Source organism: Tachypleus tridentatus, chromosome 8, assembly GCF_004210375.1.
Source record: "Tachypleus tridentatus isolate NWPU-2018 chromosome 8, ASM421037v1, whole genome shotgun sequence".
Taxonomy (NCBI): Eukaryota; Metazoa; Arthropoda; class Merostomata; order Xiphosura; family Limulidae; genus Tachypleus; species Tachypleus tridentatus.
The window spans coordinates 82,090,369-82,162,457 of record NC_134832.1 but is presented as its reverse complement, the minus strand read 5'-3'; the positions used below and the strand labels follow the sequence as shown (position 1 = coordinate 82,162,457).

The window sequence follows — 72,089 nt, the reverse complement described above, 5'->3', positions numbered from 1 at the left end:
ACCATGGTATATTGGATAGTGTTGCGGGTTACTAGTCGATGGCCCGAGGTTCGAGCTACAATGTGCCGCTGCACACGTTCTATGCTTTTAACTGCAGGGTGTTTTAACTACCTTCATTCAGTGTCGTTATTCTGTTAAAAAGAGTTGCATAAGAATGGTAACTACTGCTGATAGTTGTCCTTATTTGTTTAATTTCAAATTAATTTACAGTTGTAAATAAAGGACAGCTCTATCTGAAGCTTAGGAAGGGTTTGTATTGGATTTTTATACCTTCTGTCGCATTATGTGCCGTTTCTTTAGCTTGTGTTTTGGAAACATTACTTCGGATGTTTTAACAGCTCTTCATTATGAATAGTTGTTTTTTTTAACTATTATTATTTTCACAACCATTGTGAGTATCTCGTGTTGTGAGGATACAAATTTGAACGCTTCCACGTCTGTTTTCTCTTCACTTATTATAGAAGTTAGGTCTGTCCATGTTATTATATAGTTTTTGTCATGGTGTCTTTTTGTTTTCAATTTTTCGTTGCATAAAGTTTCAGAATAAATTTACGTATTTTATGCCTAAACACAAACAAAACATTAAAAAGTGTATTATTGGAAATATCATCCGTCAAACAACCATTGTCAAAAATTGACATTTTGAAAATATTGTGAAAAAAAGAAGGTTACTGTATGAAAGTTATTTTATTAATGAGAAAGTTTTAAACATATTAAATGTTGCGTAGTTTAGTACAAACATTTAGAAACTGACGAATATCATTTAAGATAGAAATCCCAAAATTATTCTTTATATATATACAGGTTTTTATATAAGTGTCATAAGTTGAGAACAATAAACAGTTTTAAAATATATAAATATTTTTATATTTCTCATCCACACACACACAGAGCATAGTCAGGTGGTTAAGGCACTCGACTCGTGATGTGAGGGTCGCGGGTTTGAATCCCCGTCGCACCAAACATGCTCGCCCTTTCAGCCGTGGGGGCGGCATAATGTGGCTGTCAATCCCACTTTTCGTTGGTAAAAGAATAGCCCAAGAGTTGGTGTACGTGGTGATGAGTAGTTGCCTTCTCTCTAGTCTTACACTGCTAAATTAGGGACGGCTATCGCAGATAACCCTCGTGTAGCTTTGCGCGAAATTCAAAAGCAAAAACAAAAGCAAACCTTTAGTTTATTAATATACCTCGTGAGTACAAATCTAACCAAGGATAAAAGGATTATGTGTTAAATATATTATTTTCAGGTTAATTTGTTACAAGGGAAACAAAATTATCATGGCATAATCCGGCACAAAATAAGGTTATAGTTAATTTACAATTACAATAGCAACAATTCTGAACTGATGATGACGATGCTATATTAAAGGTCGATACGATGTAGTTATTAAAGTCAGAATTTACCGAGTGAAGAAGTTATTGTTATTGTATTTTGAATTTAATTATTTAGTCTCGTAAATTCCTCACTAGATATCAAGACAAAGCTAGTTTAGGTGTTATTTAATTTTGTAGAAATCAGCATTTTTTATTTTATTTTATGGGAACCAATACACCATCTGCGATCTACAAGAAAAGTTAGTTCCTCCGGAGGTATCATACCGAAAACGTATGTATTCTCAAGTGAGTTCTGACTCTTAGCTTAAGTGGTTGCCATGGCGCTCTACTCACAATCTGCGAAACGCTGATTTGAACTCCAGCTATACCAAAGACACCCACCCATTTAGGTGTGAGGGTGGATTAAAATATGACGACCAATCTTACTTTTCATTGATAAAAGAGTAACGCAATGGTTGACGTTGGCTGGTGTTGACTGGGTGCCTTTCGTCTTGTCTATAGATGCTAAAAGGAGAGTTAGCGCAGATAGTCCACGTGTAGTTTCGTGCAATATTAAAAAAAAGTCAATTATAGAAGGTAATACGTTATTATATTGACTAGTATCGAATAAACATTTTAAAACTATAAAAATATGTTCATATAGTTTCTTAATCAAATAGGACACAAGCGGTTTAAGATAAATACGTAACAATTCATGTATATTATATATTATTGTTCTTAATTGTTTTTATCTCACCATAATGAACTTATGTTTTGATAAGAATGTGTACTATTGATGATTATAATCTGTTATCAAGCAGAAAAACTGTTAACTTAAAATTCAATGAAAAGTATGTAATCTAATGATATAATTGGGTTTCGTGGTTACTTGTATAATATATGTATTTCTTCAAGTACTTTGCACTTTTACCGCCAAGCTAACACTAGCCTAAACGCTATCTGTAGCATCATCTTTGTTTTCAACATCTTGTAGAGTCGTTTTTACTTATAATTTCTTTTAGGCCCTTAATTCTTGTATTTTTTATTCAAGCAGACAAATTTGGTAACATATGTTTTATGTGACCCTGAAATAACCATAATTAATTATCTATTCCACCATATAAATATTCAAGCACGTTTAATAATCATTTGACGAACCTCAACTATTGTTTTTCTCTATACACAATTCCAACCATTTTTCATTCTAAGTAACTTTAGTGTGGGTATTATAGTAACTTGTGAATGAGAGTAGAGAAGAATATGTCAACTCCATTACATCTGCTATATCCACTGTTATCGAGAACCTCTGTATAATACCAGGACTAATAATTGTTTTAGTGTGGATCGTGATATTGATTAATATCATATAAGTTGTTAACCATTAACACTAAGGTACGGATTTATCAATATAACACTGTTTATTTAAATAATTTGATTTATCAATATAACACTATTCATTTAAATAAATATTGATTTTCTCTCGTAAAATTATCTTTTCTGTAAATATACTATGATAAATTCCAGTGACTTTGTCCTGTTCAAAAATCAAACAAGACTAAAAAGTCACTTAAGAAGCGGGTTCAAGGCTTTACAACATCAGTCAAGAGCGGTTTTCTAAATGTTGTTAGCAGATAACATGTTTATAGACCTTATGGGGAAGAGAGCGTAAGAAAAACCACACTGGTTCCTGGTGTCACAACTCGTAAGTATTAGGTTTTTATGGTTTAAATGGGATACCGTATTTTCATACTACCTATATTCAACGTAATGTATTGCATTACGAAAAGCAAGTTTTAATACATAAATTCTAGCTAGGTAAAAGTGGTCAAGCCATGGTCTGACTGGACTTAATCGCTTCTTACGGCCCTCTTAGAAACATATATAGTATGCAGTTTAGACGAAGGTTAAACACAAGAACTTTCGTGATAAGTGACTTTGTGGAGAACGGTGTGAGCCTTTTGTATATTTTTCTCATACTACTGTAAGTTATACTGACTGTTTAACTGTATTTTGCCTGGTAAAATGACAATAATTTGTTAGTGGCCAAGTTAGTACTTAAAGGGTTCTTAATATAATGTTCCCAGTATTATTTTCGGGGCACTAGTTATATAAAAGAACAACTAATGAGATTAGATGTCTGGAGGGTGAATAGCTTGAACACCCAATATATATTCAGTAGGGGTTTTTATGTATCAGAGTTTCGTACATTTAAACACGAATATTGTCTGGTTAAAAATTTAGAGTTCATAATTTTTCAAACTTTCCTGGAAAGTCTCCCAATAGCTTGATACTGATATTTTCAACTGATGGGCATTCCATGCTCACAAGGGCTAAATGGCAAGTTAGAATCACATTATAGTTCCTAATTCTAAGTAACTGACCAAACGCTCGGCTTCAATCACTGCAATAAGAAACTTTACACAGCTCTTAGAGCCGAATAACGGGACTGACTGATATTCCTATAACGCAGGCACAATTGAAATTGCTGACTGAATTTAGCTGCATTATGGCTCGAATTTTATACATTAATAAACGCAACCCTGCACACTGAATATAAGCCACTGCTGGCCCGTCCAAGTAAAATATAATAAGTATAAATTAATGTTAACTTTTATTCTCAGTAGGGATCTGTTTGAAAGAAGCGTATTCTTTATATGTGAAAAATGTTCTTAACATGACTTTTGGATAGTCGACAAGTTCTAATTTAAAATGCGTTTTATAGTAAACTTTAAATTGTTTAGAGTTTGTATGTAATATAGCTCTGAGGTACTTCTTTTGACAACCATGTCGTGATTTTTATTCTTTTTATTATGATCCGCGCGGCATGACAGTAATTGAATGTCTCACTTTTTAAATCCATATTAATATAAAAGAAAAGCAACAATCTGTGTTTTAACTACATTTTTTCCCACGTGACATGTCAAACCACATTCTAGTCACAATAATACTGAGGATACTGGCATAAATAACCCACCTATTCTCGATTATACGTGTGGTCGACTGATTCGGCTTCAACCGAATGGAACACGGATAGTGGATGTTATGAAACCTCTTAATAAACCATATTGATTTTTTTATTACTCAGAGGAGGATGAGAAACACCAAAGGTAAGCAGCTTCTTGTTTGTGTCGGAACAGCGTTTCTTTTATTATTATTATTACAGTAAAAGATGACTAAGACCGCCTGAAGAGATCACCTGTTTTAATCATTTTCACCATTATACAGTAGTGTGTTGTCTGTTTATCAGTTAGTAGACACTAAAATAAGGGAGGCTTAACATTGCAGTTAGTACTGTCGTGACGTTAGTAAAACATGCACATGCCATGAATCACGAGAATAATTATACAATCTGTAGGAAACAACCCAGCATGACATATGAACTTGAATTTTATCGGAAAGTAAAACATTACCTAAATAAATAATTGGTTCTGAAGTCATAGATAGACTAAATGTTTTGCATCATAAATGAAACGATTTTACCTTAACGTTTTTAAAGTTCACTTTATTACTTTTATATTTTGAACTGAAAAAGGTTTCAAAAGTAAATTTTGTACAACAATTAAGGTGGGTATAGTGCAGATAGACCTTTACTAAGATTGAACACGTACACACACGGATTTACACCAAGGTGTCGTAACCGATTAATTAATTTATGTTTTAGCATATTTTTTACTCAAAGCCACATACAGCATACATGCGCATAACAATTCCAAATTTTTAACTGATGAACTGGATGGAAGTTAGTTATTGAATAACACCTACCACCAACTCTGGGAACGTTATTTTCTGACAGAATAAATAGGATTTTACTGTCACCTAAAGCGTAACTACAGCCTCAAATACTGGAACGTGAACTTATGGCAATGGGACGTGTTCTAACATACACGAGAGTCCACTGTATTTTCTTGCTAATCCTTGAGACACACCCTACCTACATTACACTTTCAACAGGGAGAAACATGGAATTATTCAATATGACCTAGTATGCTGTCCTCCTCCAAGAGTTAACAGCCTAAAAACATAAAAACAAAGTCTATAATTTGAGGAATAAGTCAAGTAATAAAGATGCGAAATTGAACATAGTCATTAAGGACTAATTTGCTCCAGGACATGTTGTGTTACACATGTTGTGTTACCAATAGTTATAAAACAAACTTCTTCTCCCCCCCACTCATGTTGGCCCGGCAAGGCCAAGCGCGTTAAGGCGTGCGACTCGTAATCCGAGGGTCGCGGGTTCGCATCCCCGTCGCGCCAAACATGCTCGCCCTTTCAGCCGTGGGGGCGTTATAATGTGACGGTCAATCCCACTATTCGTTAGTAAAAGAGTAGCCCAAGAGTTGGCGGTGGGCGGTGATGATTAGCTGCCTTCCCTCTAGTCTTACACTGCTAAATTAGGGACGGCTAGCACAGATAGCCCTCGAGTAGCTTTGTGCGAAATTCAAAAACGAACAAACTATGGTGTCATGACCACCTGTAAGGACGTTCTTTACGAATCCGTTCATAATAGCCTGTAGAATACAAAAAAGGGAATTAACCCATTATATAATTGAATGACAGTATTCTATTGTAGGAAAGGCACGTGGACATCAATGCTGCATGCTCTATAGCTATCATAGCTCAAATTAATAACATTATTAACCCACGAACACAATATGAATAAATTAGACTACAACTGACAGACAATGATGCATTGTAGGTATTTGTGGTTAGCATAGTTGGTTTCAGCATGTCAAAAAACAAAAAATACACGCACTCATTTCGCTGAAGCTAGCGAGGTCATCTACATCACCAGAGTTATATATTGAAGGAGTGAACACTGACCGTTCTGAAAAATGGTAGCCATATTGTATTTTTTGATTGGTTGACGTCGTATCCAGTTAAATATTTATACGACGTTTTATGATTGTATCTTTATTCTAAAATGTCTTCTCTTATTCCAATACTAAAATAGTTAGGCAGAACAGATATCCTAGATTTCTACAAATGAATAGTTTTTCTCAAATCAACACTTCTATTATGTTATTCGAGAGTGGTAATGAGGTCATTTGCAGCCAGTATGATTTCTCTTCCAAACTCATCTAGGTTTAGCGGTTTTTTTTTTCGCTAGATTTACTAGATTAATGACACGAACACGTGGAAACGCTAAAAGCACTACTTACAGTTAGCACCGTGAGGCAATAAAGGAACAGGTTTTTTATTTTATTTAGGCTTTCTGGAAAACTTGTTAAAGAAATTTTGTCTTCAGAAATGGATTTGCTCTAGAAACCCAAAACATACATAAAAAAAGCAGTTGTTCACAAAAAGATTTTAGTGTATTCACAGACTGTTTTAAAATATGTAAAATATCACGATTTTTAAAATAATTTTATACAAAAAATACTTCAATAATATAGTAGATATACAAATGCATTAGAAAAGTTATGAATGAACTAATTTTAAATTATGAGAAACAGTTCTTTACGATTTTAAATAAGTTAGCTAGAGCTTGTTGAAGAAAGCAAAAAATGTCATGAATGTTTCGTAAATCGAGAATTCTGAACGTATTAAGAAGGATTTACAGAACACTGTGTGTGTATGTTTCTTATAGCAAAGCCACATCGGGATATCTGCTGTGTCCAGCGAGAGCAATCAAACCCCTGATTTTAGAGATGTGAATCTGAAGGTTTATGGCCATTCTACTGGGAGATTGGCCCGGTCGCACCAAACATGCTCGCCCTCTCAACCGTGGGGGCGTTACAATGTGACGGTTAATTCTACTATTCGTTGGTAAAAGAGTAGCCCAAGAGTTGGCGGCGGGTGATGATGACTAGCTGCCTTCCCTCTAGTCATACACTGCTAAATTAGGGACGGCTAACGCAGATAGCCCTCGTGTAGCTTTGTGCGAAATTCAAAAACAAACAAACAAGATCCACTGGGGGAACCACTAACAGATGATCCAGCTAAAGGATTACCTTACTGATGTGTGCTGTTAAAATAATGGCGTTTCTTTATTTTAACTTATTATCAGTGCTTGACCTAGGGGAAAAGAGAAAGTTGAATGGTTTGCGAATTTCTTGTTTCTGGTGTGTATTTTTTATTCATTATTGTAAAGGTAATTGCAATAAGACTTACAGAACACAAAAAGAAAGCCTCAATATTTTCAAACGAAACTACTATAAAGCTAACAAACTGATAATAAGATATTCTTCTATTTGCTTTTCTGTGGTTGTTTAATTTTGTGGAAAATATGTGCGTTTTAAAAAAAACAACAACAAAACAAAAATATTAAAGCGTCGTCATCACTGTGCTTCCAAAAACGGCAAATTTGAAAAACTTCTTTGTGAACGTAGTACGTTTTAAAATCATTTATCTAAATAATTTTAAGGTTTCTACTGCATGCTTCTGAACAAAATTTTCTTTATTACTATGCAGGATTTTCAATTACGTCTTGGCATGCATAATGTATAGGTAAAAAAAGTATTAAAGAGTATAAGATTTTCACTACAAATCAAGGCGTTTGAATTAATTTTATGTTAAGCTGCTTATTTCAATATTTACTGGTGAGCTTGTGATAATGAGAGGTGAGAACGAAAGAGACCACAGTTGCTTATTGACTTATTCTGTCAGAATTATTTCCTGATTTAATTTTGACTTTGATTATCGTCCTTAAGCATCAAGACCTTTTGTTATGCATGGAATTATTTATCAACAGAATTCAACCTCAAGGAATTCGCTATACGTTTTTCTAAAAAAATCAAGTCTCATTGCTAAAAAGTCACTCTAAGGATGAACATGTGTGGCTTGTTCATCACAACCGGTATAACATAGCGTGCTCTGCGAATGTGTATTTTGGTGAGGTGTAAAATAAACGTCTTATTCATGGACTTAGACTATACAAAACGATGATATAACGAGTGTTATATAGATATGTGTATATAGTGTATGTATGCAAATCATACTATTTTTCTGCATGAGTTGTTTGCAAAGTGTTTTGAAAAATCTTAACAAGACAATGTTATATACTTTAAACCGTGCACAATCTAATAAATAGCATGTCGATCTGTTAATTTACAGTCGCGTGGTTCTTGTCCCATTAATAAAGAAACAAAATAAAAAGCAATCTCGATCCTCACCGTTGGTGTGTTGAAAGAAGCACAGTTTATTTGGTTTGTCAAGAGTAGCCGGGAAACTAGGAAAGGGCTCTGTTAAGCTCTACAAGTTAAGACATAACTTGCTGAATTCCAAAGCTTCTCCTCCTATCACTTTTAAAACATACTTAGTTTTTCAGACGATCAAGCAGACCAATCGAAAAACATACAATTTGAGTAAAAAACAAAACAATTACCTTGTGTATGTTATGGCAATCCTTTTTCTTCCACACGATGAGATCAGTAACATTTTGAGAACAACATGAAAAAGTGCAGTGTTTAAGTTTTAAGTATTTTTTTCGCAACTCTGTAAAGCAAGTTCGAGATGTAGTGAAAATACATCACTATATCTAATTTGCTCTACTTACGTTCAGAACCTGAAGACAAAATGCTGAAGACTTTCGAAACGTCGTCCTCTCCATATGAGCTGCACGAGAAGATTTCGTAGTCACCAATATATTTGTGTAAGTACTTTTCTAATAGGCAGTTGTTACTCATTTCACAGTCAAATAAATATAAATACTCTACCTAAGCTATCTATTAAAAAATCACCATAAGATCTCAGTAAATCATGCATTCATATTTCAGACTGCAGCTTGAGGATATTCAAAATGAGCTGTAACTTGTCAGCTTTGACACAAATTTATAATAATTAAAACTTACAGAAAACTTCGGCGTAGTTAAATTATCACTATAGGATTGTATATAAATAAATGTGTTTTGTGATAAACCTACCCGTATACTTATCGTGATTAAGTGCTTAAGGTTTGTTCTGTTACGAATATTAACCTCAAGTGAGATCAGTTTTTTATTATAATGAAAAGTAAAATGGCTATGTATAAAGACTGAATACGTTCGTAACTCTTTACATACAGCTGAACATGATCAAGACAGAATTAAAAAACGTTTTCAATTTCAGCTTTTGAAAGGTCATACAGATATAAAGCAAATAATTTATACAATTTCATACAAGAGCTTAGGTCAAAGCATACTATGAACTCGTAGTGTACTTTTGGTGGGAGAAAAATATATGTAGTAGAATCGTAGTAATGACTGGAGCGTGTCCTCTCGGAAAAGTTCCTCGCTGCTACAACTCTAAAATCAGGGGTTCGATTCCCCTTGGTGAATTCAGCAGATAGCTCAATCTGGCTATGCTATAAGAAAACACACACATCTCGCGGAAAGTGTTTGTAATTTTCACTCAGAGTGGTCCATTCGTGGAGTCTGAGGCTGTTTTTTACGCGTTTCACATACATGTACAACATATATATGTCATACGTATATTGGTATAATTTATTTAAACTTTTAAATATTCATGCCGGTATCTGATTGGGCCCAGAGGAAGGTCATAAGAATAAATGCATTTTATTACTATTTCATTACCATACCGTATGAGCTCCTATGTTTGTTTTCACATTCTTCAAGCTTCAGAGCAATATCTTCTGTATAGTAATTATCATAGTACATCTAGTTTTGTACCAACACTTCATTTTAAAAGTATGTTTTAATCGTTTTTTGGCATACTTAGTATTGTATAAAGTATATTTTCTGTTACTTAGGCAAGTAACAAAAGAATGTACTTTAATTTTTTCTTTTTACAGTTACCTAAAACAAGTTGTTGTTTTTGAATTTCGCACAAAGCTACTCGAGGGCTATCTGTGCTAGCCGTCCCTAATTTAGCAGTGTAAGACTAGTGGGAAGGCAGCAAGTCATCACCACCCACCGCCAACTCTTGGGCTACTCTTTTACCAACGAATAGTGGGATTGACCATTACATTATAATGCCCCTCCAGCTGAAAGGGCGAGCATGTTTGGCGCGACGGGGATACGAACCCGCGACCCTCAGATTACGAGTCGCACACCTTAACACGCTTGGCCATGCCGGGCCTACATAAAACAACTGATCAGGCTTAGTTCGTTGTTCATGGATGTGTATGTATTTTCATGTATTTTATAGATGAGTATTGTTTTAAAAAACTGCATCATAACTGGAACTTAGTTTATTGTGCCTCTGATAAGTGTAATGTGATTAACGATTCTTTGTTTGGGAGAATTTCAGGCGACGTGCTGGTTTACAAGACAAAATATAGGAATATATATACTGCTGGCCAAAATCTTAAGGCCAATGAACGTAAAGAAAAAATATGCCTTTTGCATTGTTAGACACAACCACTTATTTGAGTAGAGCTTCGAAAGATGAAAATAAGAAAAGGGAAAATAGAAAAAATAGCATTTAATAGGAAAAAGGGGAAAAAAATAGAAATTAGCCTAAATACTAGCTGGTCAAAAGTTCAAGACCATATTGAAACGAAGCGTTAATCGGTAAACATGCAGCAAAATTTAGTCATATGTGTTCAAGCATTAGCATTGTCAACATCTCCCACTGACATCTCCTGTGTTACATTGGGTAAAAACTGTTGTTGCAAATTTCTTAATAGTCCCTGAGATATACGGAACGAGAATTTCCAGTGGTCAGCCCAAGAAAATGTCGGCGGCGTTGAGAAGGAGGATTCGACAGGTTATCCGGCAAGACACCAGCCGATCGTCAAACCAGATTAAGGCCCTTACTAACGCAAAATACAGTTCAAGAACAATAAGACAGCATCTACGAGAGAAAGGCTTTAAAAACCGTAAACGTCTTCAAAGGCCACGCCTCCTTCCACACCACGAAACAGCTTGGTTAAACATTGCTAAGAAGCAAAAAAATAGGGACGTATAAAAGTGGATGAAGGTTTTGTTCTCTGATGAGAAAAAATTTAACCTGGATGGTCCAGATGGCTTCCAACGTTACTGGCACGATATGGGTATCCCACCGGAGACATTTTCTACACGACACAGTGAAGGAGGTTCAACTTTCTCCTTTTATGGAACAATGAAGCTTCAGGTTATACAGGGGCTTCAAACAGCAGCTGGCTACACTGGCATGTTGGAGAGAGCATCCTTATTGACTGAAGGCCCTCGCTTGTGTGGAAATGACTGGAGTTTTCACTAGGAAAATGCTGCAATCCACAATGCTCACAGGACAAAGGCCTTTTTCGTGGCGAATAAAGTGATTCATTTAGACCATCCAGGGTGTTCGCCCGAACTGAACCCCATTGAAAATGTTTGGGGGTGGATGGCAAGTAAAGTTTATAGAAATGGACGTCAATTCCAAACAGTGCATGATCTTCGTGAAACTATCTTCACCACTTGGAATAACATTCCAGTCAGCCTTCTGCAAACGCTTATATCAACCATGCCAAAGCGAATATTTGAAATTATTTGCAATGACGGCCATGCAACTAACTACTGAGACATTTTGTTGGGCATTTCCTACCCCGTTTAGGACTTCTTTTTAGTATGGTCTTAAATTTTTGACCAGCTAGTATTTAGGCTAATTTCATAATGTTCACATTTTCTCTATCAAATGCTAAAATAGTTTTTATTTTTTTATTTTCTTATTTTCATCTTTCGAAGCTCCACTCAAATAAGTGGTTGAGTATAACAACGCAAAATGCATATTTTTTCTTTATGTTCATTGGCCTTAAGATTTTGGCCAGCAGTATATATATCCTGGTTTTATCGAACAGCATCCGACAATAGATCTTTGTTTATTATATAAATGAAATTAAAAATAGCATGAAATACTTTTTTCACTTAGATTTATACTTCTTGAGTACTGGTCTGTAACATTTATCATTGAAATCTCTACTAAAACAATTTTGCTCTAACAAAAGTAAGATAACAAAATAAGAATTAAATTTTACCATTTTGGTTTTATCATTGTTACTATAGTAACGTATTAAATATCAGTTTGTATGCGGGCTTCGCCTTCTTACATTGGCGTTATAACGTTGAGGTGTAATGCAGAAACTATGCAACTGTTTATCAAACTTAGATGTGAAGAAAAAAATAGTAACAACAACAACAAAAATACAAGTATGGCCCTGGAAAATTTTGATAAAATCTTTAATTAAACATCCCTTGAGGCGGATACTTTTATCCCGGTTACGTTTTAATTTATCAGTTGTCACTTGGCTATGGGGCTGGCAATTAAGGAAGCTGACCTAATATTCATGATGTAAACGAATTTGATAAAAAAAACAAAACAGTGAAAGTCTGGTGAAACCTTTAAATGTGATACCTTTGGTCAATTAACCAGACATATGACTAGTAGTTGCTTTGGAAACTGTTGTGAGTGGAATGACTACATTGCCTGAATTGGTAAGCTGTAATGTGAAGTGTGTAGTGTGTTTGGTTGTGCATACAGTGACTGAGCTTGGTAGTGAAAACCTGGTAGCGAAAACAGACTGAGTTAGCTATTACCACTAGTCTGCTTATTTAACATTTTTCAATTTACACCACTAGTAGGAAAAAATGTGGTAGCTGAGGAGTTTTTAGTTTCAAGCTAAAATTTTATGGACACACAGTTAATATGAAATTCTAATAACAAATACATGTTTTAGCGTGTTAGTTTTGTTTTGAATTATTACTTGTATCGTCACGTAATAAAGATAACTTGTACGTTTATTATTCAATTTTGAGAAAACTTTAAATTTTCTGCTAACTGAGTGTTCATGAAGAATTATATTTAGTTATACTGGTTTCTGAGGAAACTTCAACGAAGACTAATAAAACAATTTTTCTGTTTGTTAGGGTAACGGGAATTGTTCAAAACTGATTGTCTCTGCTAAAATATTTCAACTTAAAAAATTGTAAAACTTGGTTTTTATTCTACTACTCAACAAGTTGTTGAAGTCCTGTTTAATGGATGCCATGGAAAGTACAATGAAAATTTTCTCGGGTTTTGGATATATACGGCGTTACGTTTATTTGAATTATATGATCTTTGTACTAACTTTGACCGGCATTACATGTAACATTTACTTTTTGCTATGTTGAGGTTAACGTTAAGATCTGTTTGTTTGAGATATTGGGCAAAGTTCTCAGCATACAAATTATAATTGTATACGTCTAGCAAACTTGGTAGTTTTTGGTGTAAAAACAATTTGCTTTAAATACCAGTTAGAAAGTAGACAATCAAAGGCTGAGACACAAATACACACACACATATATATTCAAATATGTAACGTTATTATAATGTTAGGGACTTTAATAATGAAAGATTTATCCCAGAGCTTCTCATACACATATAACTATCGTTTGTAAGTATTTTTATTACGTTAAGAGCCGTACAATTAACGACAGCATTAGTAATATTCAAACCTTCTAGCTATATCTTTCAACCAAACAAACTACACAGGAATCACTAGTTAACGTTGCTTAGATACTTTATAAATAATTATAAGTAGCAAAACACAATTCGCAATCGTTTAAGCAATCGGCTGATGATACAGTTCAACATTATTGTGTTTATTTATCAAAAAAAAATGTTTACATCAGTACTAATAACACGACGTAATTGTTCTTGTGTTTAGAATTAAGCGCAAAGCCACACAATGGACTACCTGTGCTCTGCTCACCACAATTATTATTTTTATTATTATGAGACAAACTATCTCGTGCACAGTTAATCACGATTTTCATAAATTTCTAAAAAAAAAATCATTGTTTTTAAATAGTTAACTTTTTAAAATACAATATTTTTCGTTGGTCTATTTCATGTATTTACCACCACATCATAACGCTGTATTAGAAGACCTAGAGAACTGATTTACAATAGCTTGTTTAATCCCATATTATGTTACCTATTGAATATGACAGTATTCTTCCCTTTATGAAAATATTTTTTTTAGATGTTGATTCTTTACACATAACATAAACAATATAATTCTTATGAAAATATTTTGATTTTATATTTCATTTAAGTTTCCCAACTTCATTGCATATGATATTCCAAAGTAATGATAACTAAACGAAAAAAACAACAACAAATTATATGTCGTAATGAATCAAAGAAATTTTACTTAGGTACGTAACTGAAATAAGCAACTTTATTATTTGCGTAATCATTTTTGATGTTCAGCTCCTTATAAAGTGTTTCTTGATGTATATATTGCGCACAGTTGTCCTCCTTTAAAACATCCTCCATTATATTTAAATGCTCATGGTTTCCAGTATTTCATTTGGAATAGATGTATTTTACTGTACTGTGGGGATAGATGTATTTAATTATCCTAAATATGTTTTATTGGCTTTTGAGGATAGATGTATTTTATTGTTCTTTGGAAATATATGTTTTAATTGTTTTTTTTGGGCATAGATATACTTTATTATTCTTTGGAGATAGATGTATTTATTTTGTTTTAAATATACATATTATCAGTTCTTTAAATATACATATTTTCAGTTCTTTAAATATACATATTATCAGTTCTTTGAGGGCGAATACATTTCGTCAATTTTTGCAATATACATGGGACACATTAAAACTCCAATCACTACGATTATTTTATACATTGGGTTAATTAACTAAGCATGGTTATTCCGACATAAATGATAAATTAAAGTGGAAATGAACAATAAGAAAGTAGTATGCGCAATATATCTAATACACATATACACCTGTATATGAATACTGGAAACTGATCAATTGCATGATAATATAATTAATGTATACAAATCTTTTACGTTAGTAAAACGTCAAATAAGCATATAAATTGTATGAGACTTTCTTTCAACTTAGTTGTATAACGACCAAATTAAAAAAAATAATCGTAACTCAAGTTGTCCATTTAAGCAGGATGGCCTCTGACATAGTTATATATATATTATTTAAACTAAAACTCAACTATGTTCTGTCCTGTTTTGTAATTTTAAGTACTTCATTTAAAGTTAATTATTTAAAAAATATAATAGGGGGTACTCGGAGACTGAACAAATTTACTTCGACTCACTCGAAGATTGGGAAACGATATGGTGTTGATTATAGAATTACAACCTTAAATGAGTAGATGTATAATATACACGTAGCTGTGCAATAAACACTAATTAACAGCCAATCTCAAACATATGGTTCTTTAGGGTGGAGAGTTTGTATAAATTCTACGTCAAGATTTTTTTTTGGTGGGGAAGGAAGGGAGTAGTCTGAGAAAACCCACTTTCACCGGTAAGACGACCATTCACTATCAGCTTCTGGTTAACGTGAAGATATAAAATGGTCGGAGACACAGGGCCTGGCATGGCCTAACGCGTTAAGGCGTGCGCTTCGTAATCTGAGGGTCGCGGGTTCGCGCCCGAGTCGCGCCAAACATGCTCGCCCTCCCAGCCGTGGGGGCGTTATAATGTGACGGTCAATCCCACTTTTCGTTCGTAAAAGAGTAGCCCAAGAGTTGGCGGTGGGTGGTGATGACTAGCTGCCTTCCCACTAGTCTTACACTGCTAAATTAGGGACGGCTAGCACAGATAGCCCTCGAGTAACTTTGTGCGAAATTCCAAAACAAACAAACAATCGGAGACACAGATTGCGCTTAAAAATTGTTTCACAAAAATGATTAAAAGCGATCAAATGCTTTTAAGATATCATTTTTTTATATTTTAGGTTATGTTCTTTCATTGTGCTTCTTCTTTTAAATAAATAGGCTCAGTTGTGTTAATCAGCTTAAACTAATTGAAACAGTAAGCGACCTCATTTTAAGTATTTTCTACGAACGATGGACACAATACGATGGTAAGAACATTATGCTATTGCGTTTAGGGTTTTTATACGATAATTTCACACACACATAACATTAAACTGAAGTGCTAATTATCGTTCATTTCAGTTAGTAGCAATCTGACGACATAGAGTATTCTTTGAAGAGATTCCAATATTAATAAATTCTGTATGTACTTATCAATGTACCAGGAAAGAGTAGATATTCAAGCTGGATTCGTGTAGATTTCATCATTTGAAAAAACAACAACTAACCTTTAGCACATTTCCTTTCTAGAAATGAAAATATTTTTATATAAAACTTTAAAGGATTTTGAATTGGTGACTTTTGTTGTGTTATTGAACCAGAAATATTTCCAAAATCTTTAAGAATATTTTCTACTTAGATCTCGGTCTAATCCAAGTTAGCAGACCTCGTTATTATTCGAAATAGACATGCCTAACATGGCTGCCGAAAGACTGTCCGTAATCCAAGGGCATATTAAAGGAAGCAACCTATTCATGGAAAAATCCAGTAAAAAGGAACACAAGGAGAGTCATAAGGTTCCACAATGTAGGTATGTTTGTGATAACTTTATTTAATTTTCTGTTTATTTGTTGTTAGTCACAGGGTTCCACAATGTAGGTAAGTTTGTGATAAATTATTTTATCTTTTAGTAATGTTAATTAATAACATAATTTTATATACAATTATGCATAACATCAACATATCTCATCTAGTGTTCCTTAGCTTCAGGCTTTTTACATTAATTATTGACTAGACTTTGTCATTATATTCCAATAACTTATTCACTAATGTTTGGTGTTAAAAATTGACTAATTTATTCAATATAAACTTAAATTAAAAGTATCTGTCCGTTTTACCTTATATACAAATACATTGGTATATTCAACGAAGTGTTTTTTTTACAAAACTTTATTATGAAATCAAGAAAAAAATATTTGTCATCCATAATTGTTATACATCTGAGACAAATTTATCATAAAAATTGTGGTAATATGCTTTTTTACTATTATCAAAATGCCAGTATAGGCATGCCTTGGGAAACATTACCACTACTCTTTTGTGATATTTCAGATGTACTACAATTACTCATGTTTGTTTGATTGTTTTGTTGTTAAGCACATAGTCAATTGTCTTCTACTTACCACAGATCAATTTCACGATTTCAACGTTGTACGCTTCAAAGGTTACCGTTGAGCCATCGAGAGGCACATGTGTATCTTATGAACAATATATACGTATTCCTTTCGTAATTAAAAATTTCTTAACCAATATGATCAAGTTTTCGTTTTATTCCCTCAGGAACAATTGAGTAAGAATTTCATATTTAACTACACTTTATTGGTTTCTCTTCTTAGATTACGTAACAATAAACAAACAAGCTCTACCAATAATTGAAACTTTTGATGAAAACTGAACCTAAATTTTAGAAAATTAATAAATAAAGCTAAAGCTTGTTTATTTCCTAAAAATAATCAAATTTCTTGTTGGAAGTATGAATTTGATATTGAAAAATTCAAAATAAATGAGATGGATAAAAGTTTGTTCTTTTTCTTAGTATTTATTAGGAATAATATATTGCTCCTTCGCCTTATTAGTAATATGTATATATATTAACATTCACTTACTTTCAATAAATATGATTACATATCTGCAGAGAAGATGTTTTGAAATGGAATGGATGGGGGTACAATGATTCTAAGTTTCTTTATGACTCTCACAAGGATGTCATCTGTTTTACTGGGACGAGGTAACTACTACTGTTTTCGTATCAATATTTTATTTTTGAGAAATAGTGTTATTTTCTAATATGTATCAACCAGATTTATTCTTATTTGTGTATGCAAATGAATGCCTGATTACTGAAAATGTACTGTATTAGCAAGAACTGGCACAGCAGACCTTTACTATTGGTTGTCTTGTTTTGTCACGAAGACCTTATTCTCATAAAAAGTGAAACTTTGATGTTATTAACAGTCTGCACTTTGTTACTAACACTTTTCATTAGCCTATAGTGAACAGCTAGTGGAATAGACAATCACTAATCCAGCAAAGTTATCCAAGTGTAGCAAGATTTCAGGGTTTGCACTTTTTATCCCTCAGAGAGCATAGTTTTAAAACGCCTCAAATTAACTTTAAATTTGAAGATCTCGGCTTTTCAAGGCCAATTCTGGACATTATTTGTTTCAGGTTATCGCTGAAAAAGGTAAGGCTTTTTTATGTAGGATTCCATTAATGCAGATCCAATATGACAAAGTATTCACAGGTCATGTAACCACTCCAAGATTAAATCAACGAAAATGAGTCCACACATCATGATACCATCGCTTTTCCGTTAAACCCAAGTGTATCTATCCGAAGAAAATAAGGAAAATTAAAATTTATCACAGTCAGTGTTCTTGGCACTAATTTCGGTGTTTTTAGTAGAATGTGAGTTACAAATGTGATATGCAGGTATGGGTTGTAGTCCACAATTCTCATTCAAGTCCTGCTTGACGGTTTTACTGCCAGATATGCGTTCCATTTTATAAATTCCAAAGACTGTATGGACTAACTGTATGGACTAAGAAATGGCAAAATTGGACGACTTAGCAGATGCTTCATATTAGCATGTCCAGTGGTATTCTATTTTTTCATCACATTATTCACGGTTAATTTCAAACACTCGTATCATTTACGCTGATCTGTTTTCCTCGTCGTATTTTTGCTACAAATGGCTGAATACGACAAACTTGATTTTTTGAAAATCTTAAATAACGTAAATTGTAAAATTTATATGCACATTTAAAGGTCTATTACAAGGCAGAGTATTGTGTTCTAAAACCATTGTTAGCATATTATATCTCTGTGTATATACATGTGAAACTGTATATTTGAATCTATGTATAAGGTGTTTTTTTAAATTAATTTCTTTTGTTATATCAAACAACATAGATAATTACATATTTATTAATAAGTAGTTCAATTATTTTTTCTCAAGTCGCATGTATTTTAGGGGCACGAATTAATATGTTTGTCTTAGAGATAATCAGAATAAGATACAAAATAAATTTAAAAAAATGTATAAAATAGGGAAATAAAATAACATTGACGTAAAGAAGCTTATATATTTTATTTCTTTATGTACTGTACTGCATGGTACTGTATATAGAAATATATTATCATCCTGACAGAAACTTGATGAAAATTTGATAAATGTAAAAGTTAAGAAGTTCCAGGATGTTAAATAAGACGTTTCAGTGATGTTAACCATCGCTTAATAAGAAAGTACTTGAAGCAATGAAACAAAGTTTAATATTGTTACACATAGGTATGGTTTATATAATTAATACAATTACTGATTATTTTCTTATGACGGATTCAAGGTATCCTCTAGCAAATAAAAAGTTTCCCCTTTTCAAGACGTGGATTAAAAACGTTTTCGGGATTACAGACGATTATCACTGCAAACCGAAGGTAAGATATCAACTGTAACAATGAAGTTATGGACGGTTATAACTCAAGTCCAAGGTAAGACATTAATATTGAAGTTACCGAAATTATCGTGTCAAAGTTAATGTAAAGCTTAAGCTATAACAAACTGTATATCACTAGAAACATGTTTAAAGAATCTAACGGTAAAAAATAAGCATTGAGTTCAGTGGAGTTACTGGTTGCTTTCTTAAAATCTATTCAAGGTTTCCTCTAGCAAAGAAAAATTTCGATTTATAATTCACTCTACCATGCATACAGTAAATTGATCAAAAATTTTGAAAAAAGTAAAATGTGTAATTAATCTATGGAAATTAAATTCCAAGGAAAACATTTCTAATTTCAATCAATAATTCCAACACATTCTTGATGTTTTACCAGACACGGTAAAAAATTAAAAAATTCATATTTGTGGTACCATACAGAAGAAATGAGTAATACGAAACAAAAGCCATTTCCTCTAATTGTTAACATATCTCATCCTCAAAGTAATGATAAGACTAATCTTAACATTATAAAAAACACTGTCAACAGAGTATATTTTAAAAACTTGTGAAATACCGTTTTTGCTATTTTTTTACTTGAGTGACGAGCACTCGCAAAATACGTTATATTGCATTGTATTTTATATGCTTGTAGAACATAGTTTTAAAGATTTTTTTACTTCACATTTACTTTCCTTCACCTAAACGCTTGGTAAATTAAATTGTTTGAAAGATTAACAAGGAATACGTATATATGCAATATGAAGCAACTAAAACTAAACAACTTACGAGGTTAATACTAACGATTCAGTAAGTTGAGATTTAAACACGATTGTTTTAATAAACACGGTAGCACTAAACCATTGTGTTGAAGAGTTATCCTTCATTCAGTAACACACGGTATGATTAAACAATGTGTCTTACGAAGCAGGATTTTAACAGCAACAATTCTTAATGCTACAGCATTATTTACTTTACGTGAAGTTTCAAATGCTTGAGAGGGGACTTAAACTACAGAAGCGCTAGTTAATATTAAAGTAAATAAAATGGAACAAAACTGTTCGCTAACAATAACCATTCAAAGAAATAATGTTTAGAATCAACTTTATTTGTTTACAACAAAACTAGTGAAGGACGAGGTGCGAAAAGTAACTTCTACAGTTACGAGAAGCATGATATTATATAGAATACGATTATGTAATTAACTATAATACAAAGGGAAAGCCTGTTTAAAGTAAACTTTAATCGCTCACAGGTGGCATGTTTTTCACCTATATAGATTTCACGACGAATTTTTGACCATTGAACAGTAAAATGTTGCCATAGCTGATATAAAACTGAAAGATAATGCCATAGCCCTCTTTGACGAAGAATATTTAAATACAAAAATAAAAAAGAGGTGCTACGCTCAGACATAAAATTTTCAGAGACGAAGAAAGGCAAGGAAACACCATTATAGTCATCTAAACAATATTCTACCAGCTGCAGAACTACTGTGATTATTGCCAAAATTTCAGACTTATCGTCCAAGATCTCACCTGCTCAGAAAGTAATGGCTACAAGCAAGATAAACCACAACCGTAGATTATTTAGAGAAAGGAGGTGATTGTAGAACATTACACTTTCTACATTTCAAATAATGAAATTAAATTATTTTTCGTGGTTATATCAAAATTCCACATGATGAGAAATTTAAACCCAAAGGTACAAGTTGACCGTAGCTACTATCACGAGAGTGATTTATAGATGAAATTCCCAACTATATGGCTGCATCAGGTTAAAGAGTAAAATTACAGATTCAGCATCGTTTCTATGAATATTGATGAATTGTACTAATGGTTAAGCGAACTTCTTTACCGAGCAACCTATGGGGTCCACTGGCTCTACAATCATGAACTTCTGTGTTTTCGATTCGCTTAAACGTGGTATTGGAAGACTTTCATTTATGATGTAGGGCTTATGGAAAGTCTGTCAAGATGTGTGATCTAGAATAGTTTTTCGGTTGTGATTGTTTGGGCAAAGAAACAACAGAATTATATCAGGAAATGAATGTTTGTCATGAGTCGGTTCAATTTCCCATTAACTGTAACGGTTTGCATCAAGAAGACAGATTTTTCTATGATTGCTTCTACTTTGTGAGTTAGTGTGGAAGTTTTGATACATTTTTATATTCATGCTGATGGAAAGCTGATGGTGTATTTGGTTTTCCTTACGTTTTCTTTTGAGTGTTTCAGTTTTGTTGATGAAAACGTCAAATTATTGCGGTTGAGAAAGATATATTTCAGAATTCATAACGACAGTGCCCTTTGCAAGCTCAGTTATTTTGTTTGTCACAAATCGTGCGTGAGTTTCATAAATTTGAGTAGAGTGAGAATTTGCTTCCATTGATACAAAACTGTCTCAAACATTTCAATATGATTAAATTATCTCAGACATTTCTAATAAGTTTAACTTTGAAAGATTATTTGATATTAACTTTAAAAAGAACTGATGTAATGGTGGGGAGAAAAGAGTTTATTTGAGGTGTGTAAAAGTTTTTGTGAGACTGCTAGTAGGACAAAAGCTAGAGATTGTATCTATAAATTTGGAAAGGATGGGTAAGAATTAGAAGATCAGTAAGAGCAGAGTTAAAGAAAGGTATAAAGGTAAGAGACTCTGAATAGTTTATGCTAGATTGTACAGTGTTAGTCTGCAATCGAAGTAGTTTTTCAACTGTTATACAAGTTAATGGATAAAACTTAATTCAAACACACTAAAATAACAGAATATTTATAGGTTGAAATAAAAACTAAAGACCTGCCAGCTCCAGTAGTAAACAAAGCGTTCCTAAGAGACATCAAGAACCTTAAGATTTTTTGCACTGATAACCCACAGAAGAGGCTCTTTAGATCCCATGGTGAGTTAAAGAAAGAACGTTTAATAAACACATTTCAGATCTTTTGATTCCAAGGTTAGTAACTACAATAATAGATCTAATAATCCAATCATTATCTGTTGTAATATGAGAATTAATTTTAAATTAGACTTAGTAACAAACAAACAAGGTAGTTATAAAGAGAGAAAGGTAATTTCAAACAGACTAGAGGGTGAACCGTGTAATAAATGTGAGGCGAAATATTTATGTACGTCTTTTAAGTTACTCTTTTCTATACAGCCTGAAAATATTCAAATTCACTTTATCTTTAGTTGTTTGTGATATTTTCGTAAACATTAGTTTTACATACTCAGGACGAATTGTGTAAATTATTTTACTATTATTTTATAATTAACTTGATTATTATAATTGGAGTAATTTTTATATTATATTACACGATGCTGTATTTATTAATTTGTTTCATTGTTTTCATACATATAAGTGCTTTATTGTGTTCTATACGTTTTTCTGTCTTACTCACTTCCCAGTGGCACAGCGGTATGTCTGCGGATTCACATTGATAGAATTCGGGTTTTGACAACAGTGGTGAGCAGAGCACAGATGGGCATTGTGTACCTTTGTGCTTAATTCCAAACCTACTTAACTTTTTTATTAAACAGCAAAATATGTTTTAGTAATTAACCTCAGTTGTTATATCACTGAAAGGTTACTGTTGGAGCCGTTTACTGGGCTTTTATTGGTCACAAACGTTGCTAGGGAAAATTATAGAAAGTTTTTGTATATATTAATGTTAGGTTTTTCAAGGAAGAACGTATAAAAGAAATAACAAACTTTAGGTGTTATGTAAGTAAGTCATAGTCTACACTTTTGTTAATGTTAGTTTTATTAGCAGAAGTGATTAGAATGTTAAATATATATGTATACTTTAGCGAAAACAATCACATTTTAATGAAGCTAAATAGTGAAATAAGTAAAATCATACGGAAGGACTGCGTTAAAAAGAGCAAATCCAAACTTCAGACTAATTATATAATTTGTTATTGTAACTCAAAAACAAGCCAAACTAAAAACAAATTAAACAAAAAACGCTGCATCAACTGAAAAGATCCCAGATGTGATATAAATGTGGGATGCTGTGGGCTTGAGCACCCACATCTCGCTCTCCTAATTTCTATTTGATTCTATATCTATTGCTATTCTTTGTTTCTTATGTGAGACTGGTGAATGGAGGTTAAGACTGACAGACAATGTATCCCCACTGCTATGTGAGTCCTACTTCCTCAGTCACCTCCAAAACCGAGGGTACATTTTATAATCCCACATTGTAGCTTGTACGCTAGGGTCTTTTCAGTTGATGCAGCGTGTTTTTGTTTAATTTGTTTTGTTTCAGCTTGTTTATGAGTTAAAATAACAAAATATATATGCATACTATATTTTTCTATTTATTTCTTGCCGTTTTTATTTATATATGTTATTTACTTTGTATGATTATTTTCTAAAATTGTATGTTTATGCCATTGAAAAATGACAGTGGTAAGAATTTATATAAAATGAAAATATTGTGTAATTTACTGAAGATAGTTTCAGAATAATGCTGTGAAAATGAATTATATAAAAAGCCAGTTACATATAAGAATAAGTACATCCAAAATAAAGAGTGTAGAGAGAAAGGCTTTTTATGCCAGACATGAATAAATATTTCTAACATGTATTATTCCTTCATAAAATTTCAGTAGCTGAGTTTATTATTGCGTATACAGATGCAGCGCTGACATCTAGTTTTAGATTAAATGTAAAGTTCCCATTTTTTGTTATCATTTTAGGTCATACATTGCGGGAACTTTTTATGCTAAGAGAAGGAAATTTCAAAAGAATTCCAGACCTTGTGGTCTGGCCAAGTAAGTTAATCACATAAGTTAATTTCACAGGCGACATACTAATATATTTCAGTAATAATAAGATTGGCTGTGCGTGCTTGTAGAACAAAACTGTGTTTCTAACTCTGCAAACCAAGATAGGTATATTAATCATTCAGTTTCACTAGAAATTATGTATCACTGCGCATTCATTAAGCTATTTTAGTTAGGACCTAATAATTAATTACAAGTATTTATGTTAATCTAATATTTCTGTTCATAATATAAGAAGTCGATATTTCATGCGTATTTTATTATCAAATATAAAGTTAACTGTTTAAATGAGTTTCACGTGTATTTTTTGTTACCTTTTTTCAGTAAACCGATTTAACTTTCCTAAGTAAAATACGATAATTTTTTTTAAATTTTGTATATCATTAATTAGAACTAAACATAAATGTTTCAGAGCTTCGATTAATGAGCATACAGAAAGGAAGATACCCTTCACATACACACACATATATACTTATTAAATTTCCAAACTCTTGGTTTACACTACGATTCCATATAAGAATAAAACGGCAAATAACACTATGTAACACAAAGTTTGTTCCTGGATAGTATGTGTTATTTATTAATTGCTAATATTGTAAAAGTACAGAAAATGACCATTATTCCTTTCAAACTTTGCTTTTGTTACCTAGATAATGAAATTTAGAAATTAAACTATTTTCTACGTAAAAACGGGCAAATTTGCACATTTTCATTTACATAATAAAACAACATATGAATCAAGATTTACATGTATTTATACTAAAGTTATTCAAAAATGAACAAAAAATGTTTAGAAGTGAGTAGTTTTTCGAGATTTGCAACTGTAATGTAAACCGCTTTCACGTATCAGCCCTCAAATATAGTTTCCCATCATGTTTCGTTAAACACTTCTTGGTAGCGGCGTTCAAAGTCTAGTATATCTTGGTGGAAGCGCTCGCCTTGCTCCTCTGAGTATGCTTCCATGTTTTCTTTGAATTTATCAAGATGAACATCAAGGATATGGACTTTCAGGGACATCCTGCAGCCCATTTTGCCGTAGTTCTTCACCGGAGCCTCAACAGTTCCACACAATTTTCGGCCTTGTGATTGCCCAAGAAGTCCCGATCCATTTCGACAAAGCTGCCCCAAGCTTTTTTCTTCCTACTCAGCTCCTTGGGGAATTTTTTGCACTCCAGGATCTTCTTTATTTTTGGTCCAACAAAGACACCAGCTTTGACCTTTGCCTCAGATAACTTAGTGAAGACGTCTCGAATGTACTTGAAGGCTGCAGACTCCTTATCAAGAGCTGTGATAAATTGTTTCATAAGACCCAATTTTATGTGAAGTGGTTGGAACAACACCTTCTGGAGGTCCAATAGTCGCTCACACTTGACATTGTGTCTCCCCACAGAGAACTCAGCCCGTTGTGACCAGTGCTTCCTATTGTAGGGCGCTGCGGTGTCCCTGCTGTTACAAAGGTAAAGATAACAGGGAAATTTGGTAAAGCTTCATTGAAAACCTATCAGGAATGCCACCATTTTGAAGTCTTCAATAACCTCCCAGCCATACTCACCATACTTCAAGACTTCTAGCAAGGTCTTAATGCTGTTGTATTCCTATTTTAGGGACACCGAATGAGCCAGTTGAAGAGACGGATGCTTATTCCTGTTATGGAGCAGCACAGCTTTGAGGCTTCTGGATGAGATATCAATAAAGAGGCTCCACTCGTTTGGGTTACAGACAATTTCAATTGCCCTGCACAGACCGGATTCATTGTGGCAGAAGCAGTGCCCACCTTAAGAAGTGAAGAATCTTGAAAAATGTCGCTAATGCTTCCTCTGACTTGTGACTTGCACACTTTCATCTAACAAATACCACTCCTTGAGCTGAGATATCAAAATCTCGACATTCGACTTTGTTAGACCAAGATCTCTGGTCAAGTCATTGAGGTCTCTTTGGTTGGGGTAGTATGGGTTTCTCTCACCAGCTGCACCTCTGAAATTGTAATCTGGATCTTCAACGTCTACTTCCTCTTCTGATTTGCTGCTCTCTTCTGAGGATGGCTACTTTCTCTTTGGTGGAGTGGGTACATGGAGCTCAGAGCAGTGTGGCGCTGTGGCAATGGGAGATGGAAGGTCCAGATTCATGATATCAGATGCATTCTTGCCAGCCTGACGTTTGGAAGAGTCCATCATGCAGAAGTAGCAATTGCTTGAGTGGTCAGTGGGTTCGCGCCAAATTCGGAGAATGGTGAACTTCATGGATCTCGTTTCCCCTCTGTACCATCCTGCAAAAGAGCAAAATAAAATTGTTATTACGAAGAATAAATTTATTTCATCCACAACTAGTGTGTAAGAGGTTTTATGTGATATTTTTTCTATACTATTGGAAATTTAAAAAGATAAATTAAAAGATATTTAAATTTTAAAAGGTCTGAAATGTGTATAATATAAAATTTTACTATTCAAGCAAGTTTAAATTGTACGTCTTACCTTCTAGAGTTTTTTGCAGTGGTCGCAGATAAAATGAGGTGCCCAGGGTTTGTCTTGATTCCTAACAGGCATGCCGAAATATGTCTCGTAGGCTTCACACATTTTAGAAGATGCTGTCACAGAGTACTTTTTCGCTCTTGTCTTGATAAATTGACCACATACATAGCGAAATGCGTCTGGAGAATGCTTGCAGCTTCTTGATGCCATCTCTGATAAAATCAGATAGGTCTATGTGTTCACTTAGACAGCTAAAACTAAACTATTTGTTTGTTTTGGAATTTCGCACAAAGCAACTCGAGGGCTATCTGTGCTAGCCGTCCCTAATTTAGCAGTGTTAAGACAAGAGGAAGGTCATCATCATCCACTGCCAACTCTTGGGCTACTCTTTTACCAACGAATAGTGGGATTGACCGTCACATTATACACCCCCACGGCTGGGAGGGCGAGCATGTTTAACGCGACGTGGGCGCGAACCCGTGACCCTCGGATTACGAGTCGCACGCCTTAACGCGCTTGGCCATGCCAGCTCAAACTAAACTGAAAGATGAGCCCCTGTATATATATTACTGTAGAAAATTTTAGAAAATTCACGTAAGTTCTACAACATTTTAGACAGTTCTTCAAAATTCTGGTAAGTTCGAGAAAATTCTCTATCAGCTACTCAGCACTAAATCTACCTGGAATTTTCTGGAAAATGGGTAAATTTGAAAAGTTCATTACTCAGGTCACAAAAGCAAAGTGTGAAGAGAAAAATAGGTCTTTTTTATTTACTATAAGCATAAGTAATTGCGAAATAACACATTCTGCCAAGGAACAAGAAAAAATAAAAATTTTTTTACATAGTGTAACGAGTGAGAATGCTAGATTTATTAATGTAAGTTATTACAATATTTAATATATATGTATAAAACATGTTTTTGTACTTAGTTCTTTCCGATTTTATTTATATATGTTTAATACACGTTATTTATTTTACATAATCATAATGTAAACCATGATTTCTCACAAGGGTAATAGTGAGTGAGAATGCTGTGCTATATTTAAAGGTTCCGAAACAGCCTTGTAACCAACCGTTTGTTTCTAAATGCATATCGATATATTTTACATTTGGAAATAAGGCTAGTATTGTTTGAGCTACATAGTGTTAAATTATTTACTCCGAAACTTATTTATAATATACTTTTATATATGAATTATAAATACAAGAAAAGAAAATTATTAGTAAATTTGCAGATTTATGTAGCGAGTAATGTATTTAAATATTTAGGATTGCGGGCCTACTTTGATCTAAGATCTCGTAAATTGGGCATGTTTTTCTTTGTATCACTAATAAAAACAAATTGCATTTTGTGAGCTTTTATTACTGACGCTCTTGGTGTAAAACTATAATGATTTCTGAGCAGTTTTACATAAATTGTGCAATTATTAGTTTTTCTTTGCCCCGCATAATTAATATTTAAAAGCAAGAAAAATAAAAAAACCACTTTAAAACTAATGTTTCTTTAATTCAAACTGTCAACATTATATCACCACCAAGATAGTCTGTTTCACAGATACCCGTCCTAGAAATATACGAATGGATCACTTCTGGTAAAGTGGAATTCAATTTCCTGTTACAGATAACTTCAGTTTAATCACTCGTGCAAGAATATATACTTTATCGTAAAAACAGGGTAGATTTGTTACTTTATTTTATAATAAGTGTCCGAATTGTACGCATTTTTGTTTTATTTTTTCCCTGATTGACTGGATAGGAACTAGCCAGTGTGTGTATTTGTTGAAGATCAATCATCGAATTATCAATTTATCGAATTTAATCGAATCTGTTCAAGGTTTAGTTTTAGGAGCAGTTTAACACGTTTTACTGCCAAAGACGCTATTGCACAATCTATTTTTCAAGAGTCATGCTTTATGATTTTTATTGATAATCTATTTGTTCTTTAATAAATAACTGGCAATGAATCATCATTTTGTAAGTTTAACTGTGGGAAGAGCAAAGCTAAAAATCATAAAACGTATTTTATTTATTACATCACATTTTCATTTATTGTTTTCGTCAATTAGTGTTGCAACTTATTATATAGCAAACTTTTGTACTTTTATATTAGTATAGAAATTAATTTCCATCAACAGCTTCTCATGATGACGTGGTTGAAATTGTTAAAATAGCGAACAAACACAATGTTGTCATTATACCATTTGGAGGTAAGTGTAATTATATTTTTTCCCTTAAAGTAACACATCAGATCTTATTTTAAATGAACTGCTACAGATTTCTGTTAAGCGTAACTTTTTTCTTGTTTTCTGTTACTAAAATTAAAATAGTGTTCTAGAAATGAATTGCTTTGTACTATTGCCAAAACTTATAAACGTTACAGTATTGCAAAGAAGTAGGTTAAATATGAAAGTACCATTACGAAGTTCTGAAATATTTAATTTCCTGCGTTATCACATTGTATAAAACATTTCTCTCGCTAGGTGGTACTAGTGTGTCAGGAGCATTGGAATGCCCAATGGACGAAAAAAGAATGATTGTGACCTTGGATACTACTGAAATGGTAACACTAGAATAAACTTATTTGTATTTATATATGCATTTAAGCTCACTTTTTTTTTTGAAAAACTTACAGGTAGCAATAACGTAATTTAAAATTTTGTATTTAGGTTAATAGCTTTCATAAAATATAAATAACTATAAATTTTTATAAAAGCACTAAAGTGTCAACCCTAAAAAGGTAAGTCAAAGAAATTTGGGTCTTTAAGAGGGGATAAACCAATTTAGTTCAAAACTGATTTTATCATCTAAGAAGCTGTCCTACAAAATAACTTAAACTGATACTCTGAAGATTTTTAAACTCTCAGCATTTATATAAAGTGAAAGTAAAAGTGCATTCAAAATAAGTGGTTACGTCTAGATTTTATAACTTTTTATGTTGAAGTTCCCAAATAATGATTTTTGAAGGTAGGACTATAAGGACGTACTTGAAAACTGCTAAGAACATGTAAATGGAGGAACTTTTATTTTAAGAGTTGTTGTTTCTCATGAAATTTGACGGATAACCTTATAAATCTCGGATTCTCGTTGCTTGTCAATTTTCTATTGTCAAAGCGATTTTGAGTAAGTTTAAAACAAACCTCCAACCGACAATGACCAACATTATGTTTAAAACGATATTCACTTTGCTACTTGAAGTAGAGCATTTTCTTCGATACATAGTGTCTCTCATTAATTAAAAAGTGCTGTTGTGCATGTAAGATGATAAGATGAAATAGCTGCTGCACCCTACAGTTTTTTCTCGTTTGGTGAGTTTTACTGCACAAAAAAATCATTTTTAATAATAATGTGTAACGTAATAATGAAAATGAATTTTTTTTTTAAAACCAAGCTGCATCGTGACGTTTCGATGTTACATCATAAATGGCTTGTTATTAATATCGTTATATTTCTTTTAAGTAAATGCTTCTTTGCTAAAGGTATTGATATAATAAGATTTTTTTATACTTCGATTTAACTTATCATGAGTAAAGTAAATTATTCATTATATATTAGTCCTAACGAACTATGTCGCTGAGTTGAGTTGTAGCTACTAACTGAAAAAAGTATTTAAATAAATATAATCACTTGATAGTTTTATTACAAAAATAATTAGGAATATCATAGTAAGTAAAAACTACTTTAAATATAGTTACTGCAAGATTATGTTTATTTAACTTTTTAATTTTTTTTTGCTTTACGACTCAGAACAAAATATTATGGATAGATAAAAAGAACAACACAACCCAAGTTCAAGCCGGAATCGTGGGTAAAGACTTAGAATGTAAGGTGAGTAATGTGGAATTATGCATTATATGTTTGTATTTTCTCAAAAACCAAAACGAAATAACTTTCTTGACCTACCTTGTGTTCTACTGCGCAGTTTGCTTGTTTAACAATTTCGCGCAAAGTTACACGAGGGTGTTATGTGTTATACTTTATTTCTGGTGAATTTATGATTTATTATGTTACGTATTACTATTTCAAATAACCGGAATTTTAATTTGAGCTTACTAGTTAATTAAATATTAATATGTATTCAATTTGTTATTTGCCAATAAGATTGATAGACACAATTTCATTTTTTTGAATACAAATATATTTTAATATACAAACATAAAACTGTGTGTGTGTGTGTGTGTGTGTGTTTTTATAACAATGCTACATTGGGCTATCTGCTGAGCCTCTCGAGGGGAATCAAACCGCTGATTTTAGCGTTGTAAGTCCGTAGGATGTACTAATAGGAGGCCAAACATAAAACAATGCAATTTATAATAGCAGTTATTACTAATAGTTATTGCAAATACTTATTTATAAACAACAGTTTTACAAACTTACAGACAATACTGAGTCTTATATCCGGTATAGAACTGAATATTTTATCGACGATCCAGGTCCACGATGAACAAATTAATTCTGAGTTAATATCGTTGCACCTCGCTTAAACTAGTTTGGCTTGACTGGCCTTACACAATCTGACTTTTCCCGGCTATGATCGTTAATGTCCTAGTGAAAATTCTTAAGTCCAAAATAATTTACTGCAGTTAAACGCTTTTTAATGTTCGAAATCTATAAACGTTTCCAGCCAGTTATAGTACACTGTCTCTAGCTGACTAACAATATATTTTTGTCTCTCGTCGCGTCTGTTGTTATATATCAATCACACAAAACTCTAGAAAAGTTATCAAAGTTCGCTTCTAACAATATTATGAATCACTAGTATTACATACACACTTAGTAAATTGTTGATTCTTACGCACAAGAACGTTCTACAAATTTCGAGAACAGGCGGGACTTGCGCAATACACATTCAAAAATATGCGTCACATGCAAAAAGAAAACTATACATAAAAAAGCGTGGGCACTAAAATAAATGCCAAACGGTAAATTCGTAAGTCAATAATAATACCGTAGAAGATGATTGTTTGTTTTATCTTTGAATTTCGCACAAAGCTACACGAGGGCTATTTTGCTAGCCGTCATTAATTTAGCGATTTAAGATTAGAGGTAACACAATTAGTCATCACCACCCACCCTCAAGTTTTGGGCTACTATTTTACCGATGAATAGTGAGATTGACCGTCACATTATAACACCCACACAGCTGAAAGGGCTAACATGTTTGGTGTGACAGGGATTTGAATCCGCGACCCTCAGATTATGAGTCGAACGCTTTAACCACTTGGCCATGGTGAGCCCCTATAGTTCAGAACCAATGCATTAACTTTCTTTTGTACTAAAGTTTTTGTGTAAACAAAAGGCCATTTGAAACAAAATTGTTAAGTTAATAATTTTAGGTTTCACGCATTTAAAAGAGCTTGAAATACTTTAAATTACTTTTCACCGACAGAAAAGATTTATGTTATATTCATTTCATAAATATTCTAGTTTCAGGTGTTAGTAGCTAATAAATGAAAACATCATTTCATGTTTTTAGGAAGAGTTAACTCCCTAATTAGGTTTAACTAATACCAGCAGTTTTTTTTTATTAAGACGCATGTAATTAAATGTAAACACTAAATATAAATATACATTTATTTAAGATCCTGAGTGCCAAAGGATAACCCGTTTCATACCAAAGTAAACATTATTAACAACACGTTATTTTGTAATGATAATTACTTACAGATTCATTAATATGATGATTAATTACACTTTTAACCCCAACATAAAAGAGACGTAATTTTTATATCGCTTTACGTAATCGGAACAAAAACGTATAGTGGTAATAGCGGGAAGAAAAAAAATTCGGTTGGTGGCGTAAACGATTGTGTAATTTTGTGTATATTGCAAGTTTTGCACCCATAGATAGGGCAAATGCACGTACTTTCATTTCCTACTGCCGTGGTCACGTGCAGACATCAAACATTTATAGGCACGAGGTTTACATGATTCTAAAGATTTTAAGAAAATTAAGCGTGTACGTTAACAACGTAATAATAATGTTATACACGTTGAGCTTAGGTTGTGTACAGAACACTTGTACGGTTGTTTCCTGTTATTTCGCATAATAACATGTGAAACTGAGGTAAACAAGCTTTCATCTAAGCGTACAGAAAACAAAACGAATTTTGCATCACCTGAATGAATTATTCAAAGAATAAACTATCTAAATAATTAAACACAATAACCTAAACATCTGGTTCTTTTAAACTAAGATTTGAAAGCTTATTCAATAATGACTAAGTGACTCAGTGTTTGAAATATAGCAAGGCCACAATGTTTTTCTAATACAACGAAACGATGATACAAAGTATACCTTAATTAAACTTCAGTTCTTTAAAAATAAAAACAAGAAATTAGTAATTTCATGTACACATACCTGTAATCAATATTTCTTGCTTTTATTAAAATACTTGTTGAAAGTTTGGCATCATTTTGTTATTTGGATAATGTTTATTTGTTGAAATAACCTTTTAATTTAATGTAAGTAAGAAATTTGAGAAGTTTTAAAACTTTATCGTGTTGGAGTTCCTCTTCAGCTTGCTGAGTACGGGTTCTGTACGGGTCATGAACCAGATTCAGCAGAGTTCAGTTCTTTGGGAGGTTGGGTGGCCACTCGGGCATCCGGAATGAAGAGGAATATCTATGGAAATATAGAAGATATGTTGGTTCACGTGCGGATGGTAACATCCCAAGGTGTTGTGGAGAGAAACTGTCAGGTAGGCTTCCTTATTGTGACGTTTTTACATTGAAAGGACTTACAACATTCGTAGTAAGTCATAGAGTTGTGTCTGTTTTTAAGTGTGACCCACTAACCAAGTAAGAAAATATTTGATGCAATTATTAAATTATAAGATGTTTTAACACAGGGGTTCCCAACCGGTGGGTCGCGACCCCAGGGGTCACGAAGCCTTGGCAGGGGAGTCGCGTAGCCTTGTTAGAAGTAGCTTGGGATAACATTAATTTTATTTCATCAATTACATTTTCATGCTCTTACATTTTTTTTTTCTTTCGGTGCAAAGCAAAACGTGTGCTACGTTAGTTCAATGTCATTAGGTGATATTATGGGTGTATGTATGCGTGCCTGTGAGTGAATGTGCCTGTGTGAATGTGTATGTGTCTGCAACTGTATGTATGTGTGTACTAGTGAGTAGCGAGTACGTGAGTGCACGCGCATGTACGTATGCTTGTATGTCTGTTTAGCTGTGATTAAGTGTGTGTGTGCTCGCTGTCGACACGTGAGTTACATGTCCGTTGCTGATTGGTTGATGACGAATCGCGCGACTGGCCACGCTCCCTTCCCTCCCAATACTTACCCCATCATTGCTCTACCTGCACCCCTCACAAGTAGTCAGTGTAAGATCTACAGTTGCCAAAGCGTTCATTATTCAACATTTTTATTTTATTTTAACAAGGAGATATGTAAGCAGTAGAGGTGAGTTGTGTCCATGGCTAAACGGCGCAGATACTCAGAATGCTACCTCAACATTGGCTTCACCACTGTGCTCGCCAACAACGGCATCGAGAAACCACAGTGTGTTTTGTGCCATGCTGTCCTGAGTGCAGAGTCAATGAAACCATCAAAACTCAAGCGTCATCTTGAGACGAAACATCCAGAACACGCAAAGAAGGGTTTGGATGTCTTCAAACGGCATGAACGGTGTCTTAAAAGCCAAACAATCGATAGAAGTGGGTGGTTTCAGCAGCAGAGTCCAGCCGTAGTGGAAGCTTCATATGAGATTGCATTCGAAATTGCTAAACAAAAAAAGCCTCACACGATTGGAGGAACACTTCTTAAACCTTGCATGATGAAAGCAGTAAATCTTATTCTTGGAGAAGCCAGTGCGAATAAGATGCAGCAAGTATCCCTGTCAAATAATACTATACAGAGGCGCATTTCTAAAATGTCTATGGATGTGAAGGAACAGGTTTTGACTGAAAACAAGGGTTCCCCTTTGTTCTCCTTTCAGCTCGACGAGTCAACAGATGTAAGTTCATGTTCTCAGTTGCTTGTCTTCGTGAGATACATTAATTCAGGTGACATCAAAGACGAATTCTTATTCTGCAGTGCACTTGAAACCACAACAAAAGCTGATGATGTCATGGAAAAAGTTTCAACTTTTTTTCAAGACGAAGATCTTCAATGGGAAAACGTGTGTGGGGTTTGTACGGATGGGGCCCCGGCTATGCTGGGATCGAAATCAGGATTCCAGTCGAGAGTGAAGAAGCTAGCACCTCAAGCAAAGGGCGTCCACTGCATGATTCACCGATATGCTCTAGCCAGTAAGACTCTCCCTACCTCTCTGCAGGAAGTGCTTGAATCTGTAATCAAAATTGTAAATTATGTGAAGACTCAAGCACTCAACACTCGCCTATTCAAAGAACTATGCAAAGACATGAATGCTGACCACGAAGTCCTTCTCTTCTACACAGCAGTACGTTGGTTGTCGAAAGGAAACGTTATTAATCGTGTCTTTGAAATGAAAGATGAAATAAAGCTATTCCTGGAGACTCAAGAAAGGAAAGATCTTGTAGCTCACTTCGAAGATAAAGCATGGAATAAAAGGGTTGCGTACCTAGCCGACATTTTTGACCAGCTGAACAAGCTCAATTTGAAGCTTCAAGGAAGGGAAACACATGTTCTCCTTTTTTCAAGATTGTCTTCGGGCCTTTGTTTCCAAACTGCAGAACTGGTGTCGGAAAACCAATCTTGGAAACATCGCTATGTTTGAAAAACTTTGTGGAGTGACGGATGAGTCTCAGATCCAACTGGATCAGTTCCTCAAGGATGAGATTACCGAACATCTTCAGTCTCTAGAAAAGGAAGTCGAGCGTTACTTCCCTGAGCTATCACAGGAACAGGAGGCCCTAGTAAGGAACCCATTTTGTACTGAACTTGATGTATCCAGCATCCCAGATGATATCCAAGATGAATTTCTGGATCTAAGGAACGACTCTTCAGCTCGTGATCTCTTCAAGGTGAAATCCGTGACTCAGTTCTGGTGCGCTATGTATCAGTCATACTCCAAAGTCAGCATGATAGCTTTACGTGCCCTTGTCCCGTTTGCTTCTACCTACTTGTGTGAGGCAGGATTTTCCACTTTTGTCAATATAAAAACAAAGAATAGAAACAAATTGGATGTTGGAGATGACATGAGACTGGCTCTAACAAACGCTCGGCCACGAATTTCAAAGCTTGCTGCTGAAATGCAACATCAGGCATCTCACTAGCTGGGTTGGATAGCTGTTCAAACCTATGTTAATATTATTTTAAGAAATATATGTTCTTTTTTGTGAATTCAGGCTGGACCAATGTGATTTAATTTGCTAATAAACAATTACAGAATTTTTAAATATTTTTTAGATGTTTCTTTCCCTCTCTTTCACAGAAAATAAAAGAAAAATTAAGCTGCTGATAGTAAGCCCTAAGTAGGGGGTCACATGGGTTTCAAACTTTTAGGTAAGGGGTCGCGAGTGCCAAAAGGTTGGGAACCCCTGTTTTAACACGTTCGTAGAGATCACATAAATAAAAGAGGAATAACACCATACAATAGCCGTTTAGGGGAGATAAACCAATCAAACAGCATATGATTATCTAATGGTATCTCATTCAGTGCATTTGTGCTATTGGCGTCCATGTTTATAATTAACTCCGAGGAACCACCGTGCCCACCAGTGGAATAGATCAATGTTCACATTTACATAGTGTATTATACTTTACAGTAATCTTTTCCTCAAAAAAATGCACGTGATATTTTAGAGGGATGATCCAGAACAATAGGTTTTTAAAATGAAAGAAACCTAGTCACATTCCTTTACCAACATTTAATCTTTAAAACAACATAAATACGTATGTATGAGTATTCGAGAAAATTCTTGGTGAACTTGAAACATCCGTCTTGATAATTAAAAAAACAAATTTCAAGTATAATTTGTATTTCACTAGACACTAGAATGTCAACATTAACCTCGTCTAAAGCAATACGATAGGGATACGTTGTGGATTTAAACAGTACGCAAAACACTATTTATGTAGGTTGGCTAAGTGATATTTACGAGCCGAGAGGTGAAAATAATATTGATCTATGATAGTACATTACATGTTACTATTGATGTTACTTCTTATGTGCATTTGGATATAAATACAGCGTTACCATACATATTTTTTTTTTAGGGATTAAAGAAATCCCTGGTCAAGAGGGTTAATATAGGGAGAGTATAAAGAACCAGTACATTATACAAAAACTAACAACTCACATCGATCTATATAACCTGAATACGCTTCAGAATGTCTAATTATTTGACGCTTTTCTAGGTTCCAAGAATCTCGAGTGGTCCAGACGTCCATCACTTTATTCTCGGATCTGAAGGTACTTATAACCTATTTTATTGGAGTGGATCATATGTAATTAGTTTTAAAATATTATTTTAACCTCTTCAAGCTAAGGCCAACGTGAAGTTAGTTTTCAAAGAAAAGATGATTATAAGTAAAATAAAAAAATAATTGTAGCTACGTTTATACCAGAGATAACTTTAAAGATTATATTTGTGTCAAAATGTTCCCCCTCTCCAGTTATACAGCGGTATTTCTACGGACTTATATTGTTAAGAAATTGTATTTCGATACCCATGGTAAGCAGTGCACAGATACACTTATGTGTAGCTTTGTGCTTTATAACAAACAATGTCTCTTCCACAAAATGATATACTTTTAATATTTTTAACATGTATTTAATGAAACATATCTGAAACTTCTGAAAATCGTAGAGTAGGCACCTTATTATTTCTAATCATTTTATAAGCTTGATATTCTTATCTCATTGGTATGAATTAATTTGTAAATTGTAACTATATTTTCACTACTATTTTGGCCGAAGCGACTTCTCATACAAACTCAAGAGTTCTACTTTTCCAATTTTTTTTTGTTATATGAATTTCACTCTGTGGCCACTGCTCTGAGCTGGTTTGTATTTAGAAAATAATTAGGAGTAAATTTAAAAGTAAAAAAAAAAGTTGAATAAACACATTGCAGTTGCATTAGTTGTAACAAAAATAACAAATCTGATTTGTAAAGCTTCGAATCAATGACTTCCTCTTTACTGTCATATGTATTTCACAGTTTTTTGTTATTTTATTATTGTATGTAGAGTCTCTGACATTGTCTCTATTCACTAATGCCTTTTTTTGGTCTCCACAGGTACGTTCGGGGTGATTACAGAAGTAACACTTAGGATACATCCCCTACCTGAATGCAAAAGATATGGCTCGTTTGTATTCTCAGATTTTGAAACCGGAGTGGCGTTTATGAGAGAAGTTACGAAACAAGTGTGTAGCGGTAACGTTTATAAATAATTTGTGTAAATTTGCTTAATATAAATTCATGCACAATAAAATAATAAATAGATGTTTCGAAATAATCTTCACAATTAAAATTTAGTTATCAATTACATAATTACTACTTCTACTAAAAATTCTGTATCTAATGTAGATAAAATTATGAGGGCGCAGTCATTTTTATGTACAGGTCTTTCTGTAATTAATTATAAAATATTCATTTCAACTAACTTAATTCTATGATTCTAAAGAGTTTAGTTTGTAAGAAACGACAATCGAAATATAAAACAAAAAACATTTCAATATAATGAACTAGAAATAAAATATAATCAATTTGAATTGTTAATTACGTAAACATACTTTAAAACTTCTATAGTTCCCCGTGTTAATATATTCGTTTTTATCAATTTTCACTTATTTATAGTTTTCACTAGTTTTTATTCTTGTACGCTGTCTCTAGTTTTCTGTTTTAACGTCTGTGCTCAATTCTTCGCTCTGAGTGTTGGTCCCCAGGTGGTTCTAAAATTAGCTTGAGGGTTTATAACCCCACAACTCCGGGGTTGATGCCATCAACATACAAAGCGAGGTCCACTGGGTAGCTCTGTGCTAAAACAAAGAATAATAAGTTTATTGTTTCTAATAATCTATTTTTAGCTCTATGTTTAATATTCCAGATCTCGTTATTGTATTATTGTCTCTAATATAGCTCATTGTTTTCTGTTGGATATTCTCATATACATATATATTATTTGTTTTCTCAATATTTTGTTCAATGCACTCACTATAAATTTTCATTTTCAGGGACTTAAACCAGCTTCCGTTCGTTTATTTGTTTTCTCAATATTTTGTTCAATGCACTCACTATAAATTTTCATTTTCAGGGACTTAAACCAGCTTCCGTTCGTTTAATGGATAATGAACAACTGGTGTTTGGTAAGGTTTCTTGTTTGCTTGATTCTCTGTAAGAAAAGCAATATAAAAAAGATAAAAAACAATAAATAAAAGCGACAACCGTATTCAGCCAAATCCAATTAGCTATGGAAATAAAACCAGCAGTCAGTAAATTCATATATATATTTTCTTAGAATACATACCCAACACTGCGTATATATCTTGTTTAAAGATTGTCTGATCTCTTGAAACAACTAATTAGAGAATATTAACTGGCGTTTGGCAAACTCAAACTTCGAACGTCAACTTAGTAGTAGTCTTAGAATGAAAGTTTAACGGAGATTTTATTTTCCACTTTCGTTTGTTAGGATCTTTACAGCTTTAACTGTTAGGACATTTACAGCTTTAATTGTCAGGATCTTTACAGCTTTAGACCTGTCAGTATAATTTTAAAAGCGTTTACACCATTACGTTATAACGTAACTATTAAAATACATTTAACACACACAAAAAATATAATTTCACATATACTCACGTACTATTATTGCATTTTCTATCGAAAACCATGATTACAAGATTGTGATATTTCTCACGTTTCGTTTATTATTTTATTGTTTTAAGCTTTTTTTTGAACCAAAGGGATAAAAAAAGAGAGAAATTTATTATGAAGTACAAGAAATGATTAAACTGATTTTCTTGTATTCAATTAGTTATCACTCGCTGCTGACGATAATTTATTGACATCGGTGAATCAGAGAGCGAACCGCAAGGTTTTCTTTTCTCTCTGATTTCTCCAAGTCCTTTCCCTTAGCTGTAGTTTAGACAGATAATAGACAGGGACAGTGAGAATCTCGTTAATCTATTGAGTTTGAGTATTTAAAAGAAGTACTAAGAATGGTGACACAATCACATGCTGCAATATGCCTTATAGTATAAGAAATAACAAGAATCAGGGAACTTCTTAACGAAATACAGGATTGATTGTCATTTTTAATAGGTCTTGCTGAAGTTGTGGAGCATGTTAAAAACTCTACTAACTGTATGCAGTGTTTTGGAGTGAAACACTTCCTGACCCTTGTTTTGATTTTATATGAAGGTCAACTTGCTTAACTTCGATGTTTTGGATTTTCATTAATATATGGCATATTCTCAATGGTTTTTTGTTTCTATTGCCACAAGTTTTGATCCGTAATGGCTATAGCTGATTAATTAAGATCGCAATTGCATTAAATGATCATAATTATTTTATTGTTTAATAATGCTGATCTAAATCACCTATTAGTTATAATCGTAAGTGATAATTATTGAGCTATCTATCTTTTTATACTAATTACATATATATTAGTAATTACATTTTAAAGCAAGTTAAGTGAGTGCAAATAGTAATAAAGTTTTTTGACGCCACTCTATATATATCAGTTTGTTATAACCAAAATCAAGCTAAAACAAAAGTAATTTAAAAAATAGAAAACGCTGCATTAATTGTAAGGTTCCCAGGGTACAAGCTATAATACGGGATATAAAATGCACCCTTGGTTTTGGAGGTGACTGAAAAGGAGGAGCACATCGCAGTGGTGATACACCGTCTATCAGTCTTGATCTCCATCCGCCAGTCTCACATAAATAAAAATAAAGTGAAGGAATAACAATAGAAATTATAGATACAGAAACAGAAATTAGTAAAGCGAGATGTGGGTACTAAAGCCCACAGTGTCGCACATCTCTATCATCCTTCACTGCCTGCAGATAGTTGTAGCAAAGTAACTGCTCTACAAAGTAAAGAAGAAGAAAAAATTAATTGAAAAGTAAGAATAAGAAAAATAAGATACTACCATTTGGAGGTAAGTAAGTTAAATAAACTTACCTCTTGAAGTTAGCATTCCAGCCCCCATTATTGTAGAAAAGCACTTATTGGTAGCCCAGCAAACGAATTGTACTGGTATAAAGGGCCCCATCCAATTATTTAAATTAACTGGTATAACTCCCAACCACCACCCATTTAGTGTATTGTAACTATCATGCTCTAAATAAGCCTTTATATGAGGTTAGGTGCACATCCGCATAAAGCAGTGCCAAGTTGTTAAATGACTTTATTCATAACTAAAAATAGCTATTAGAAATGTTTAGTAAAATTTCTCTAATTTCTATATCTTTATATTTGTTTAATACATTTTATATTTGTTACAGAATAGTTTGATAATTTTATTTAAAGTTTCTTTATTAAATCCATTAACTATTAATTTTTGTATTAGTACTTCAACATTAATGATAAAATGTAATTTATTACACATTTTACAGTATCTGATTAATAACAAAGTTAAAATGCTTATAACAGAAGATTATAAAATATAAAGTATTTTCTTTTATCAAAAATATTTAAATTTAATATTCTTATAAATTATTACAACGTTAAGAACATGGGTTCGATTTCCTTCTGTGGACTCAGTAGACAGTCCAATGTGGCTATCACACACACAAATTTCATACACTTATCAATTATTTTAATTTCTAAATATAAATAATGCACTTCTGTATTAGATATTGAAATATTTTCAATTTCTAATTCCACTGGATAAGTTGCATTAATAACATTATTTATTTTATGATTACTTATAATAATTAAATCATCTATAAGTTAAGGTGAAAATATCTGGATTTGTGTAGTTTTCAATAAACATATTCTCATGATAGTAAAGATATAAATTTACAATACAAGTAGAATAGTTATTTCCTATTACTTAATAGTTATTTAAAAACCTGGTTATTGGAAAATGTGTAATTATTGTAAATACAGAAAATTAATATGTCTATTTAAGTTGTTCTGTTCAGGTTAACCTGAAAATGACCCAAGAAGGTCGAAGCTTTGTTCTGTTACTTTATTTTTTAATTAAAATTTTGATATTTATCCTAACTGTCTTGAGAATACATTAGTTCTTCCTTTCGATTTCGTTTACTTAACTCTATTAGTATTAATTGTCTATTAAAAAATCTTTATATATATATATGGCTTTTGGATAGAAGTAAAATTGCAGGTTGTTGTTTGAACATGTTGTTGTATAAAGAAATGATTACAAGTGTGTGACTTGAATTATACATCAGTATTAACACAGTGGAAAACTAATTATTAATTTACTCGTAAAGAGCGCGCATTATAAATCATAGTTATAGTTATAGTTATCCATTACCCACAAACATGTATTTAACCTTTTTTTAGGTCAAGTCTTAAAGCCCGAATCGGAATCCGTTTTAAGGTCATTGGTTGATGGCTTGAAAATGTTTTACTTCACTCGAATCAAAGGATTTAAAATCACCCAGGCAGTCGGTCTCACTTTTTTACTCGAAGGGAATAGAGAAGTATGAATCATTGAATATAACCTTACAAGTTAAGCTGTTGTTCTAATCTGATCAAAGCCTATACAAAAACATGCTAGAATAATAGAATCAACCACATAAATATGTGATTTCAAAAAAAAAAAACAAACTTCTCTTATGTAAAAGGATAAACATCTGTAATAATGTAATATAAAAGTGGGTACTTTAAGCAGAGAAAACTGGTACAAAACTTTTGCTTCCTTTTATATTAATGTTGGTGTTTCTCTTAGTTTCATTAAAAGAGAAATTATTTATTTTTACTTATTTTACTTACCACTTTTACATTATACTTTTACAAGGTTTGCCCTTTTATATAATTTAGATTAGATAACTGCTTTTTTGTCCTCCTGAAAATAGCAATAAGTCTCCAAACTTACAACGCTAAAGTCTGAGGTTTAATTCTCGGAGACGGACACAGCAGGTAACTCGACTTGGTTTGACTTTAATTTTTTTTTCTAAGTTTTAAGTAACTCAGTCTTTGTAGCCTTTGACTTCCTTGTATCAATACTTTCTTTAATATTATATCTTTCTGTATTACTATAGCTAGCTAGGTTACATATATATCGGTCCCTACTTGTGTTCATAAAAATTTATTTATTTTATTATACTTGTATATATCTACCACATTCCTTGATTTTAGATTATTCTCCTACTCCTAGCCATTAATATGGTGGGTAAGGAAAGTAAATCACCATTAATATTATAAATAATATTCCTTAAAGGATGTTGATATGCGGGATACATTTGCCAAAGCCTACTTCAGAATGTCATTTACTAGTAGAATTTTGTTTCGTGGTATTTCACCATTGTTTAGTAAACGTTAACGAAGAGAAACAGAATAAGAACAAATATTTGATATATTTTTGACATCCTAGTCCGTTTAATTTAAAACATATATTAAGCTATTGTTTTCAAGGTGACGTAAGGGTGTTTTGGCTTATTCAAAACTTAGAACAGTTTTTTTCAGTGTTAGGCAACAGCTGTACCGATATGGTGCGCAGGCATATGATATATTTACCCTCGTTCCGGTTGTTTAGTTTTCTTGCTGTAATGGGGAAACACGTGGCTCAGAAAGTTCATAAAATTTACCCTGAGTTAATTGCCCTATTTCTTTATTCTCTATAGTACAGGGTGTCAGAAAGGTCTGGAACAGTAGGTGATTTGCAGCTTTTCTTAATTTCTGGTACGTGACTGATTATGACGCTCTTAAAGTGTGAGAAGGTCGAGTTAATCCTGTTGTTAATCCAAACTTATTTCGAACTACAATAATAGCATGTAGAACACATTCTGTAAAATTATTTGAAGGCCATATGGTTCCAGACTTTTCGGACGTACTGCAGGTGATGTCCATTATACCAAAAGGATATTATAGTAATATATGTGTGATATGTGTGTGTGTGTAGTATCTGGGACAAAAAAGAATTAATACCGTAAATATCCTTTGTTGTCATATTATGACGTTTACTAAAAGTGACAGCCGACAAATGTTGTAAAGAAACTGAGATCTAAGAAATTGTAAAGTGGACAAAGGTGACCAGTGTTTCTGTTGGAGATCCTCAAGTGAACAAAGGTGACGAGTGTTTCTACTAAAAGATCGGCAAGTGAACAAAGGTGACGAGTGTTCTACTAAAAGATCGGCAAGTGAACAAAGGTGACGAGTGTTTCTACTAAAAGATCGGCAAGTGAACAAAGGTGACGAGTGTTTCTACTAAAAGATCGGCAAGTGAACAAAGGTGACGAGTGTTTCTACTAAAAGATCGGCAAGTGAACAAAGGTGACGAGTGTTTCTACTAAAAGATCGGCAAGTGAACAAAGGTGACGAGTGTTTCTACTAATAGATCGTCAAGTGAACAAAGGCGACGAGTGTTTCTACTAGAAGATCGTCAAGTGAACAAAGGCGACGAGTGTTTCTACTAAAAGATCGGCAAGTGAACAAAGGTGACGAGTGTTCTACTAAAAGATCGGCAAGTGAACAAAGGTGACGAGTGTTTCTACTAAAAGATCGGCAAGTGAACAAAGGTGACGAGTGTTTCTACTAAAAGATCGGCAAGTGAACAAAGGTGACGAGTGTTTCTACTAAAAGATCGGCAAGTGAACAAAGGTGACGAGTGTTTCTACTAAAAGATCGGCAAGTGAACAAAGGTGACGAGTGTTTCTACTAGAAGATCGTCAAGTGAACAAAGGCGACGAGTGTTTCTACTAGAAGATCGTCAAGTGAACAAAGGCGACGAGTGTTTCTACTAGAAGATCGTCAAGTGAACAAAGGCGACGAGTGTTTCTACTAGAAGATCGTCAAGTGAACAAAGGCGACGAGTGTTTCTACTAGAAGATCGTCAAGTGAACAAAGGCGACGAGTGTTTCTACTAGAAGATCGTCAAGTGAACAAAGGCGACGAGTGTTTCTATTAAGAGATCGTCAAGTGAACAAAGGCGACGAGTGTTTCTATTAAGAGATCATTAAGTGAATGAAGGTGACGAGTGTTTCTACTAGGAGATCATCAAGTAAACAAAGGTGACGAGTGTTTCTACTAGGAGATCATCAAGTAAACAAAGGTGACAAGTGTTTCTACTAGATCATCAAGTAAACAAAGGTGACAAGTGTTTCTACTAGGAGATCATCAAGTAAACAAAGGTGACAAGTGTTTCTACTAGGAGATCATCAATTAAACAAAGGTGACAAGTGTTTCTACTAGGAGATCATCAATTAAACAAAGGTGACAAGTGTTTCTACTAGGAGATCATCAAGTAAACAAAGGTGACAAGTGTTTCTACTAGGAGATCATCAAGTAAACAAAGGTGGCAAGTGTTTCTACTAGGAGATCATCAAGTAAACAAAGGTGACAAGTGTTTCTACTAGGAGATCATCAAGTAAATAAAGGTGACAAGTGTTTCTACTAGGAGATCATCAAGTAAACATAGGTGGCAAGTGTTTCTACTAGGAGATCGGCAAGTGAATAAAGGTGATGAGTATTTCTGTAGGACATAGTCAAGTGAATACTTCTGTCTAGAACATGTTTGATTCTCTGGAGACCCCCACGGACTTAGAACGTTAAAAACTGGATTTTGAGCAGAGCACATGTAGTTCCTTGTGTAACTTTGCGCTTAACTTCAAACAAATAAGTTTCTTTGGATATTAATCCTGAGAGAGAAAAGGCTGTGGAGCTGAACACAGTTTAGAAGAAATGACTGTTATTTTGATTGTATAGATACATACACTGTGCTTTCAATCAGTGACATAGATTTGGTTCATTTATTCAAATATCACAAGACTCTTTACTTCATACTCCAAGTAACTCGGTCATGATACAAATTACGGAACACTCTTGATCGAATCTGCTGTTGTATGATACGTGTTGGTAAATTAGTTTTTACCTGAAAATGTCACAGCAGTTCCCTACATGTGGCCAAAGGTTCAGTATTTTCCATAGAGTAACGGTAGTGTTACGCCACCTTTTATCTGGGCCAAAGTCATTTTATTACTCTGAATATATACAATGAACAGCTAATATTGTATAAATAAGAACGTAAGAAAACGTATTCTATATTTGTTATCAGGCTCGTTTCTAGTTTTGCTCTAAGTTGGTAGCTAAGTTAATATTAACACTATATTTTAAGCATGTAGTAAACATACACATCAATGTATTATATCGGCATATTATATATTGCATACAAGTGTACATGTGTGGTTTTAATATTTTTAAATGTATGACTAACATCGTTAGGCAAACATATTTTATTGATATCATATATTGTAGAACATGAATCATTTTTTTTTATTTTTACAGATTGTTAATTACTAATAAAATACGATAAAGGAAGAATTAAGATATACCAGTTTGTTCTTCGTATCAAAATTGAAGTGGTAATAAATGCACATGATATGTTTTACAGTTTTGGAGATAAATGAACAGTAAGTAACTCACGCGATGTTGGTTTATAAAAAAATTAATAAACATAGAATATCATGTAAAATTTGCTGCGCACAAAATAATTTTGATTTTGATTAACATTTTGACACGAACAAAGCTATATTATACACTAGCGAAAGTAACCAGCTTTGTTCGGGTTATTAGGTTGATGTAATCTAGATCATGATGTTGTTGTTTTTTGTGCTCCGCGAGGAAATTTTAGAATGTTAATATTATTTTTTAAAGTTATAGGCAGCTAGACATCACCACCCATCGCCAACTCCTGGGCTACTCTTTTACCAACGAATAGTGGGATTAATCGTCACAATATCACGCTCTCACAGCTGAAAGGGCGAACGCGTTTTGCGTGACGGGGATTCAAACTTGCGACCCTCAGATTACGTATCTGATACGTGCCTTATCCACCTGGCCATGCCGGTCCAGCTTAGAGGAAGTTCTCGTGGTGAAGTTATTAATACAATGTCAGTTAACTTCAAGAGTGGCAACATTGGTTGCTAGTAGGTATGACACCATTTCAAGATCGCATGCTTCATTGGAGTTGCAAGATGGCCTAGTAATTTTCATATGAAACATCGGTCAACCCTGGATAGTGATGTCATCTGTCTTTTAAAAGCCAGATCTGAATTAGCGGCTAAATCTCGAACGAAATGAAACAAAACGAAATATGACGTCATGGCTGAAATATTGTGATGCAATTAGATGAAGTATCAATTATTTCAATTTCAAAGTATATTTATATGATGTATAATTATATTTATGACAATTATAATTGATAATTGTTAAGTTAGGTTAGATTCGTTGCAGTTTAATTAGACAAACTTGGTACCAATGAGTTCTATGACGTCATGATTCATTTTGTTTAATTTCGTTCGAGATTTAGATGCACGTCAGATCTGACTTAATATTTTGTTATTTGGCTTAAAAATTCTCTTATAAAACAAAAAATTGTAAAATAATAAGTTATCCTTTTACTTTAGAATAATACATTATTCTCGCAGCTCAGCCTTTTTTCCATAAATCTTTATTTCTGACTTCGTTATGATAACACTGATCTTAGGTCAGCATGTCATTGTATGATGATAAAATTCAAGTGCTTGAGCGAGTTTTCATTAAGAAACTATTTTGTGTCCATGAAAATACTTTTGAAATGCCAAAGATACAAGAACGCGTCTTTAGACAAATTAATAATTTGTTGTCACCCTTATAGTGGATAAGTGGCTGAATATCAGTAATAAATCTAATACGAGTAAAAATCTTCCTAGGCCTAATACGAATTCATCGGCGTTATCATCGTGTGCAAGCACTTCAACGCAGGATGATGCAAGAAGTACTGAAACAAGAAAGAAAAGAAATTATGATGAAAGTTTTATTGAATATGGTTTTACATGAACAGGTAATGAAGATGGACTTAATGGGTTGTGTATTGAATGTGGAACAGTGTTGAGTAACAGCAAAGCTAAAACATGTAGAAACCAAACACCCTCAATTAAAAATTCCAACTTTCGAGTATTTCAGAAGAAAGTGTTTATAATTAAATGCAAGAAAAGCTATATTTCTTTCGTTTGCCATTCAGAACAACAAAGCTGCTCTTTTTGCTTCATATTGTGTTAGTTACCGTGTTGCAAAAGCAGATGAAGCTCATACAGTTGCAGGAGATTTGATAAAACCATGCGCAAAAGATTTAATGGAGTGCACGATTGATAAGAAATTTCTTAAAAACATTAACTCTGTGACCCTTTCTGACAACTTGTCTTCTCGAAGGATAAGTCAGCAAATTACCTAACGGAGTTAATAAGGAGAATAAAAGCGAGTCCAACTTTACCGCTTCTGGTGGATGAATCAACAGATGTCGCAGGTTATGCGATGTTACTTGTGTTTGTTCGCTATATTCACGAAGCTAGTTTTGAAGAAGACATGCTAATTTGCAAACTTTTTCCTACTCAAACAATAGGCGAAGAAATATTTAAACTGATTTATTTATTTATGGAAGAACATGAGATCCAATGGCAGCTTTGTTCAAGTATTTGCACTGATGGGACTGCAGCTATGATTGAAAAATATTCACAGGTGCAGTGGCACGCGTGATAAAGAAAAACCCGGACATCCAGAGTATCCACTGCTGTCTTCATCGTCATGCATTTGCAATGAAACGAATGCCAGAAGACTTAAAAGCGGTGTTGGGTGATGTCAAAAAATAGTTAATTTTATAAAATCAAGACCACTCAATGTGAAGATCTTCAGTTCACTCTGTGAGGATAGGGAGAATTTGCACAAACATTTGCTGCTTCATATTGAAGTCCGATGATTTTCTCGGGAAAAAAGTGATTGCTCGATTTTACAAACTCGGTTTTAAAAGGTTTATTTTTATTTGAATGCCACTTTGAATTTGCATATAGTTTAAGGGACAAATGCTGGATACAGAAATTGATTTACCTTTCGGACGTATTTACCTATGTAAACGAAGTGAATGGTACAGTGCAGGGTACTAGGGTAACGTACTTTAAAGCTCAGAGTAAAATGGAAGAGCTTCAGTGTAAACTAATTAAAACTTTGGGGTGAATGTATACATATGGAAGAACGTGATTGCTTCGAAAATCTCGGTGGTTTTACTTATGAATGAAATTTCCTTAAGTGAAGATGTAAAAGTTTCAGTCTTGCAGCACATATCTGATTTGTATAAAATTACTGAGGAATACTTTCCTTCTCATTTAGGAAAATTACTGTGAATTCAAAATCCTTTTGTCGACTCTGCAAATACCAACGATTCGCCTTTGAAAGCGAAAGAACAGCTTATAGAAATTTCAACTGATTGCACCCTAAAAACAAAATATCAGCAGGGAGAAATTACACAATTTTGGATTCAAATGGCTACAGCATACCCTGAGATAAGTAACAGAGCTTTGAAAATTTTGATGCGTTTTCCAACAACATATCTTTGTAAACAAACATTTTCACTATATACAGCTATAAAGACCAAATTTAGAAACAAGCTTAATATTGAAGATGATTTGCACTAACAGGTAACAACCATAACTCCAAATACTGAACGTCTCTGTGAATACAAGCAAGCCCATCTGAGCCACTAATAAATAAATAAGTACACTGTACTTTTACTGATATAAATTTTTTTTCTTTAAATATTAATAGTTTTAATAAATATATGTGTATTATAAAAGCTTGAACTAAACTTTATCTGTTGCTAGCAACCAATTGTTTTTATTGTACGTTTTATTAAGGCTCTAGAATGTTTTCTTTTTGATGTGAAGTTTCGCAGGTCTAACAAGCTTGGGAACCCTTGATCTAGATGCCAATGTCAGTGTGTGTATTCTTAACCCGTTTTAGCATGGAAGCTTAATCTACATAATTTTGGGCTAAGCAACATTACATAAAAGCCATTGTTACCAACATACATTAGTTTTTCTATATACTGGAAGTTATTATGTAAGAAACCATATGGTTTTCCACTAGTTTTGAAAGATGCATACCCGCATGCGCGCACGGATGTGAATAAGATAAATAATACCCAGATGTACACTTTCAGGGTTCACTTATTACGAATGCAAAATTTTAGGTTTCCAGGTTCTTTCTGTTTGAGTTATAACGGCCACATTTCTTTTCTATATGATTTTCACAGAAAAACATACACGCACGTACGTAGATAAGATAATTAATAATAAAGAAGTGCACATCCTCAGGGAACACTTAGAATGCACACAAGGTTTCAGGTTTCTTGGTTCTTTCTTCTTGGAGCTATGGTGGTCATAGACGTAGATAGACAGACGTAGCCTATTACTTATAATGAACCAAAAGAATTATTCGTACAGTTATTGCTCAAAATTCTTTGAATTTTTGCAAATATTGCTCAAAACTTCTAAAAACAAAACGAAAAAAATTGCTATTCAATAACAAAAACCGCATGGCTTCTGCGGCTCCGTGTCAGACTCTGAGGGGAAGCTCTCCAGTGGTTCCTTTACTTCCCCTAGCTGCTAGAGATAAAGATGCGTGATAGCCTAATAAACCTTGGCCAGCTTTCTTTGGTAACACAGCTGCCATCTGTCATAATGTGACATGTGGTTAAAGCTCCAGGTGGTGGCGCTAGAGCTTTGGTATTAAGTTTGTTTGTTTGGAATTAAGCACAAAGCTGCACAATGGGCTATCTGTGCTCTGCCCACCACGGGCATCTAAGCCCAGTTTCTAGCAGTATGAGTGCTATTCCATTGGGAGGACTTTGGTGTTAAGGGTTTTATAATCTTTCTCTAGGGATTGTGAAATGTCCCTGTAAAAATTCTATACTTTTCATAACCTTAATTTCAATTACAATTGTCATTGCTGTGCATATCAGTTTACTCTTAGAGCATTCGCTGATGCTCTTGTTCTAATAGTGAGCTACAACTACGGCTGGTGCTTCCACTGAATACATTCTACACGTGATAAACATGTGTAAATAAGAATATATGGATCCACATTAAGGAGCCCGGCATGGCTAGGTGGTTGAGGCACTCAACTCCTAATATAAGAATCGTGGGTTCGAATCCCTGTCACACTAAATTTGCTCGTCCTTTCAGCCGTGTCGGCTTTATAACGCAACAGCCAATCCTACTATTCGTTGGTAAAAGAGTAGTCCTAGAATTGGCGGTGGGTGGTGATGACTAGCTGCCAGTTTCTAGTCTTACACTGCTAAATTAGGGATGGGTAGCGCAAATAGCCCTCGTGTAACTTTACGCGGAATTCAAACACAAACAAACCACGAAAAGGTTTTATATAGGGAGGGAAAAGTCTTAAACCTAAAATTTATGATCGTCATCATCTCTTGATAGTTACGTTACAACTGTAGTACACATACTTTTGTTATTAAAAAATCAAGTAAGGAATTTTGTCATGAGAAGTATTTATAAGTATGATGGTAAATGTGGCCTTAATACAAAAAAAAATTGTTAGATACAGAAACAACTCTTTGGATGTTTGTTTTGTTAAACATTGGAATACTTAAATTATTTACATAGTTTGTTGTTTCTCTCATAGTTTCAATTAAGTTTGTTTTTTGTGTTTACAACCCCAAGGACGTCCAACTGTTAGAAAGCAAGCTACTAGTTTTGGGAAACAGCTTTGGGTGAGTGAATTTAAACTTCTCGTTAACGAATACTAGAAACAATAGTTTGATTAAGACAGAATGTCCCAAAACTACTCAATGCAATGATATTCTTTTAAATCTTGATCGTCTTTGTTTTTAAGCTCAGAATCAAATTTACTAGAAGTACAATGAAATAGAATTAAAGTTTCTTTGAGTTTTAATAGATACTTATAATAGTTATATAGTTATAATAGACACTTATAATAGTTATACAGTTATAATAGATACTTATAATAGTTATATAGTTATAATAGACACTTATAATAGTTATACAGTTATAATAGATACTTATAATAGTTATATAGTTATAATAGACACTTATAATAGTTATATAGTTATAATAGACACTTATAATTGTTATATAGTTATAATAGATACCTATAATAGTTATATAGTTGTAATAGATACTTATTATAGTTGTAATAGATACTTATAATAGTTGTAATAGATACTTATAATAGTTGTAATAGATACTTATAATAGTTGTAATAGATACTTATAATAGTTGTAATATATACTTATAATAGTTATACAGTTTTATACACTCACCGACCATTATATTAGAACCTCCACCCAATGTGGGTTTGGCTCATATTTTGCCAAATAATAATCTTCCCAACACAGTTATTCCAACTCTAATTGCTTGATATGTCACAAAAGCACAAACTAAAGAGTCCCTGCTATGTATTTATTATCCATATTTTTACGGTAGTGTCAATTTAGTAGACGTGAAACGCGACTTATTGGATCATATCATTCACTTTCAATCATTCATCTTCTACAGTTGGTAGTTGAATCACCACTGAAATTGTGATAACCTGAAACAGGTCTAAGCCTAGGACCAGGTCTCTTAAGATTTATGTTCACTATATCACTAGCAACTAAATTAATATTAGTAGTTTTCATGTCTGTTTGACACCAAAGAATGTTGCTGCTAGGAGTAAAGCAACTGCTAGCAAGAGACAAAGGATGCTGTCTAAGGGTTGCATAACTATTACGTAATATACAAATTATGCAAACACCGAGAATTACATAATTGTTACGTACTATGCACAGTATGCTACCTCCTATGTTTACTCAGATGTTATGTAAGAGCGCTTGACTGATTGCCATATGTTAAGCACAGTTTAATGTTTTTGAATTGTGCTTTTGTTGTAATGTTTGTTAAACTCAGCAAAATACAATAAATTTACACTAACTTTTTCGTTTATAAACTCTGTTAAAAATCTTACATACTGAATTGAAATGCACAGATAGTAATATAGACATAACGTACAAAAGTATGAAAGACGAAGATACTTACATAAATAGTATGTTAATGTATTTTGAAGTTTTATTAACAAATGTTTCAGTAGATGTAATACTTGTTAAGTATGTTATTCTATTTAAATATATTAATGATAACATATGGGGCTGTGATGAAAGTGACTTTCATGTAATGAATATACATTGCATATATATTTAAACTTTCTCTAATGTATGAGTAAAAGATAATTCATTGTGCTACCGAAACATTGTTTCACAATCTATGTGAAGATAATATTTGTTTTCACATAGAAGATAAACTATCTTTTCTAAGCCTACAAACTGAAATCTTAGATGTTTAATTTGCAATGAAATTGCAATTTGTAATTATTCGTCTATTTATATAGTGACATGAATTTAGCACGATGTCTCGTGATAAATTCCATGTTTGTTTTCACATAATGTTATATAAGTGAAAGAGATAAGCTCTTAGTGAAATAGTAATATGGACGTAATATAGAAAGATGTCATGAAAGCATACCCGGTATCTTATAAGTTAAACTGTTTATAATAGATTTTTGAAGTTTGTTAACATGTGTTTTTAAGTATTTTATTTTACATTGTTGTTGTATTAATAAACACAAAATGTATTGGATTTATATGTTACAGAATAATCACTTGATTTATAATTAAAGGTCTTTTTGAGATAATAATTATCATCTCTTTTATCAGTTCTGTTAATATGTTAAAATGTGTTTGATGTTCTGCTAACCTCTTAAGATTAAATGTTATAGTGTGCATAAGAAGAATATTCTAAAGATACAGAAATTGAATGTTTTGCTTGTCTGTCAGTTTTATAGAAACGAAAGTATTACTTGTTTTAGCCTTAGACAAACACGTCACTTTTAAACAATGGTCATGCTTCGTCAACTCGCTATCATCGGGGATTTGTCAGTAATAGGATTAAAGAGAGGTCTATTTGTAGCAAACGTACATTTTCGAAATGTAATGATTATCGGTTATTGAGGCTACATTCGTAAAGCTTCAGGTAGCAAGGAATAAGTTCTAGACCAGGGGTGTGCAACAGGCGGCCCGCGGGCCACAACCCGGCCCGCCAAGCCATTTAGTGTGGCCCTAGTTGTTGTAATCTAACCATGTGGCCTGATCTGTAATCCAACGCAAATGGAATATTTTTAAAAGCATCGATCCTACGGGATTCCCAGGCTTCGACTCGACAAACTTCTAAAATTATCTTTGCTAGAGAGGAGCAGGCCGAATTCGATTGGTCGGCCTCCTTAGGGCATGAATAGGTGACGTGCACTAGCACTATTGTCTACGACTCAACGTCATGTCCTGAACCTCGCCTTCGCCCACTGGCGACAATTTTCCCTAACCTCTGCTGTCCGTCATTCATTATTGGTGAAAATTTTATTACCTTTTACAGTTACTACAAGAGATTGAAGGTAAATTGATTATTATTTAGCATATTGTTGTGACTTTACTGAATTTATTAAAATTTTTGCTTTCAGATGCATCTGATTCTATGTACAGTGTGACCTCGTTATTCGCGAGGGTTACGTTCTTACCCTCCCGCGAATAGCGAAAACCGCGAATATTGGACGCAGTTTTAAAACGTATATGTATGCGATTATATACTATATGAAATGCTTCCCAAACACTAATGATACTTATACTCATTGATGCAGTAATAATGTAGCAATATTGCATACTGTTATGTATTTCACTAAATTGTACCGTGCGTTACCGGGCTGTGCTTTGCCGTTTGCGTTGTTGGGGAAGCTGAGGCAGTCAGCCAATAGCAGTCCAATCTTGTTTGGTGAAGACGACAATTGATAAAACGGCTTGATTGAGTAAATACAACAGAAATCTCCTCGAAAAGCCCTTTCAGTCTCTGTGACCTACAAAAACGCAGTTCGCGCATAACCCGCGAATATGCGGGGCCGCGAATGGCGAACCGCGAATAGGCGAGGTCACACTGTATTTTGCTATTCTCAATTAATTTAAGTACCGGAAGGCTATGATCGGGATGCCAGTTTAGAAACATGTGTTTCTGTCCATAAGAGGTTCCATGTGTAAATAAATTCTATGTTTTTTCTACTTTGCTATTTTCGTGAGAATAATTTTGTTTTGATTTCAGGGCTAGTAAAATGTCAGCAGTTAAGAAACGAAAATTGATGATGAGGGAAGGTTATTCAACAGTGAATGGTGCACAAAATATCTTGTTGTCCCACATAACCAAGGTGTTGTCTGCCTCGTCTGTCAAACTACAATTGCAGTCATGAAAGAGTACAATTTTAAGCGACATTACGCAACTAAGCACTCCTCCCAGTTTGATGAAATTGTTGGTCAGGCACGAAAGGACAAAATTGAACATTTAAAAACATCCATTGAAAAGCAACAAGGTGTTTTACCACTTTCAAGAAAAATTCAGAACTGGTGACAAACTGAGTTTTAAGCTTTGTGAATGTATGGCAGAAAAGGGAAAGCCTTTCAGTGATGGAGAACTTATTAAAAATTGTTTAACAATATTCACAGAATATGCATGTCCAGAGAAAAATATTTGGTGGAGCAAACTAGCCTTTCCCGCTTTACTGTCTCACGCAGGACAAAAGATCTTTCAGAGGACATCAAAGAAACTTTGAAAGAGAGATTGAATTCGTGTGAAGTTTTCAGTCTGGCTTTGGATGAAAGCACTGATATCAATGACACATCCCAACTTGTCATTTTCATCAGAGCTGTTACTGCAGGCTTTGATGTTTTCGAAGAGTTTTAGATATGGCAAGCCTTTCCTCCACAACCACAGGACAGGATATTTGTGAACAAGTGCTTAAGGTTGTAGAAAAGTTTGAACTGAATCCTTATAAATTACGTGGTGTTACAACAGATGGTGCTCCTTCCATGACAGGTAGGACAAATGGATTCACCAAGAAATTTCTAACTGCAATTGGAGCACAAGACGTAGTTGTAAGCCATTGCATTATTCACCAAGAGAGCTTGTGCACCAAAGTTCTGGATTTTGCAGAAGTCATGAAAATGTCGTCCAATGCGTAAATTATATTCGAACACGAGGATTAAATCATCGACAATTTAAAACTTTTTAGATGAGCTGGACAGTGAGTATTCAGATGTTTTGTACTTCTCTGCTGTACGTTGGCTTAGTAGAGCTGCTACTTTGAAGAGATTCTGGAATCTGCGAGAGGAGATTAAGTTCTTCATGGAGAGCAAACGTCAGAATGTGGACTTCTTGAGCAATGAGAACTGACTGAATGACTTAGCATTCCTCACAGACATTACACAGCATCTGTTTGATTTAAACTTAAAACTACAAGGGAAAAGTCAACTTGTGAATAAGTTGTTTGAGCATATTTGTGCTTTTGAGAAGAAATTGGAACTTTTCCAGGTTCAGTTGAGAAGAGCCATATTGACCCATTTTACATGTCTTGCAACCAGGAAACTGGAATTTCCTAATCTGGATTGCACCAAATATGGAACCAGTGTACAAAAGCTGCGTGATGAGTTTGCAAACAGATTTCCAGATTTCAGACAAACTGAAATTAGATTGAAATTGTTCGCTCAACCTTTTGATTTGGCAGTGGAAGACAGTCCTGATGATTGCCAAATGGAACTCATTGAACTGCAGGCTGACATGGACACTAAAGGAAATTCTCTGAAAACAGTTTGCTAGACTTTTACAAACTCTGTGTACGTGAAATGTTTCCCAATTTGTCCCGTCATGCACAAAGAATTGCCTCCCTTTTTGGTAGCACCTACTGCTGTGAGCAATTTTTCTCCAAAATGAAGCTCATCAAAACCAAATGTAGAAGTCAGCTGACTGATGAACATTTGACCAGTCAGTTAGGAGTGGCAACCACTTCTGTCAAAGCTGATATTGACAAGCTCTGCAAGGACTCTAAATTTCAAGTGTCGCACTAAAATGATCACTCATGCAAAAATATAAAATATTATTGCTTGCATTTTGAAATTTTTTTTAATTTATTGTGCATGTACACGAATAAGCTTGTTTTTTAAGTGGCCCCGCTTGATTGATGAAGTTGGTTATATGGCCCACCGACGAAAAATGTTGCACACCCCTGTTCTAGACAAATATTTGTGGAAGTACCTATGGAAATGTAAAAATAGTAGTAGGCAAAGATAGTTATTGAAATGTAGAACCTTTAGAAATTTTTTAGGACAAGCCACTTATGAATCTAAGTATATAGTTATAGTTTATTATTTAGAGATTTAAATTGTCGTCTTTTGAGGGTTAATATATACTATAGAATATATTAATTATAGAAATTAATTGACAATAAGTGTTTTCCATATAAAGTGTCAAAGAAGGTACAAAACATGTCACGCAAGTTAAATATTGAAGAAACTATAGAACTAATGAATTAGTGAAGATTTTATACATGAAGTAATAAATAACTGTAAAAGTATGTAAGGTAATTTCTTGGCTATAATATTTTTTTGTTCGTGTAATGCATAAATTAAGATAATATGTATGATAAACACTGATATCTTAGTACTATCATAGTTGTCTTGTAAGAATAATACTTTTACTTGTAAAAGCGAAACTGCTGGTGTTATAAAATCCTACGAAACTATAGACACACTGTTCTTAGTTATACTATCAACTTGAAGTTATTGCGATTTTAATATTTTACTTATAAAGCACAATTGTAATTGCAATAAAAACTTTTCAGCATTGATAATTGTGAATATAATCTTGTTCAAGTTATTTAAGTTATTGACTTTAAGACTTTTATTGTTATTATAAAGTTAATATCATGTTGGTCTACACTGCTATCTGGCGGATCGCTTGCAAAGTATTTGCGCGATCATACCTATTTGCCTTCTATTGCCACTTTGTGGAACTATGAACCTAAAGCAGTCGCGTCCTTTGGTTGTGACACTATGACGTCATCGTCTCTACTCCTCCCCTCATTCCAAGACAGTTGCCTTCTCTGTAGCCTATTACTGAATAATTATATAACCTTGGATGTCGACATAATTTGCATATTACGTAATAGTTGCGTAATCTTAGGCGTCCTTCTTTGTGTGACCAAAAGGCCCTATAACTATTCATATTACACTCGTAGGATCCTTCAAGTACTGACTACAATAGAAACATCTGTTCATAAATACACAGACCGGGTGTAAATAGTAATTAGCGTACCAGTTTGTCAATCCGAGAATTCATGGGCTATTTATTAGTATTAAAAAAGCAACAATAAAATCCTCTATTTGATTCAGGTAATCCAAGTGATGAGTACCGTTAACTAGCTGCCTTCCCTCTAGTTTATCAGCTCAAAAGTATAGATAGCTAGCGTGGAATATCCCAAACAAATGAAACAAACTATAAACTTTTTCTGCCTTAAGAACTTACTTTAAAATTCAACAAAATGTGAACATGACTGTACTTAATATGCAAACGGTAATCGTTTGCATACGTTATATGCGGTATTTCCAATTGCAAAAAAAAAAAAAAATGTAATTTTCCAGTCACCTTATAAAGCAGTTAAAATATACAAATCTGAGTTAGAAACTGATGTGAAAATACGACATGCACAGTGAAAGAAATTAGTAAAATATATACACTTTTAAGTAATAAATGTAAGTTTTTAATCAATTCATGTAGAGCAAAATAGAGAATTAAATATGAATTTTCCATGAAATTCTTTCCCTTTAATAATCGTTTTTTCTTTAGTAAGGTATTGATTGATCTCAGGATGTACCCAAATAAACTGCTTTATTAATTTCTTACTCAGCTGTTTTCTTTATTTATTTAGGAGAGAGTAAAGAGTTTTGTTTAGTATTATATTCAGGAGGATCAAATATCTGTACGTTTATTTTTTTCAGAGGAGTCTACGGAGGTGAAGAAAACGGCAAACGCGGGTACCTTTTAACGTATGTAATTGCATACATTCGGGTAAGTTTACAGATATAACTCTTCAGTAGAACTACCTATCGACAAACGAGTGAGATTTGATAGTTTAAAGATCATCGTTGTTAGGTTGTAACTGCTGGATATTTACCTACGTATATGAATTGTAAATGCGCAAATATATCAAATACAAAATTCGGTGTATTAGATTAAAGATGTGCTTTTTTCTACATTAACTGAAATGTGAATATTAAAGCACTACATATAAAAGTGACAGTCTTTTAACTTAAAGAAAAGAAAATCCTCGAAACCTTGGTATCTTAATTAGACTTCAGACGCTCATAAACCTAGATGTTGTATTTGTTTATTTGTTTCTTTTGAATTTCGTGCAAAGCTACTCGGGAGCTATCTGCGATAGCCTTCCCTAATTTAGCAGTGTAAGAATAGAGGGAAGGCAGCTAGTCATCACCATCCACCGCCAACTCTTGGGCTACTCTTTCACCTGGGATTGAGTGTCACATTTCACAATGCACCCACGGCTGAAACGATAAGCATGTTTGGTGTGACAGGGTTTCGAACCCGCGACCCTTAGATTACGAGTCGAGAACCTTAACCACCTGGTCATGCCGGGCCCATGGTCAAGTGATTAGGGCGCTCGACTCGTAATCCCTCTAGTCTTACACTGCTAAACTAGGGACGGCTAGCGCAGATATCCCACATGTAGCTTTGCTCGAAATTCAAAAAATCCAAACCAAGCCTGTTTTAAAGCTTATTCAACTCTCTCTGTAGGACCTTCTCTTTGATTTTGGAGTATTTGCGGAATCCTTTGAAACTTCCGTACCATGGGATAGGCAAGTTTTGTGTTTAAATTTACTTTGCAACAGTAGAGACAAACGTTACACTAAAATTAGTAACACAAAATTGTAAGGTCTCCGGATGAGACAGTGGTAAGTATATGAACTTATAACGCTAAAATCTGGGGTTCGATTCTCCGCGGTGGACACAGTAAACAGCCCAATGTGGCTTTGCTTTCAAATGGACAAGAATATGAAGAATATTGTAAAAAATAAATAGACAAATAATATATATTTTAAATTCGTATTAAAAAGTTTACCCTCTTATAAGTAGTCCAATTCCATCTGAAACAAAATTATAAAATTATTACAGAATTAAAATAATACGCACAAATTTATAGCGATTGATGGAGAATAAAAGTAAAGAAATGCTATATTGTGTTATAAGCTTTCTGGATTCGTGACAAAGGTTTGCGAAGTACGAATCGAAACTGATTTCCCTACCCAGAGTTATGAAGTTTGGTGTAAAAATCATCGATTGGAATTAAAAGAGCTAAGAAAGCAGCCGAATTTTGGTTAGTCTTTGAGGGATTAGGTGATTACAACACGAAATGGCTAGATAATTATTGGAGGAATCTGCTTTTTCTTTGTTTGTAGAGTTTATGAAACCACTATCATCATCTTATTAGGATTGTTGTAATCCTAATTACGGAAAACAGGGGTGAAAGGTCGTACCAAGAAAAACCTATTGGATTGGGTTTGAAAGCGAAATGTAAACGATAGGCGTTTAAAAGAAGAAATGGAGATTGATAGTTGTGTGAGAGAGAAAGGTGAAAGGAAAAATAATTTACTTTCAGTAAGGAACAAACCCTAAATGTAAATCTTTATATGTCGTTTGTTATTGCAATAAATAACAACGTATATTAGTATGAGTCAGTTACTGAGGGAAATAAGAAACACCTCAATGAAGTTGAAGGGAAAACTAAGTGCGAGTGTAGTTATAAGAAATAGGTGTCACAAGCGGGTGTCACACATGAGTTTGAATTAATATTGTATTTAGTTTTATTTTGCTTCTATTCCTTTGTTTAGTTTTGTACTTACCAAAGTTGTTTTCAAGAGATCAAACCCACAATGGATATGAAAAACTTCATTTTATTTGTATAGTAACACTTGTTTATGTTTATAGAGTTCTTGACCTCTGCAAAAATGTTAAAGACAGAATTCTTAGAGAAGCAGATGTTAATGGATTACAACGTCAACCATCTATTTCCTACCGAGTGACCCAGACGTACGATGTAGGGGCCTGTATTTACTTTTACATGGGTATTTACGGGCGTGGCCTTCCAGATCCTATTCTCATCTATGAGAAACTCGAGGTATTTCTTTTATTGTTAAAATTTTCTTTTTTTAATTGCTTTCATTATTCTAACATACCAATGAGTGTAATGAATTATGTCACTAAGTAATCAAATTCGTTACACAATACTAATGTATCACACACGCAAAAAAATTCATTTCGAAAGTGATCTGAGTAACAAATAGGCTTACGTCTTCCATTTTCGTAAGCACCTGCTGCTTCTTCAGTGGAAATCTTATATAGTAGTGATGGTGAATAATTGTGTTATTTTCTGGAAGTTGAAATCATTGAAATATTATTTTTCTAAGCAAATAATAATGAAGTCAAACTCTTATTATATTACAAAATATGTGATGTCCTTTTTCTGTGAGACGTATGGTATCAAGGACTGTGTATGTTGATGCGAAACTGTTTTAACAATGCCAGTAATGAACGTGATTAGTTGTATGTTAATAAAAGTATGATACTTTCCTTACGATATACGTTACAATATAGATTTCATACGTATAAAATCAGTGTAAACAAGCATAACGTTTCTGTCTGCACATGAAACTTCACATTTATTTTACAGTAATTAATGAAATATTGAAGTCATGTAGTTAGAGAATTCCTTTACTGTGTTTTCTACCAAGAAGATTTTATTGCATTATCATACTGTTTAGATGACTTTTCTCATGTTTAAAAGCTAAACTTTTAAATAATAAACCGGATATTATACGTGAAGTATTTAAAATGCCAAAGAAATGAGAAAACACATTTAAGTATTGCACGACATTTTATGCAATTCCAGAAAACAAGCATTTTTCATAATTATAATTCCGATATATTTTTATGTACGTTATCTTCCAGGCAGCAGCTAGAGACGAGATACTTGCATGTGGAGGAAGCGTTTCTCATCACCACGGAAGTAAGTACAGAAGTATTTTAAATACGAATGTTTAGATAATTAGACATCTGTTATGATTACTAAAGAAAATACACTAGAAAAAAATGGAAAATACATTTCAAGCCTGCTATAGTTTTACGTGTGAAGTAAAATTTGTATGTGAAAACAAAAAGACTTTATAGATGAATAAGGCAGACAGTAAATTTGTATAGTTCATAATGTAGAGCATGGATTATACTACTTTCCACACGTTGTATCTCAAGACGGCTGTTATGGGTATTAACACTTTAATTAAAATCAAGTAGAGAACAACATTTCGACCTTCTTAGGTCATCTTCAAGTTAACAATTTACTTCAAATGTGTTCCTCATCATTATGAATTACTTTCCATACATTGATCACTTTCAGTAAAACGTTAAAAGCTATCAACAAAAATATTTAAACAGTTATTTTATTGACGTGTAAACATTTGAGGTTGTTTGCTTATTTTACTCCTGAATTGTACTTTTTGTGGTTCTGGTATAATAGCAGAAGTTGAGTTGGTTATAATAATTAGCTCTCATAGCCTCGTCCTGTTTAGGCACTGTTCATCCATGTATTTATGTGACGTGCTATTGTTATTAACTAGGCATATTATAATAAATATTTCTTGTATAATTTATAAAAGAGATATTTAATGAGATTATTTTTCTTCTTAATTACTAAAATTATTTTATTTCTCACTTTAAGTAAGGAAAATATCGTTCAATGTGTGTCATGCTCAGAGACTTGACTTCAAATACTAATCATGTGCTCATGAGAAGCCTACATTTATATACATAATCAATCATAAATTGGTTAGAAATAAGTACCAGTTTTTTAACAATTTTGATCCACAAGAATGCTTACATATTTTCAACACATTTCATAAACTATTTTTAAAATTTTTAAAAATTCTGAAACCAGTTTGGTATGATTTAAGTCAAATAACTCTTACTATACAATAAACAGTGACCTATTTTCATAATCTTACTAGTTTTGTTCTGTTAAAACTGTTTTAATTTCGTATAAATGGAATAACGTCTTGTGCAATCTTACAGGTGTATATACCTCATTGACATGTAATTAAATGCTTACTTATATTATAAGTTAGCCGCCTCAATTGCACTTCATTTTGTTTTGAAATGTTGTTTTTATTCCTTCCATTAATATGTAGTTATGTAATTACATGTTTACTTGTGTTATAAGTTAGCTGTTTCAGTTGTATTTGATTTTGTTTTGAAATGGTGCTTTTATTTCTTCCATTAATATGTAGTTACGTGCTTACTAGTGTTATAAGTTAGCTGTTTCAGTTGTATTTGATTTTGTTTTGAAATGGTGCTTTTATTTCTTCCATTAATATGTAGTTACGTGCTTACTTGTGTTATAAGTTAGCTGTTTCAGTTGTATTTGATTTTGTTTTGAAATGGTGCTTTTATTTCTTCCATTAATATGTAGTTACGTGCTTACTTGTGTTATAAGCTAGCTGTTTCAGTTGTATTTGATTTTGTTTTGAAATGCTGTTTTTATTCCTTTCATTAATATGTAGTTATGTAATTACATATTTACTTGTGTTATAAGTGAGCTTTTTCAGTTGTATTTGATTTTGTTTTGAAATGCTGTTTTTATTCCTTTCATTAATATGTAGTTATGTAATTACACGTTTACTTGTGTTACAAGTTAACTGCTCCAGTTGTATTTCTTCTTGTTTCGTATTGTTATAGAAATATATTGATTTGTTAGTTTCATAATTAATATTTAAAATAAATTAAACTGAAGTTAAAAACCATCAGTAACTTTCAATAAAGCTGATGTTTTCTTGATTAAATTAGATTAAATAAATATTCTTAAGAAATCATAATATATCATGGGATTTTATAATCCTGGTACAATATAATGGTGAAATAAAGGACTTGTGGTGCTGGATTATTATAACATTTTTTATCGTGTTCTTCTTCCTTGGTAAATATTATGAACACAAAACTTACCTTGTAAAAATGTCAGATACTGCTTTAAACCGGAACATTCAAACGTACTCATCTCTTTCGTGTTTTACAGTTGGTAAGATCCGGAAGCGATGGCTGAAACAGTCTGTATCCGGTGTTGGTCTTGGTATGATGAAAGCCGTGAAAGAATACGTAGATCCAAACAATGTGTTTGCCAACGGAAACTTGATTTGACATACGGAAAGAAACAACAACTGTAACTTGTTTCGGTATTCCACACACACACACATCTTGGTATAGTCCACTTTGTATCTCTTTTACAGGTTTCCATCTTTTTATATCTATTATATATTAACCATGTGTTTAAAACACTTCAAACGTTAATATTAAATGTTTTAAAACATTTTATGTGATTTTGCAGAATTTTAATGTTCGATTGTATAATTTCTTGGGCAAAACTGGGTAAGTCTGTAATATCAAACAATTTTCCTTAATTCCTCTTTCAGCAGGATAAACAGAACAATTTTATTAATTTTTATTACGAGAATTTTCGAAAAACTTGCGAAAAATATATTGTTTAATTAATACTTTCATGACATGAATGAAACTTGCAAAGTAATAAGAGTTAATCTTTTTCATAAAGAACATATCGTAATAATACAGGTCCCAAGCAAGAGGAACAACAGATGACGTACTCTTGCAGTATTCGAACACACTATAGATCTCAGATCTCACACTCTATGAGTACACACAGTCATTATAAAGAACTTTCCACATTTAAGTAAATCGTATTCCACTTAAAGTATGATACGAAATCTGTGGCAATTGCGTCCTCATGACACTGTTGATATCCCTGCGCAATTTCATATTTCCTTTGACATTCTTATAATCACCTGTATTTCATATCCAGAACATTCTTAAAATTTTTTTAAGTTTTAATCTGGAACATTCTAACTACAGTCAATTTCATGTGCTAAATACAGTCTGAGGTGTTACTTTCTATAGACTGTCTGGCTAAGAAACTTATCTATTGTTTGATGGGTTATTGAATTGTTGTATGACCTTGAGTTTAGGGAATAACTTGGGCGGTTATGCATCAGAAATATTTCCCATATTCTGGTTCTTATTGTCTCTTTAATTAGCTACTAATTAATGCAGTCTTTGTGATGAGACTTCAATACTTGAGAAGAAAGTTTCGTTTTAATCTGGGAGAAACAAGACTTGCTGTAAAAATCCTGTCACTGTTACGTCGTTTTTCTTTGTAAATGTTAATATGTCGATGGTTTACTTGTATCTTTTACCACCTTCTCTAAACGTTTAAAGTTATTATTTTGCTTTCGTTTATAATAAAATACTTGATTTTCCTCAGACTTCAACACTATACATATTTGTTTATTTCAATTTCGCCTGTAATAATTCGCTAGACCTGTCGTTTCACACATCGTATTCACGAGGCGCAGATAGCCTAGTTGCTTTGCGCCATAAAATGCCAAACCTACCACCCATATCCACGAACCGCTTGTTTTATCGGAGATCGATTATTTGTGCGTTACATTCAGCGTTGAGATTACCACACTCCTTACTTCAAAGTGGGTAGAAATTTGACCAAACATTTTAAGTACTTCTTTAACATGTATTGGACTATCTGTGTAGTGTTACGTACTATAATTTATTTCGGACGAGTCTCAGATTTATTATGTTACGTATTACTATATCATATAACCGGAAATTTTAATTTTAATGTAGCATTTAATTAAATGTTGATATTTATGATACTTGTCAACAAGACTGATACACGCATTTTCTTTAAACACAAATATACTTTAATATACTAACAAAACAAATAATACAATTTATAATAACGGTTGTTACTAATAGGTATCACAAATCATAATTTATATACGTTTGTTAATATACAAGTTTTACAAACTTACATACAATACAGAGTCTTGTATCTTGTCTGGAACTGAATCTATTACCGAAGTTCACGGAAAGCAAATTAATTCTACTGATACACCTGTTTACGTCTTTTGACGGCGGACTGAGTTTGAAACATCCGTACGTTTCACCGGTGACAATATTTAATGTCCTCGTAAAACTTCTAACGTCCAAAGTACTTCATTGAAGTTGAACGGTTTGTAATGTTCGAAATTTACTAACATTCTTGGTCCAGATGTGGTTTTCCAATTAATAGACGTTAATCACAATTATAGCTTCCGAGGCCTACAGTACATTGAGTGTAGCTGTCCAACAATAATGTTCTACTGGCGCATCAGTTTTATATTGCGATCACACGAGTTTCTTGAAGTTTTGACAATGATCGAACATGCTACCGTTTTCGTAAAACAAGTAGTTCTCGTATTCTCAAGAATCTTTTACAAAGTTCGAAAACAGGCGGAACTTGCACGGTACACAGACAACAATATATGTCACACACAAAAAGGAAACCAGCACTGAAACAAACGTAGGCACTAAAATAAGTTTGTTTCATTACTTAGCATTTTGTCTGGAATGTTTGTGTTATTTGTATCGCGAAAGAAGTATCAGACTCTGAATTATTGCCATCCGTTCTGAAATACTTGGCTATCTATGAAGTAACGGACCGACTGTGTGCTTGGTACTCTGAAAGAAACATGGGACTGTGTTTTTGTGCACCCGGCCAGGATATTTCATTTATACAGCATAAACCGGAGCTTAGCTATTCAATATGTGGCCATTCTTTCTAACTTTCAGATATTTTGAAAAACACTAGAGCTAAGTGAATGGATCTCGAATGGGAGTTTATCAGCTTTTCTTCTAGTATCACGTGCTTAAATGTTTACAGTTATGTGTAATAAAGTGGGAAGAGTTTATTATTAATTTTTCTTCAATTCTTACTAAAGAAACCGTGAAATCCATTCACTAGCACTAAATGAGCTCTTTAGTAGTTAAAACATAAAACAGTTGACTACTTTAAGTTTTATTTGCATAATACTAATAATGATATGAAGAATTTACAAGTTGAGTAAACGTAAATGAACAATAATTTCAATTTCAAAATAATATGTTAATATTAAGCAAAAGTTTGGCTAAGAGGATCCTCATTGGTAAAATTGTCATTTCTGTGAATCATCATTTGCTGCCTTCTAGAATGAATTGTGTAACTTAACTTCATTCTTAGATACACTGGGCGACTGACGCTAATGTGAATGATCGAAGTGCAATTTTAATGACTTTTCATTTGTAAACAGTTATGATCTAACATAAGCACTCTGAATTTTTTATGATTATTTAGAAGATATTTAAGAAAATTTTACTTTAATGTTATCGACCAACGGGGATTTATAGACAGCCGAACATACCTAAAAAGAAACGCTGTTCAAACTTCACTGATTCTTATAACTTGCTATTGCTTTACGATGAATTGCTTAGGGTAAGATTCACCAGCCCTTCCTATCCTGGTTGTCTTATCGCATATCCATGACTTTTATTTCCACCATAGGCTACATCTGTAATGTACATCATTTTCCAGCAGTTATACTCACGTTGTTTTTGCACTACCATTCTTGTTAATGCATAACTTGCACATGGTCTTCTATACCCCACCTGGAAATATTTAAGTAATTTAAAGGCAGGATTCATTTTAAAGCACATTTGTTATGAATTAAATATGAACCTTTTTTCTCCATCTTGGAGTCAAACTTTATAGTTAAATTAACCCCAGCTACACAAGGGGCATTTATTCAATATCTTAAAAAAAGATCTACGTCCAATCTTTGTTTTACTGAAAAGTGTCATTTATATCGAAACAGAGGTCATTTTAAAACCTTTTTAATTTTTCATCACATTACTTTATTTGTTGAAAGTGTTTTCAAAGTTATCGTGACCATCCTTACACTACCTTCCGTTTGTAATTTTGTAAACAGTGTGAAAATATTCACAGAAGACTCAAAATAGAAAGTAGTTTTTATTTGCACATTCAAATAATTTAGTACAGATAAAATATAACCCAACATACGAACCTAAAATCAAACAATCCTTCGAGTACAATGAAACACTTAAATGTTGTTGTACAAGAAGTTATTACTTTTGTTAAAACATCAAATCAGCGTCATTTCGACATAACCAAACAGTTTTTAGAAACGGTGTCTTTCATTTTAATATTAACATTCATTTCGCAAACAAAGAATTAGGGAGGTCCTTTTTATTAACTGTTTTGGTCCACTGTTTTGGTAAAGTGTTCAGTTTTACACATATAAAACATTGTTCTATTCTCGATCCATGAACTACTATACACATTCAAAAGCCACCCTATGTTATCAGTTCCATTCAAAAGATCCTTTTCTTCGATGTAGCACGAAACAACAACAACAAAATTGATTGTATAAATAGAACATTGTTCTCGCTTCAGCTTCCACATTTAACTACCCCAAAACATTAAACTTAATCCTTGTTTGTATTTTATTCACATCTTACAAAATAGAATTTTTCTAACTCTAAAGAATAGAAAGCATTATAAAAATGTTATTGCTGTTATATTTGAAAGACAGGAAAAAAATTAAACTCTGGAAGTAGCTAATGCTACTAGACCTCTAAAGGGCACGTGGAGAACACACACAAAGATATTCTGAGGTTCAAGAATTTGTTATTCGTACGAGTACGTAATTTGTGTTCCATTTATTAAAATATACTAAACATAAAGCCATGTTTTAGGTCTTGTTCATGACATTATATTTCAAATTAATGCAAGGAACACTGATGGCCAAAATCTTAAGGCCAATGAACATAAAGAAAAAAAATATGCATTTTGCGTTGTTACACTTAACCACTTATTTGAGTAGGACTTCGAAAATGAGAATAAGAAAAGGAAAAAAAAATAGCATTTAATAGGGAAAATGTAAACACTATGAAATTAGCCTAATTACTAGCTCGTCAAAAGTTTAAGACTATACCAAAAGAAGTCCTAAACAGGGTAGGAAATGCCCAACAAGAGGTCTCAGCAGTGAGTTGCACGACCGTCATTGCGAATAAGTTCAAACATTCGCTTTGGCATGGTCGATATAAGCGTTTGCAGAAGGCTGGCTGGAATGTTATTCCAAGTGGTAAGATGGCTTCACGAAGTTCATGCACTGTTTTGAATTGATGTCCATTTCTATTGACTTCCCTTGTCATCCACCCCCAAACATTTTCAATGGGGTTCAGTTCGGGCGAACACGCTGGATGGTTTAAAGGAATCACGTTGTTCGCCGTGAAAAAGTCCTGCGGACATTGTGGATTGCAGCTTTGTCCTGCTGAAAGATCCAGTCATTTCTTCACAAGCGAGGGCCTTCAATCAATAAGAAAGCTTTCTCCAACATGCCAGTGTACCAGCTGCTGTTTGATGCCCCTGTATAACCTGAAGCTCCATTGTTCTATGGAAGAAGAAAGCATCCCAGATCATGATGGAACCTCCCCACTGTGTCGGGTAGAAAATATCTCAGGTGGGATATCCTTATCGTGCCAGTAACGTTGGAAGCCATTTGGACCATACAGGTTAAATTTTGTCTCATCGGAAAACAAAACTTTCGTCCATTTTTCTACGTCCCATGTTTGGTGCTTCTCAGCAAAGTTTAACCGAGCTGTTTCGTGTTGTGGAAGGAGGCGTGGTTCTTTGAAGACGTTTACGGTTTTTAAAGCCATTCTCTCGCAGATGCCGTCTTGTTGTTCTTGAGCTGCATTCTGCGTTCGTAAGGGCCGTAATTTGGTTCAACGATCGGTTTGTGTCTTGCCGGACAACCCATCGAATCATCCTTCTCAACATCGGCGAAATTTTCTTGGGCCGACCACTTGAAATTCATATTTTCCCTATTAAATGCAAAAAAAAAATATTGTTATTCTCCCTTTTCTTATTTTCTTTTTTCGAAGCTCTACTCAAATAGTGGTTGAGTCTAACAACGCAAAATACATATTCTTTCTTTATGTTCATTGGCCTTAAGATTTTGGCCAGCAGTGTATGATTGAAACCTCAAAGTGTGGAGTGCATTAATTTGGTATTATAAAATTTTATTTAGAAGCTTTATCTTAATATGCATATTTTTTGTAAATATAAATCCAAAAAACAAAAAGTGTTATTTTGTTTAACAATAACGTTCAGAGAAAGTGTTCTCGTCAAGTCATTGTCAATTAAGATAGTTTTTTTATTCTACACGTGTGTTAGAATCACCAATGTGGTGCTACAAAATACGCATATGTATGTGAAAATGAAGTATGAAAGTTGTATAGTGAAATGATGTTTTCTTTAGCTCAAAATTAGTTTCATTGTGAAGTGAATTTTCGATACTGAAACATACCTGGCTCTACTACTCTCTAAATTTTAAAGGTATAGTTAGTTTAAGGATTTCGTCGTATGGCTTTCTTTTTATGTCAATATATTTAAAGAGCTGAAGAAATACATGTTTGTTTAATATGTATTTAAAAACGGCTGGTATGAATAGAGAAAGCACTATGTAGAGGAGCGAACAACATTCCGACCTTCTTCGGTCATCGTCAGGTTCACAAAGAAAGAATGAGGTAACTGACCGACAGCTGACCACATGTTTGAAGGCGGTTGTGTAATTGAGTGTAGAAATATAGAGGGCGTGGTTAGATATTGGATATATTTATTAATATAGGTATAAAGGTGTTCCTTAGTATTGGTTTATTTTGGGCTTAAGTTGTTGTATGAGTAAGGTTTCTCTAATTTTGCGTTTGTTTATGTTTGTTTATTTAGTATTTGGGTGTTTTAAATGATTATGTTGTGTTTATTTAATTTGCAGTGTTTGAAAACGTGTGAAAGTGACTTTTTGTCTTCTTTGAATCTGATTTCCATTTTTCTACTCGTTTCTCCAATATAGAAGTCATGGCATTAATGATTAAATTACTGGTGTCACAAAGTAATTGTGTTTGGCTATGATGCACATCTTTGAATGCTTTACTTGTTTATTTATGTAGTGACATGTCTGGTACGATGTCTCGTGAGAAATTTACTCTTTGTTTTCACATAATGTTACACAAATGAAAACTATAAACTGTAACAGAAACAGTAATGTAAACATAACGTACAAATGTTGTATGAAACCTAATTCATTTTTATAAGATAGTGTATTAGTGTATCTTGAAGATTTATTATCACTTTTTGAGTATGCTTGCAAATATTTTTATTTAACACTGTTATCGTAAAGTATATTATGTAATGATTAATAGTAAACATGTTGGAATTGTAAAACATGAAACAATAATCGCTTGTTTTATAATAAGGTCTTGTTTAAGATTATGATTGTCAATTTATTTTCGGTTGTAAACTATGTTCATATGTGAAAAATGTATTTGATTCTTTGACGAATTAATAAGATTAAATGTTATGACGTAATAGAATGTTAATTTGTTAAAAATATTTAATATACATGTTTGAATCATGATGAACTGACATCACACTAGACTCATACATTTTACAACCTAGAAATAAGATGTTTTACCAAAAAAGTGTATGTCTATATATTACAAAATTGTATAATTCCAGGCCCTTATCTTCAATAGTATTGATACTTTATCCTGCCTTTTAAGAGTGAATAGTTATTTGATCATGTGATGACAACCTCTCCCATTTGCGTTACCTGACACTCAAAGATTACCAATGCCATTTATATTGAACCTCTTAGACGGTATTAGTATGTATCGGTGCAAGATAATCATTACAGTTGCTGTAGTAGTAGTTAGACATATAAAAGTTTCATGTCTAATCTAACCCTGAAACAACAGTTTTATTAATTTTAACTGTTTAATATGTTTTGTACTTCAAGCGAATGTGCTATACAAAATCATAAAATGGTAAGTGTTGCTATTTTAAATAACCTTTATAACAGTGAAGTGACTGGTTAAACAACAAGTCTTTCGCTTACCATATTTAGTTTAGCAAAATGATTTACTAACAGTTTATTAACCATTTGTTAAAATTAAAGATATGAATGAGAAAAGACCTACACAAATAGGGTTAGCATAATAATATTTTATGCCAAACATTTTAACAAGTGAAACATGCGTGATATATATGGTTATAAAGTAAAATACTAAGCTTGTATGTTGAATTATTGCATATTACTTAAAAATTTAAATAATTATGTTATCATGAAAAATCCATCCTTTCCAGGATGATGATTGCAAAAGGCAAGTAATGTAAATTTAATATGCAAGTATTGGATGTGTATTGAATTGTGAAAAGACAATTAGATATAGAATATTAATGTCACTATCTCATTGAGTATTTAAAAGAAACACGAAATGTTAGGTAAGACATAATATTTTCAGTACAGATAATCGTAAAGGTATTTAAAGCAAATTAATGGCTATGCTATAAAATTCATATATGGAGTTTTACATATATGTATTTGTATATATGTGAGTGGATTGGGATTCTTTTACAGTAGGTGTCTGCGACTCGTTGACAATAAATCTGAACATTAAACGGACACCACACAATTCACTTGTTTTAAAATACCATATATATATATATATATATACATATGTATATTCAACTTAAGTCAAATGTATGTACAAAA

At 33.2% G+C, this 72,089-nt stretch overlaps 1 protein-coding gene across 1 annotated transcript; it reads left to right on the top strand.

Moving 5' to 3' along the window:
• Nucleotides 1–12,544: 12,544 nt before the first annotated feature.
• LOC143222794 (alkyldihydroxyacetonephosphate synthase, peroxisomal-like) lies at nucleotides 12,545–64,862 on the top strand. Its single transcript, XM_076449779.1, has 20 exons — nucleotides 12,545–12,644; nucleotides 16,422–16,592; nucleotides 17,697–17,789; nucleotides 19,405–19,495; nucleotides 22,270–22,390; nucleotides 24,193–24,267; nucleotides 28,884–28,955; nucleotides 29,229–29,308; nucleotides 30,493–30,573; nucleotides 33,267–33,446; nucleotides 37,043–37,097; nucleotides 37,925–38,052; nucleotides 38,943–38,994; nucleotides 42,167–42,306; nucleotides 51,313–51,362; nucleotides 58,512–58,581; nucleotides 59,326–59,387; nucleotides 60,517–60,706; nucleotides 61,537–61,594; nucleotides 63,650–64,862. The coding sequence occupies exons 2-20, from the start codon at nucleotides 16,471–16,473 to the stop codon at nucleotides 63,769–63,771; spliced, it is 1,842 nt and encodes a 613-aa protein (XP_076305894.1). The 5' UTR covers nucleotides 12,545–12,644; nucleotides 16,422–16,470; the 3' UTR covers nucleotides 63,772–64,862.
• Nucleotides 64,863–72,089: the final 7,227 nt, after the last annotated feature.

What these genes read in the sequence shown, in the direction of transcription:
- LOC143222794 (XM_076449779.1), top strand. Translation starts at nt 16,471, where the DNA reads ATGCCTAACATGGCTGCCGAAAGACTGTCCGTAATCCAAGGGCATATT. An exon ending in ATTATCACTGCAAACCGAAG is followed by an intron (nt 19,496 to 22,269) that starts GTAAGATATCAA and finishes GAATATTTATAG; the next exon opens with GTTGAAATAAAAACTAAAGA. An exon ending in TGAGAGAAGTTACGAAACAA is followed by an intron (nt 38,053 to 38,942) that starts GTGTGTAGCGGT and finishes TTTCATTTTCAG; the next exon opens with GGACTTAAACCAGCTTCCGT.